This window comes from Mobula birostris, chromosome 13 (genome assembly GCF_030028105.1).
Source record: "Mobula birostris isolate sMobBir1 chromosome 13, sMobBir1.hap1, whole genome shotgun sequence".
NCBI classification, from domain to species: domain Eukaryota; kingdom Metazoa; phylum Chordata; class Chondrichthyes; order Myliobatiformes; family Myliobatidae; genus Mobula; species Mobula birostris.
In genome coordinates this window covers 6,738,603-6,810,531 of record NC_092382.1, presented here as the reverse complement: position 1 = coordinate 6,810,531, position 71,929 = coordinate 6,738,603, and the positions used below count along the sequence as shown (strand labels likewise).

Below are 71,929 nucleotides of genomic sequence, written 5' to 3'. Positions count from 1 at the left end.
TCCACCCCCTCTTGTTCTGGACTTTTCTACCCGTGAGGTCATGATTTTTTAATTTTTTTTTAAGTTTTCTACAAACTACAGTGTCGAAGAAAAAAATCAATAGTGTAAATAGAAGGATCATTGCAATACAGACAAAAATAGCAATAATACACATCTTAACAAATGAGCAAGTCACCCATATTAAAAATGAAAAGTTAGAAAGGAAAGCACCCAACCCTCCCACGATCCAACTCCAAGCCAACCATTACATTATAAGTATAAATATTTAAAAGGACATTTGAGATAAACTTTTATCACCCCAGATCTATATATTGTAGGAAAAAGAGAAATGAATAATAAAAAAAGCAGCCTGCTAACTAAACAAAGAATCAAAGAAAGCTGGAAATGCAGGATCTGACTATCAAGGGAAGAAAAAAATACACCTGTCAATCTAGGTGAGAATTATGAAAATATCCAAGAGAAGGTCCCCACACCTTATGGAACTTTATATCTGAATTAAAAAGTGAATAGTAACCGTATACGCTTATAACAATTACAGCACGGAATCAGGCCATCTCGGCCCTTCTAGTCCGTGCTGAACTCTTATTCTCACCTCGTCCCGCTGACCTGCACTCAGCCCTTAACCCTCCATTTTTTTCCTGTCCATATAGCTGTCCAATTTTACTTTAAATGACAACATCGAACCTGCCTCAACCACTTCTGCTGGAAGCTCGTTCCACACAGCTACCACTCTCTGAGTAAAGAAGTTCCCCCTCATGTTACCCCTAAACTTTTGCCCTTTAACTCTCAACTCATGTCCTCTTGTTTGAATCTCCTCCAATCTCAATGGAAAAAGCCTATCCACATCAACTCTATCTATTCCCCTCATAATTTTAAACACCTCTATCAAGTCCCCGCTCAACCTTCTACGTTCCAAAGAATAAAGACCTAACTTGTTCAACCTTTCTCTGTAACTTAGGAGATGAAACCCAGGCAACATTTTAGTAAATCTTCTCTTTACTCTCTCAATTTCATTGACACCTTTCCCATAATTCGGTGACCAGAACTGTACACAATACTCTAAATTTGGCCTTAGCAATGCCTTATACAATTTCAACATTACATCCCAACTCCTATACTCAATGCTCTGATTTATAAAGGCCAGCATACCAAAAGCTTTCTTCACCACCCTATCCACATGAGATTCCACCTTCAGGGAACTATGCACCATTATTCCCAGATCCCTCTGTTCTACTGCATTCTTCAATGCCCGACCATTTACCATGTATGTCCTATTTTGATTAGTCCTACCAAAATGTAACACCTTACATTTATCAGCATTAAATTCCATCTGCCATCTTTCAGCCCACTCTTCTAACTGGCCTAAATCTCTCTGCAAGCTTTGAAAACCTTCTTCATGATCCACAACTCCACCTATCTTAGTATCATCTGCATACTTACTAATCCAATTTACCACCCCATCATCCAGATCATTAATATATATGACAAACAACATTGGACCCAGTACAGATCCCTGAGGCACATCACTAGACACCATCCTCCTATCTGACACGCAGTTATCGTCTCTGGCGTCTCCCATCCAGCCACTGCTGAATCCATTTTACTACTTCGATATTAATGCCTAACGATTGAATCTTCTTAACTAACCTTCCATGTGCAACGTTGTCAAAGGCCTTACTGAAGTACATATAGACAACATCCACCGCTTTATCCTCATCAACTTTCCTAGTAACCTCATCAAAAAGTTCAATAAGATTTGTCGAACATGACCTTCCACGCACAAATCCATGTTACCTGTTCCTAATCAGACCCTGTCTATCCAGATAATTATATATACCATCTCTAAGAATACTTTCCATCAATTTCCCCACCACTAACGTCAAACTCACAGGCGGATAATTGCTAGGTTTACTCTTAGAACCCTTTTTAAACAATGGAACAACATGAGCAATAAGCCAATCCTCCAGCACCATTCTCATTTCCAATGACATTTGAAATATTTCTGTCAGAGCCCCTGTCATTTCCACACTAACTTCCCTCAAGGATTCTAGGGAATATCCTGTCTGGACCCAGAAACTTATCCAGTTCTATATTCCTTAAAAGCACCAGTACCTCCTCTTCTTTAATCATCATACTTTCCATAACTACCCTTCTTGTTTCCTTTACCTTACACAATTCAATATCCTTCTCCTTGGTGAATACCGAAGAAAAGAAATTGTTCAAAATCTCCCCCATCTCTTTTGGCTCCACACATACCCATCCACTCTGATTCTCTAAGGGATCAATTTTATCCCTCACTATCCTTTTGCTATTAATATCTTTTCAAGATCCAAACAAGACATAATATCCCTGAGCCATCGAACATGGGTAGGGGGAACTACATCTCTCCACTTAAGGAGTACTGCACGTCCAGCTGAAAGAGAGAGAAAAGACAATGTTCATCGTTTAGCCAGGATCAAATGCTTGTCAGAGTCTCGAGAAATACCGAAAAGAGCGATCAAAGGATCAGGTTCCAAATGACAGGGACGTGTTTTGACCCATTCTCTCTGGGTACATAATGATATCAAACACCTTTGCCCTGGGCAACAAGTAGCTTTCACATCACAAATGTGCCAGACTCCAATGAGACAGACTACTGCCCTTCCCTTCATGTTCATTGGCATTGCCATCACTGAGTTCACCACCGTCAGTCACCTGGGGGAGGGTTCAGGGGAAATATTTATGTACAATACAGAAACTGGTGTCACCTGTGTGTATTGTGGTGATGAAAAAGTTGCTGGAGAATTCGCAAGTGGGAAGAAGTGGAGTGATATTTGGAAATCTTGACTTTTTAAAGCATAATTTAGCAAGCAAGTGACATATGGATGATGTGCAAAAGCTCTGGTGAGAAAATCCTTCATTACCCGTTACAGGCCTGCTGCATAGGTTGTGTGAGAGTGCAGATGAACTCGATCAAACCCAGAGGACATCAAAGTTCTTATCGACAGTGATTTGCTAGCTGTTAAAATGACTGCCTCTCTATATAAAATTCACTGTGCACATGTTGTCACTGTGTAAAAAAAATGGACAGTACAAGATTTATGTGCACACTGGTCATTACAAATTAGAGGGGACATTGGTGGGAAGGTGGGAAGACATCCGGTGTCCCTGATGCCCTCACCTACAAGATGTGCATCCAGCTGCAGCTTGTAACCCTGCACTTTACAGAATTGGAACTTGAAATGGGAGAATTCTGGATCATCCAGGAGTTGGAGGACGTAATAGATATGACATGAAGAGAGGTGAGTTACACCCAAAGTGCAGGACACAGGAAACTGGGTGAGAGGCAGGAAGGGGAATGAGTTTAAATAGCAATCACAGAGTACTGTTATTGCTATCCAACACAACAACGGGTGGACCACTTTAGAAACTTGCGGGGGATTACCTGGCAGAGGAAAGTCAAGGGGGTGATAGGAGATTCGTTAGTTAGGGGAACAGAACAAGAGGGGACGAATATCCTAGTGGTAAGACTTGCTCATGCGAGTTGTAGGGGGAATGGGAGCCAGCATTAACAGAACAGATAGTGGAGAGGGTGAATTGAATTGACTTTATTACTTACGTCCTTCATATACATGAGGAGTAGAGATCGTTATGTTATGTCTCCGTCTAAGTGTGCAATTTGTAATTTATAGTAATTTATAATAAATAGTTTGTACATAGGACAGTCAATATAACATAGAAATGCAATTGTATCAGCATAAATTAATCAGTCTGATGGCCTGGTGGAAGATGATGTCCCGGAGCCTGTTGGTCCTTTTGCTGTGGTACCGTTTCCTGGATGGTAGCAGCAGGAACAGTTTGTGGTTGTGGTGAATTGGGTCCCCAATATCGTTTGGGCCCGTTTTACATCCCTGTCTCTGTAAATGTCCTGATTAGTGGGAAGTTCACATCTACAGATGCGCTGGGCTGTCCGCACCACACTCTGCAGGTTCCTGCGATTAAGGGAAGTACAGTTCCCATACCAGGCAGTGATGCAGCCAGTCAGGATGCTCTCAATTGTGTCCCTGCAGAAAGTTCTTAGGATTTGGGGCCCCATCCCCAACTTCTTCAACCGTTTTGAGGTGAAAGAAGTGCTGCTGTGCTCTTTTCATAACACAGCCGGTATGTACAGACCATGTGAGATCCTTGGTGATGTTTATGCTGAGGAATTTAAAGCTGTTCACCCTCTCAACCCCAGATCCATTGATGTCAATAGGGGTTAGCCTGTCTCCATTCCTCCCGTCGTCCACTATCAGCTCCTTTGTTTTTGTGACAATGAGGGAGCGTCTGTTTTCTTGTCACCAGTCAGATGTTGTTCAGACCTCAGAGTCAGCAATCAAATGGTTGAGCATGGTGCGATGAATGTGCTGAGCTGTGTATATCACAATGCAAGAGGCATCATAGGAAATCCAGATGAGCTCAGGACAGGGAATTATGATATTGTAGCCATTATTGGGACTTGGTTGCACCCAACAGTCTGAGGGATTTAGGGGAACAAATTTGTAGAGAGATTGCAGACCATGCCAAGAAACAAAGGTGTGATTTTAACTTTCCATATATTGACTGGGACTCCCATACTGTAAAAGATGTCAAGGGGGTAGAGGTTGCCAAATGTGCCCTTTATCAGTTCGTAGAATTCCCGACATAGAAGTGTGCGATGAGCTGTTAGGAAATGTTCCAGGGCTGGTGACAGAAATTAGTGATCATAATGCCATGGGAATCAAAGTAAATACGGAAAACGAGAGGTGTGCACCACAGGTTGAGATTCTAAATTGGAGAAAGGTCAATTTTGATGGTATCAGACAGGATCTGACAAGTGTGGTTTGGGACAGGCTGTTTTCTGGCAAAGGAGTACTTGGTAAGTGGGAGGCCTACAGAAGTGAAATTTTGAGGGTGTCTAGTTTGTATGTACCTGTCAAAATAAAAGTTGAAAGGTAACTGGTGCAGAGAACCTTGGATTTGAAGAGATATTGAGACCCCAGATATTTTGTTCCTCCAAATGCCTCAGACTGTTGGGCGCTACCAAGACTAATTAATGACTACAATATCAAAATTCCACACCTGAGCTCATCCAACTTTTTTTTAGTCGTCTTCTGTTGGTTTCTAAAAGCTTCCCAATAGTTTTTGCTCTTTTGTTTGCCCTCTCTTTGGCTTTTATGTTGGCTTTGGCTTCTCATTTCATCCACAGTTGTGTCCTCCTGCCTTTCCAATGCTTCCACTTCTTTGGGATGTATCGATCACTCAACCTCCTGCACCGGGACCATCGCCATCCATACCCTTCCCATCCAGGCTCCCATACAAATTTCTTTTAAATGGTGAAACTGAGCTCATATTCACCACTTGTGCTGACATCTCATTCCACACTCTCACGACCATTTCAGTAAAGAGCTTTTCCAAATGTTCCCGTTAAATTTTCACCTTTCCCACTTACCCATGACCTCTGGTTGTCATCTCACCCAACCTCAGTGGAAAAAAATGCTTGCATTTACCCTATCTGTACCCTCATAATTTTGTATACTTCCAACAAATCCTCAAAGCAATGTATAATTTCTTGTTTATGTTTAGAGCCTTTTTTGGTGTATAAGATGATGAGGGGCATTGATCATGTGGATAACCAGAGGCTTTTTTTCCCAGGGCTGAAATGGCTAACACGAGGGGGCATAGTTTTAAGGTGCTTGGAAACAGATACCGAGGGGATGTCAGGGGTAAGTTTTTTACCCAGAGAGTGGCAGGTGCGTGGAATGCACTGCCGGCTATTTGTGTGAGTATTTCAGTTCCTGTGGGGCCAGTCGCCCATGCAGCTAAGTGCGAACAGGGAATAATACCAATGGAGAGAGTCAAACTGAGCCAGGTCACAGATTGGAGATGGCAGAAATGCCCCATTCTTATAGAGACAGGAAGAGCATCAGAGAGTTTGATGGTCATTCCAGATACCAGCACTGTGCCCAGTTAGAAGATGATTTCTCTCTCCACCTTGTGTGGAACTTCACTGTAACAGAGTGATGCCAGATCACACCTTGACAACTCAAGTGATCTCATCTGAAATATTGTCCTACACCCATTGATGGATTTTGTAAATATTTTTACAGGTTAAAAATGACAAGGAATTTGTCTACGGGAATCTCGAACACAACACGACAGTTTTGCTGTCTCTGTCCAGATACTTAAGAAGTGGAGCAAGGGATTCACTCGATCATCCTTCCTGCTGAGACTGTGGGGAGGGACTCACTCGGTCATCTCAACTGAAGGTACATCAGCAAGTTCACACCGGGACAAGGTCATTCACCTGTTCTGTGTGTGAGAAGGGATTCAGTCAGTCTTCCAACCTGTGGACACACCAGTTAGTTCTCACTGGGCAGATTGCTAGTCATCTGCTGAATTTGTAAGGAAGGATTCACTCGGTCATCTAACCTAATGGCTCACCAGCGAGTTCACACTGGAGACCGGCTGTTCACCTGCTTGGACTGTGGGAAGGGATTCACTGAATCATATAAGCTACTGAGACACTGGTCAGTTCACACTGGGGAGCAGCCGTTCACGTGCTCAGACTGTGGGAAGGGATTCCCTTGTTTCTCTAAACTGAAGGTACATCAGCGAGTTCACACCGGGGAGCGGCCGTTCACCTGCTCGGACTGTGGGAAGGGATTCACTGAATCATTTAACCTGCAGATACACCGGTCAATTCACACCGGCGAGAGGGCATTCACGTGCTCAGACTGCGGGAAGGGATTCGCTTGCTCATCCCAACTGAAAGTGCATCAGCGAGTTCACACGAGTTCACACTGGGGAGAGGCCGTTCACCTGCTCAGACTGTGGGAAGGGATTCACTTCGTACTCTGTTTTACAGAGACACAGGCAAGTTCACACTGGGGAGAGGCCGTTCACCTGCTCAGTGTGTGGGAAGGGATTCACTCGATCATCCTACCTACAAGCACACAGGTCTGTTCACACTGGGGAGAGGCCGTTCACCTGCTCCGACTGTGGGAAAAGATTCACTCGATCAGCCCAACTGAAGGTACATCAGCGAGTTCACACTGGGGAGAGGCTGTTCACCTGCTCAGACTGTGGGAAGGGATTCACTCAGTCATCTGAACTGAAGAAACACCAGCGAGTTCACACTGGAGAGAGGCCGTTCACTTGCTCAGTGTGTGGGAAGGGATTCACTCGGTCATCCCACCTACTGACACATCAGTCAGTTCACACTGGAGAGAGGCCGTTCACCTGCTCAGACTGTGGGAAGGCATTCACTCGGTCATCTGTCCTAGAGAGACACTGGCGAATTCATGCTGGGGAGTGGCCATTCACCTGCTCAGTCTGTGGGAAGGGATTCACTTGCTCATCCCTACTGAAGATACATCAGCGAGTTCACACTGGAGAGAGGCCGTTCATCTGCTCAGACTGTGGGAAGGGATTCATTCAGTCATCTGAACTGAAGATACATCAGCGAGTTCACACTGGAGAGAGGCCTTTCACCTGCTCAGTCTGTGGGAAGGGATTCACCTCGTCATCTCAACTTAAGGTACATCAGAGAGTTCACACTGGAGAGAGGCCGTTCATCTGCTCAGACTGTGGGAAGGGATTCATTCAGTCATCTGAACTGAAGGTACATCAGCGAATTCACACTGGAGAGAGGCCGTTCACCTGCTCAGACTGTGGGAAGGGATTCACTTGCTCATCTCAACTGAAGGTACATCAGCGAGTTCACACTGGGGACAGGCCGTTCACTTGCTCAGACTGTGGGAAGGGATTCACTTGCTCATCTCAACTGAAGGTACATCAGCGAGTTCACACTGGAGAGAGGCCGTTCACCTGCACAGACTGTGGAAAGGGATTCACTTCGTCCTCTCAACTACTGAGTCACCAGCGAGTTCACACTGGAGAAAGGCCATTCACCTGCTCAGACTGTGGGAAGGGATTCACTCAGTTGTCTCATCTACAGAGACACCAGCGTGTTCACACTGGGGAGAGGTCGTTCACCTGCTCAGTGTGTGGGAAGAGATTCACTCGGTCATCCAACCTACAGAAACACCAGCGAGTTCATACTGGGTAGAGGCCGATCTGCTGCTCAGACTTTGGGAAGAGATTCTCTCAGCCATCGCCACCAAATGTCCATCATTGAGTTCACACTGGGGAGAGGCCGTTCACCTGCTATGAACTTGTGAAGCAATTCGCTCAGGCATCTAACCTTATGTAACTCTCGCTTCGGCTAGCAGCTTAATATAGGGGGTGATAGCCCCCCAGCCCGGCCAAACTTAAGAAATCTCGTTTGGGTGGATGCTGCGCTTGGGTTGATGTTACAAATCAGTACCCTGAAATAACAAACGGTACACAATATGTGATTAAACGATTGGGCTTTGTAGTTCTTACTTTGACTATAGGGTTAGTAACGAAAAAATAAAGGAAAATGGCCCACTCTCTCCATTCATGTCTTTTATCTCTCCCCAGCAAAAGACCACAAAAATCTCTCTTCCAGACTCACAAGAAAGAACAACATTTCTCTCATTGGATAGCCCCGCACTCCAAAACCCTGTTGTCTCTAGTCATAACATAAACATTGCTGCTACAGAGAAACCATTACCTCAGCAGTGAAACATTACAGAGAGGCCATTACATTAACAGTGAAACCTCACAGCATGTTGCAGTTCTGACACACTACCGGGTTCACAATAGACAATAGGTGCAGGAGTAGGCCACTTGGCCCTTCGAGCCAGCACCGCCATTCACTGTGATCATGGCTGATCATCCACAATCAGTACCTCGTTCCTGCTTTATCCCCATAACCTTTGATTCCACTATCTTTAAGAGCCCTATCCATCTCTTTCTTGAAAACATCCAGAGACTTGGCCTCCACAGCCTTATGGGGCAGAGCATTCGATATATCCACCACTATCTGGGTGAAAAAATTCCTTAATTCCAATTCCTTAATAATCTTATATGTTTCAATAAGATCCCCTCTCAGCCTTCTAAATTCCAGTGTATGCAAGCTCAGTCGCTCCAATCTTTCGACACATGACAGTCCCACCATCTTGGGAATTAAATTTGTGAACCTACGCTGCACTCCCTCAATAGCAAGAATGTCCTTCCTCAAATTTGGAGACCAAAACTGCACACAATACTCCAGGTGTGGTCTCACCAGGGCCCTGTACAACTGCAGAAGGACCTCTTTGCTCCTATACTCAATTCCCCTTGTTATGAAGGCCAGCATGCCATTAGCTTTCTTCACTGCCTGCTGTATCTGCATGCTTGCTTTCAGTGACTGATGTACGAGAACACCTGGATCTCGTTGTACTTCCCCTTTTCTTAAATTGATTCCATTTAGATAATAATCTGCCTTCCTGTTCTTACCACCAACATGGATAACCTCACATTTATCCACATTAAACTGCATCTGCCATGCATCCACCCACTCACCCAGCCTGTCAAAGTCACCCTGCATTCTCATAACACCCTCCTCACATTTCGCACTGCCACCCAGCTTTGTGTCATCGGCAAATTTGCTAATGTTACTTTTAATCCTTTCATCTGAATCATTAATATATATTGTAAACAGCTGCGGTCCCAGCTCTGAACCCTGTGGTACCTCACTGGTCACCGCCTGCCTTTCCGAAAGGGACCTGTTAATCGCTGCTCTTTGTTTTTTTGTCAGCCAGCCAATTTTCAATCCATGTCAGTACTCTGCCCCCAATACCATGTGCCCTAATTTTGTCCACTAATCTCCTATCTGGGACTTTATCAAAGGCTTTCTGAAAGTCCAGGTGCACTATATCCACTGGCACTCCCTCATCCATTTTCATACTTACATCCTCAAAAAATTTCAGAAGATTAGTCAAGCATGATTTCTGCACTGGGGAGAAAGTTTCAACGAGCTGCATGCTGGATATTTGTCCATCACCGTTGCTGAATGCAATTTCGAGAGTGACTGTCGGTGCTGAACTCTACAATTATTGCTGATGCTCACCACACCCAGTTCTGCACACTGGTCACTGAGCATGGGAGGAGGTTCTTCTGCTGCATATTCACCTTTATTGGGACTGGAGTTTAACGTGGACTGGAGTGGAGAGCGGCCAGTGAAGGAGTGGAGCTTTGAGGCTTTGGCTCGAGAGATTTCAGCGAGCAGAGGCAGAGGATGAGCTTGCTCCCAGTCAGGTAAGGCCGGAAAAGTTTATTTAATTAATTAACTTAGGAGTTAGTAATGGAGGCAGTAGATAGGGCAGTGCAGTGCTCCGATTGTAGGATGTGGGAAGTCAGGGACAGCACAATTGTCTCCGATGTCTACACCTGCAAGAGGTGCATCCAGCTGCAGCTCCTGTCAAATTGGATCATTCGGGGGGCAGAGGCAGTAATAGATCAGAGTTTCAGGGAGACAGTCACCCCTAAAAGTCAGGAGACAGGTAAATGGGTGACTGTCAGGAGAGGGAAGGGGAATAGACAGAAAGAGCAGAGCACCCCTGTGGCCGTTCCCATCAACAATATGTATACTGTTTTGGATACTGTTGGTGGGGACGACCTACCAGGGACAAGTTGCAGTGGTCGCGTCTCTGGCACCGAGACTGGACCCTCAGCTCAGAAAGGAAGGAGTGAAAAGAGGAGAGCAGTAGAGATAGGGGATTTGATAGTTAAGGGGACAGTTAAGAGGTTCTGTGGGAAAGATTGAGAATCCCAGTCTGTTCCCTCCCTGGTGCCAGGGTCCATGATACCTCGGATGGAGTTCTCGGTATTCTCAGGAGAGAGGGTGAGCAGGCAGATGTCGTGGTCCACGTGGGGACCAATGACATAGATAGGAGTAGGGATCAGGTCCTGAAGAAGGAATATAGGGAGTTAGGGGAAAAAAGTTAAAAAGCAGGACCTCAAAGGTGGTAAACTCAGGATTGCTTCCTGTGCCGTGAGACAGAGAGGGTAGGAACAGGAAGTCATGGCAGTTGAATGTGTGGCTGAAGAGTTGGTGCTGGGGGCAGGGGTTCAGATTTCTGGAGCATTGGGATCTCCTCTGGGGAAGGTCTGACCTGTACAACAAGGACGGGCTGCACCTGAACTGGAAAGGGACCAATATCCTGGTGGGCAGGTTTGTTAGAGCTGTTGGGGAGGGTTTAAACTAGTTTGTCAGGGTGGTGGGAATCAGAATGTGAGTGCAGAGATGAGGGTAGAAGGACAAGGGCATGATGCTGTGTGTTCTGAGTTGCTGAGGAAGGACAGGCAGGGGACAAAACATACATGTAGCCAGATCGAGGGGTTGAAATGTGTCTATTCCAACGCTAGGAGTATTAGGAATAAAGAGCATGAACTTAGAGAATCGATCAGTACATGGAACAATGACGTTGTGGCCGTTACTGAAACTTGGCTGGAGGAAGGGCAGGATTGGCTGATGCAGGTACCGGGGTTTAGGTGTTTAAAAGGAATAGGATGGGAGGTAGAATGGGGGGGGGGGGGGGGGGCGGAGTAGCATTACTAGTCAGGGATTGTATCAGGGCTGTAGAAAGGGAGGACGCTGCACAGGGAGTGTCCACTGTGGTTGGAAGTCAGAAAGAGGAAGGGATCAATCACTGTGCCGGGAGTAGTCTATCGGCCCCCAAATAGCCCTCGGGACACCGAGGAGCAGATAAGCAGGCAGATTTTAGAATGGTGCAGGAAATACAGGGTTATAGTTATGGGTGATTTCAACTTCCCTCATATTGACTGGCACCTCCTGACTGCAAGGGGGATAGACGGGGCTGAATTAGTCAAGTGTGTTCAAGAAGGATTCCTGACACAGCATGTGGACCGGCGGATGAGAGGAGAGGCCATACTGGATCTAGTTCTGGGTAAAGAACCTGGTCAGGTGGCAGACCTCTTGGTGGGGGAGCATTTTGGTGAGAGTTACCACAACTCCCTTAGCTTTAGCATAGCTATGGAAAAGGATAAAAACAGACAAAATGGGAAAGTGCTTAACTGGGGAAGGGCTAACTATGAAGGGATGAGGCAGGAACTAGTGAGTCTAAATTGGAAACAGGTGTTGAAAGCTGAAAGCACAGAAGTAATGTGGAGGAAGTTTAGGGACCACTTGTAATGGGTTCAGGATAGGTTTGTCCCACTGAGGCAAGGAAAAAAATGGTCGGAAAAGGGAACCGTGGCTGACGAAACACGTGAGGCAACTCGTCAAGCGGAAGAAGGAAGCATATGTTAGATATAAGAAGCAGTCAGAGCCCTGTTGGTTGCTTTTCGATTGCTCCTACCCTGTTTACTTAATTGTCTCTACCAGTCTTTTTTTTTGAAATCTTATTATAATACTTCAATACTGCTTTACTCTGGCTGAGAAAAGAACCAAAGCATTTGCAAAAGAAAGAGAAACAGAAGATGAATCCCCAGTCACTTTGGATTCAATCAGTGACTTCCTTAAACAGCAAAAGTAGGAATTCTCTGACGAGTTTCAACAACTTAACGGCAAATTGGATACAATTCAACAAACTTTATTTGAGCATGAGAACCAAATTCAGGAGAATACTGTGAAGCTAATGACACTTGAAAAGGACATTGAAGATACAATTAAACTCTGCAAAGAGTTCTCTTTATCCAATGATAAAATGCTGAATATGATCATCAGTCCCGAGAATAGAAACAGGAGAAATAACTTGTGAATCGTGGGTCTTGAAGAATCAATTGAAGGCGCTGACCCTACAAAGTCTTTGCAAACTTTCTGAAGCAGCTTTTTCCTGCTTTATTCACTTCCGATCCGAAGCTCGATCGAGCTTTTCGCTCTCTGACTTTGAAGCCATTGTCCTCGGCGGCGAAACCCAGATCGATCGAACTAACCTTTCAGGAGTTTCGTATTAAGGATCTTTTAATTCGCCACACCCAGAGACAAGGAATGATTGATTTCCAAAATTACATGGTTAGATTTGTGGAAGAATATTCACCTGATATTTTGACTGATTATATGAAATATAAAGAAGATATCTCGGAATTTTATAATGAAGGATATAAACCATCCCTTCGGTTCCCTGCCCGTCTAAGTATTGTTTTGAAGAACGGATTGCGAAAAAGAATAAATGCAGTTGAAGATGCAAAAGAGTTTCTGAAGGATGAAGTCTAAAACTGTTGTATTTCTTATTTGATCAAGTTTCTTCTTCTGTTAATATGAATTTAAAATAAGGTTTCATTAAGCTTACATTTTGTGTGTTCATATATTGTCTTTTGTTTTTTTTTGCTACTTTATTTTATCCCTTTTTGAGGCTTTATTTTAATACAGCTTTCTTTGAATTTGTTTAAAGTGATCTTTTCATATTTTTGAATACTGAGTTGTTTTGCTTTTTATGTTGTGTCTTGATAGGGACATAATGACCTTGCAGGACTGGAGTTTTTTTTCTGTCAACAGGACTTTTTTGGGGCTGGTACTTAGTTCTTAGCTCACTGACTGTCTATTGGTCAGCTTTCTCGCTTTGGATGGGGGAGGGTGTAGGGCCTATTTCTCTCTGGGAGCTGTGTTGGGTTGAATATATGATTGTTTGAGATTTCTACACCCTAAGGACAAAGAGTTTTCATTCTTCTCACATGTTTATCATTCTTATTCTTGAATTGATTACTTTTTTATTAACTCTTCTAACTCCATCTGTAATCAACTGCAATTATGACATTATCGCCATTTCGGATCATGCTCCAATGAAACTTTCTATCAAGTTAATGGATACCACTTGTACTAATAGGCAATGGCGATTTAATTCCAATTTGCTTCAAGACCTGTACTTAGTTAAATTTATGAAGGAACAGATTGATTTCTTTTTTTCCAACTAACATTACGGAAGAAATTTCCAAAGGCACAGTTTGGGATGCTTTTAAAGCTTATATCTGCGGACAGATTATTTCTTTTTCTGTTGGTTTAAACAAACGTATTAAGAATGAAACATTTTTGTTGGTTGATAAAATTAAAGGAATTGATAAGAAATATTCTATTGCTCCTAGTAAGGAGCTCTACAAACAGAGAGTCAAACTTCAAATGGAACATAACTTATTATTAACATCCTCAATTGAAAATCATTTAATGAAAACTAGAAGTGAGTTCTATATTCATAGTGATAAATCGGGTAAATTATTAGCTAATCAATTGAAAACTACTTCGGTTAAACGTCAAATTATCAAAATTCGTAAACATGATGACACTTTGACAGTTGATCATGACGAGATAAAACTTTTCAAGAATATTATGTTTCTTTATATCTTTCTGATTTTCCTCATGACCCTAACACTATGCATGATATTTTAAGGAAATTGAACTGTCTGAAATTATCACACAAAGAATGTTCAACATTAGAAACTCCTATTACAGATGAAGAAATAACAATGAACTCTGGCAAAATACCTGGTCCTGATGGTTTTACAGTGGAATTTTTAAAGTTTTTCCTCTATTCTCTCTCCTTGGTCGTCTAGAATATTTAAAGAAGCAATCAGATTAGGTAAATTACCACAATCATTTTATGAAGCTTCTATTTCTTTAATTCTTAAAAAGAATAAAGATCCTACTGATTGTGCATCATACAGACCGATATCGCTTTTGAATGTAGACGCCAATTTTTTTTCTAAAATATTAGTGACTAGGTTAGAAAAGGTACTACCTCAAATTATCTCTGTGGACCAAGCAGGATTTATTTAAAATCATTATTCATTTTCTTAATATTAGGAGGTTAATGAATATTGCTTATACTCCTTCATTTAACACCCAGGAATGTATTATTTCATTAGATGCTGAGAAAGCTTTCGACAGAGTTGAATGGCCATATTTAGTTACTGAGTTTGAGAAATGTAATTTTAGTCTGATATTTATATCTTGGATTAAATTGATATATCATTCCCCTGTAGCTTCCGATTGTAGTAACAATCAAAGATCTTCCTTTTTTCGTCTATCTCGGGGTACTAGGCAGGGATGTTCATTATTATTTGATATTGCCCTTGAACCTTTAGCAATTGCCATCCGAGACTCACCTAACATTTTTGATATTACCCGTGGAAATGAAATACAGGAGTTATCATTATATGCAGATGATTTGTTATTATATATCTCTCATCCTGGGAAATCTATTCCCGTTGTTTTATCCTTGTTGGCTCAGTTTAGTAATTTCTCTGATTACAAATTGAACCTTAATAAGAGTGAACTATTTCCCCTAAATATTCAGGTTTCTATTGATGGATGTTTACCATTTAAATTGGTTACTGACTCTTTTACATATTTAGGGGATAAAATTACGAAAAAGCATAAAGATTTATTGAAAGCTAATTTTTTACCTTTAATCCATTACATTAAATTTTTGTTTACTAAATGGTCACCAATATCTTTATCATTGATCGGTCAGATCAATACTATCAAGATGATTATTTTGCCTAAATTTTTATATGTATTTCAGGTGGTGCCAATTTTCATTCCAAAATTCTTTTTTGATAATGTTGATTCCAAAATCTCCTCATATATATGACAGAACAAAAAATCCTAGGTTAGGTAAAAGACATTTACAGAAACCTAAAAAGGAGGTGGGGTTTAGCTTTGCTGAATTTTAGATTTTACTATTGGGCAATTAACATTTGATGTTTAAAATTTTGGTTGTGAGACTTGGATACAACTTCAAGTCCACATTGGGTAAATCTTGAACGTAATTCTTTACAAGGGTTTTCAATGGGTTCTATTCTAGGGACTTTGCTTCCCTTTACTCTTTCTAAATTGTATAAACAACTGGATAACCGAATAGTTAAATATACTTAACATACATGGTTTCAATTTTGAAAATTGTTTGGGTTGAATAAATTTATTTTAGCACGTCCTACTATATCTAATTTCTTTTTTCAACCCTCTACTATGGATCAAGCATATTTGGCTTGAAAAATTAAAGGTATAGTATGATTTTGTGATTTATTTTCGGATAATTGTTTCATGTCTTTTGAACAACTATCTAATAAATATAATTTGCCTAGATTTCACTTTGTTAGATATTTACAGGTTAGATACTGTTTCTCTTACCTTCCTGAATTTACAAACGTTTGCATATTCAATGGATATTTAGGAAAAAATGTGAGATTTAAAGCCTCTTCAGAAAGGTGTAATACCAATTATTTATAATGTAATTATGAAAATATGTCCAGTTGTATCTAATAACATTAAGACTGATTGGGAAAGGGAACTTAAGATTATTGTACCAATTGAAAATGGGAAAAAAATTCTTCAGTTAGTTAATTCATCCTCTATATGTGCTAAACATGTGTTGATACAGTTTAAGGTAGTACATAGGGCTCATATGTCTAAAGATAAATTACCTCGTTATTATTCTCATATAAATCCTATGTGTGATAGATGTCATTCTGAGATAGCTTCTCTAACTCAAATGTTTTGGTCATGTCCTTTGTTGAAAAAGTATTGGAAAGATATTTTTGATATTATCTCAACTGTTTTGAATATTGATCTACAACCTCACTCTATTACTGCCATTTTTGGGTTACCAATGATAGAATCAAGTCATTGAACCCCTTCAGCTCGTCGGATGATTGCATTTCTTACATTAATGGTTAGAAGATCCATTTTCCTGAATTGGAAAGAGATTAACCCTCCCACCACATTCCATTGGTTTTCTCAAACTATGTTGTGTTTAAATTTGGAAAAAATTAGAAGTGTTGTTTCTGATCCCTCTATTAAATTCGAAAAGACTTGGAGGCCATTTATTAAACATTTTCACATGATGTAACTTGACCTTTTCCAAACTTATTTTATTTCTTTGTAATACATGGTGAGAGGAACGGAGTCAACGACACTAATGGTTCCCTTTTTTTTAACGACGTTACTAAACAGCCCGTGCCTTTTTTTTAAGTTTAGTTGATTAACATTGTTCAGGTCAGTTTTTTTGCGGGGGTATATTTTTGTTTTTTTTTTCTTTTTCATGGTTTTTAATAGATGTTTTTGTTTTATATTGTTCATCTGTATCATGTATGATAGGGAGATTTAATACTCATGTGTCAGCTGGGCTTATTTAACTATGAAAATTACAATGCTGTATTCCCAATAATTTTGTATCAATACTGTGGTATGTTTATTATTATTATAGCAATAAAGATTGAAAAAGAAAAAAAGAATATATGATTGTTTGTTTGAATATCTTACTTTACAGTTTGCTTTCTAGTTTTAATAACTTATGGCTAGATTTTTTAATTACATGTTGATTGGTATTTAAAATGGTTTGAAATATTAACCTATTTAGTTTGAATGTGAAAGGGCTGAATCACCCCATCAAAAGGAACAAAGTGTTTGCTTATATTAAAAAATTAAAAGCACCCTTTTTTTTTACAAGAAACACACATACGCAGCTGTGATAGCTTACATTTTTTTTACTCGGTGGAAGGATATGCAATTCCACTCTTCGTTTAATGCAAAATCACATGGAGTTTCAATTTTTGTAGGTAATACAGCTTCCTTTATTCAGCATAAACTTGTTTCGGACCCTAATAGTCGAGTTGTTATTGTATTAGGGAGTTTAGACAGTAACTTGATTGTTTTTGCTAATGTATATGGCCCCCAATGTAGATGATCCAGGATTTTTTTGAATGTCTATTTTCATTTTTACCAGATTTGTGTACTTACTCCCTTGTGACGGGAGGAGATTTTAACTGCTGGTTAGATCCAATATTAGATCGCTCATCTATTAAACCAGCCACACTTAATAAATCAGCTTTATTTATCCAATCTTTTCTAACTATATGTGGTAGAGTTGATGCTTGGCGTTTACTTTATCCGACGGACAGGGAGTATTTTTTCTCTCATGTCCATCATTCTTATACCGGGATTGACTTCTTTTATTGATAGTCAAACGATTCCATTAGTTTGAAAAAAATGAATATAAAGAGATTGCTATTTCTGACCACTCTCCTGTAATTCTATCTTTAAATCTTCCTGGTCCTATTCCCATGAGTAGATTTTGGCGATTTAACTCTGTTATCCAATGAGGATTTTTAAAAAAATTATGGAGAATCAAATTACTTTTTTTTTTGAAGAAAATACGTTGGAAGAGAAGTCTAGCCTTATTATATGGGATACTTTTAAAGCCTACATCCGGGGTCAAATTATTTCTTTTACTGCAAACATCATTAAAAAAGCTAACAAAGAAAGAAATGAATTAGCCAATCAGTTAAAGCAACTGGACCATAAATATGCTTCGGTACCTGATCCTGAAACATATAAGAGACGTATTGAAACTAAAACTAAATATGACCTTCTTTTAATGTATCCAATTGAAAGCCAACTTTTAAAAGATAGATTAGATTATGAGGACACTCAGTCCTCGTTTGTCATTTAGTAATGCATGCATTAAGAAATGATACAATGTTCCTCCAGTATGATATTACAGAAACACAAGACAGAACAAGACGAAAACTGACAAAAACCATATAATTATAACATAGTTACAACAGTGCAAAACAATACTGTAATTTGATAAAGAGCAGACCATGGGCACGGTAAAAAAAAGTCTCAAAGTCCCGATAGCCCCATCATTTCACGCAGACGGTAGAAGGAAGAAACTCTAACTGCCATGAACTTCCAGCACCGCAAACTTGCCAATGCAGCGCCCTGGAAGCACCCGACCACAGCCGACTGACTCCGTTCGAAAACGTCGAGCCTCCGACCAGCCCTCCGACATCGAGCACCATCTCTGCTGAGTGCTTCGACCCTGGCCCCGGCCGCCAAGCAACAGGCAAAGCCAAGGATTCGGGGCCTTGCCCTCCGGAGATTCTGGATCGCACAGTAGCAGTGGCAGCGAAACAGGCATTTCAGAAGTTACACCAGATGTTCCTCTGCGCTTCTCACATCTGTCTCCATCAAATCAGGATTGTGCACAGCATCCTACTTGACAAATAACAATATTCATCACTGGAGTGGCCGCTGCGTGCTTCGTCGTGCCACCATCTTCTCTCAGTCAACTTTATATTTATGGAGATAAAACTGGTAAGCTACTGGCTAATCAATTGAAGCCATTTTCAGCCAAGCGGCAAATTAAAGAAATACATAAAATTAATGGGGACATGACAACTGACCACCTTGAAATTAATGACACTTTTAGGGAATTTTATTCTAAATTGTATAGTTCTGACTCTGTTAATGATAATATTGCAATGAATAATTTTTAGATCAATTAAATATCCCTAATCTTTCGTTAGATGATCGTAGGCAATTGGATCAACCTATTTCCCAGGAGGAAATTGCTCAGGCTATTTGAGAATTGCATGCTGGGAAATCCCCTGGACCCGTGGATTCTCTGAAGAGTTTAATAAGACTTTTTCCTCCTTGCTTATACCACACTTATGTTCTACCCTTACAGATTCCTTTAAGGCAGGGAGACTACCGCAGTCTTTTTACGAAGCTTCCATTTCGCTCATTCTCAAAAAGAATAAGAATCCAACTGAATGTTCTTCATATAGACCTATCTCTTTACTCAATTTCCATACTAAAATTTTATCCAAAGTATTGGCTAGCAGACTCAAAAATATTATATTGTAGCTGTGTGCTACACACAACACTAAAAATAACCACACGTAGTCGGTGAGTTAGAGTTGTGATAAAAGAGATTTATTCAAACTTCGTAGCCTGCTTTAAAGCCTTCCCGTTCCCGCCCTTCTTGGGCGGGACTGCTGTGGGGAATGCATAACGGCAGACCCTTTCCGCGCATGGGATTTCCCCCCTGCTGCTGAAGATGGCCTGGCGCCCTTTTTGGGGCCGGCCTCTCTGCCGGCGCGTGCTGGTTCATGTGTGCTAGAAAGTGGGTCGCCACATAACCACGCCCCCCAGAACCGGTGATACATCCCCCAATGTCCAGAGTCTGGATCGGCCTCTGTTTGGGAGGTCTGCCCCTGCGCCGCGGTGCCTGAGCCTGGACCGGCTGCGCCAAGTCCACATGGGCCGGTTTGAGTCGGTCCACCGTGAAAACCTCCTCTCCCCCCCCCCCCCCGATGTCCAGCACGAACGTGGACCCGTTGTTCCTGATCACCTTAAAAGGCCCCTCGTAGGGCCGCTGTAGCGGTGCCCGGTGTCCGCCCCGTCATACAAAAAGAAACTTACAGTTCTGCAGGTCTTTGGGTACGCAGGTCGGGCTCTGTCCGTGCTGTGAAGTGGGGATGGGGGCCAGGTTACTGAGACGCTCCCGTAGTCTGTCCAGGACTGCTGCGGGTTCTTCCTCTTGCCCCCTTGGGGCTGGTATGAACTCTCCTGGGACTACCAGGGGTGCGCCGTACACCAACTCAGCCAACGAGGTGTGCAGATCCTCCTCGGGCGCTGAGCGAATTCTGAGCAGGACCCAGGGAAGTTCGTCCACCCAGTTAGGCCCCTCCAGGCCGGCCATGAGAGCCGACTTCAGGTGACAGTGGTAGGTATTTGTGTGGTGTAGCTGTGATCCTAAAAGGTTGGCCATAGTTGACCACAGGCAGGAGGTGAACTGGGCTCCCCTGTCGGAGGTAATGTGGGCTGGTACCCCAAAGCGTGCTACCCAGGTTGCGATCAGTGCTCGGGCGCAGGATTCGGAGGTGGTGTTGCTGAGCGAGACTGCCTCTGGCCATCTGGTGCACCAGTCTATCATAGTTAGGAGGTACCATGCTCCTCGTGACACTGGCAGGGGCCCCACGATATCCACATGGATGTGGTCGAACCTCTGGTGGGTGGGCTCGAACCGCTGCGGCGGAGCCTTGGTGTGCCACTGCACCTTGGCCGTTTGGCACTGCATGCACGTTTTGGCCCATTCACTGACCTGTTTACGCAGTCCATGCCACACGAACCTGTTGGCGACCAGCCGGACGGTTGTCCTGATGGAGGGATGCGCTAAGTTGTGAATGGATTCGGAAACCTGCCGGCGCCAGGCTGCTGGGACGATGGGGCGGGGTTGGCCGGTAGCTACGTAACACAGTAGGGTCCTCTCACCTGGGCCTACGGGGAGGTCTTGGAGCTGTAAACCGGAGACTGCAGTCCTGTAACTGGGGATCTCAGCGTCTGCCTGCTGTGCCTCTGCCAGCGCTGCATAGTCCACCCCCTGGGACAGGGCCTGTATGGTAGGTCTGGATAGTGCGTCCGCCACGATGTTGTCCTTTCCCGGACATGCCGGATGTCCGTCGTATATTCGGAGATGTAGGACAGATGTTGCTGCTGGTGGGAAGACCAGGGGTCGGACACCTTAGTGAACGCAAAGGTAAGCGGTTTGTGGCCTGTGAACGCAGTGAAGGGCCTACCTTCTAAGAAATATCTGAAATGCCGGATTGCCAGGTATAGTGTCAATAGCTCCCGGTTGAAAGCACTGTATTTGAGTTCGGGTGGTCGTAGGTGTTTGCTGAAGAATGCCAGGGGTTGCCAGCGACTCTCGATGAGTTGTTCCAGCACTCCACCAACTGCTGTGTTGGATGCGTCCACCGTGAGGGCAGTAGGAACGCCCATTCTGGGGTGCACTAGCATCGCGGCGTTTACTAAGGCTTCTTTGGTTTTAACAAAAGCGGCTGCGGCCTCTTTATCCCAGGTAATGTCCTTGCCCTTACCCGACATCAGGGTGAACAGGGGGCGCATGATTCGGGCTGCTGAGGGGAGGAAACAGTGGTAGAAATTCACCATACCCATGAAACGTCGACTGTACTTCTTCCTAGAGATGCTGCCTGGCCTGCTGCGTTCACCAGCAACTTTGATGTGTGTTGCTTGAATTTCCAGCATCTGCAGAATTCCTCATGTTTAGGAATGATGGTGCTTAGTTCTCTGAAGGTGGAATCTCATGTGGATAGGGTGGTGAAGAAAGCTTTTGGTTTGCTGACCTTTATAAATCAGAGCATTGAGTATAGGAGTTGGGATGTAATGTTAAAATTGTACAAGGCATTGGTAAGGCCAAATTTGGAGTATTGTGTACAGCTCTGGTCACTGAGTTACAGGAAAGATGTCAACAAAATAGAGAGAATACAGAGGAGATTTACTAGAATGTTACCTGGGTTTCAGCACCTGAGTTACAGAGAAAGGTTGAACAAGTTAGATCTTTATTCTTTGGAGCGTAGAAGGTTGAGGGGGGACTTGATAGAGGTATTTAAAATTATGAAGGGGATAGATAGACTTGACGTGGATAGGCTTTTTCCTTTGGGAGTAGGGGAGATTCAAACAACTGGACATTAGTTGAGAGTTAAGGGGCAAAAGTTCAGGGGTAACACGAGGGGGAACTTCTTTACTCGGAGAGTGGTAGCTGTGTGGAACGAGCTTCCAGTAGAAGTGGTAGAGGCGGGTTCGATTTTGTCATTTAAAAAAAATTCGATCGGTATATGGACAGGAAAGGAACGGAGGGTAGAGGCAGGTAGATGTGACTAAGTGAGAGTAAGCGTTCAGCATGGACTAGAAGGGCCAAGATGGCCTATTTCCGTGCTGTAATTGTTATATGGTTATATGAACTTGCGGGTGTCTCTGCAGGTTGGACAACTGAGTGACTTCCTTCTCAGACTGAGCAGGTGAACGGCCTCTCCCCAGTGTGAACTGACTGGTGTGCTTGTAGGCTAGCTAACCGTGTGAATCCCTTCCCACAGACTGAGCAGGTGAATGGCCTCTCCCCAGTGTGAACTCACTGATGTATCTGCAGATCAGGTGATCGAGTGAATCCCTTCCCACAGACTGAGCAGGCGAATGGCCGCTATGCAGTGTGAACTGACTGGTGTCTCCGTAGGTGAGATGCCTGAGTGAATCCCTTCCCACAGTCTGAGCAGGTGAACGGCCTCTCCCCAGTGTGAACTCTCCGATGCACCTTCAATTGGGATGACTGAGTGAATCCCTTCCCACAGTCTGAGCAGGTGAACGGCCTCTCCCCAGTGTGAACTTGCTGGTGTCTCTGTAGATCAGATGATCGAGTGAATCCCTTCCCACAGACTGAGCAGGTGAACGGCCTCTCCCCAGTGTGAAATCGCTGGTGTTTCAGTAGGTCAGATGACTGAGTGAATCCCTTCCCACAGTCTGTGCAGGTGAACGGCCTCTCTCCAGTGTGAACTCGCTGATGTACCTTCAGATGAGATGATAAATTGAATCCCTTCCCACAGACTGAGCAGGTGAATGGCCTCTCCCCAGTGTGAACTCGCTGATGTACCTTCAGTTTAGATGAGGAAGTGAATCCCTTCCCACAGACTGAGCAGGTGAATGGCCACTCCCCAGTGTGAACTGACTGGTGTTCTTGTAGGTGAGCTGACTGTGTGAATCCCTTCCCACAGTCTGAGCAGGTGAACGGCCTCTGCCCTGTGTGAACTCGCTGATGTATCTGCAGATGAGATGACTGAGTAAATCCCTTCCTACAGACTGAGCAGGTGAATGGCCTCTCCCCAGTGTGAACTCGCTGATGTATCTGCAGATCAGGTGATCGAGTGAATCCCTTCCCACAGTCTGAGCAGGTGAACGGTCTCTCCCCCGTGTGAAGTCTCTGATGCACCGTCAGTTGAGATGACGAAGTGAATCCCTTCCCACAGTCTGAGCAGGTGAACGGCCTCTCCCCAGTGTGAACTCGCTGATGTGCTTGTAGGTTAGCTAACTGTGTGAATCCCTTCCCACAGTCTGAGCAGGTGAATGGCCTCTCCCCAGTGTGAACTCTCTGATGTACCTTCAGGTTAGATGACTGAGTGAATCCCTTCCCGCAGTCTGAGCAGGTGAACGGCCGCTCCCTGGTGTGAACTCGCTGGTGAGCCATTAGGTCAGATAACCGCGTGAATCCTTCCCCACAAATTCAGCAGATGACCAGCCTCTGCTCAGTGTGAACAGACTGGTGTATCCACAGGTGGGATGACCGACTGAATCCCGTCTCACACATAGAACAGGTGAATGGGCTTGTCTCAGTGTAAACTTGCTGATGTACCTTCAGTTGAGATGATGGAGTGAATCCATTCCCACTGTCTGAGCAGGTGAATGGCCTCTCCCCTGTGTAAGATGACAGGCACGTCAGTCGGTCAGATGATCAAATGAATCTCTCCCCACAGTCTGAGCAGGAAGGATGATCGAGTGAATCATTGCTCCACTTCTTAAATATCTGGACAAAGACAGCAAAACTGGCGTGTTGTGTTCGAGATTCCCGTAGACAAATTCCTTGTCATTTTTAATCTGTAAAAAGATTTACAAAATCAATCAATGAGTGAAGGACAACATTTCAGATGAGATCACTTGAGTTGCCAAGGTGTGATCTGGCATCACACCGTTACAGTGAGGTTCAACCCAAGTTGGAGAGAGAAATCACCTTCTAACTGGGCACAGTGCTGGTATCTGGAATGACCATCAAATTCTCTGATGCTCTTCCTTTTTTTATAAGAATGGGGCATTTCTGCCATCTCCAATCTGTGACCTGGCTCAGTTTGACTCTCTCCATTGGTATTATTCCCTGTTCCCACTGAGCTGCATAGGTTCCTGGCCCCACAGTAACTGAAACACTCACACACAAATAGCCGGCAGTGCATTCCATGCACCCACCACTCTGTGTGAAAAACTTACCCCTGACATCCCCTCAGTATCTATTTCCAAGCTCCTTAAAACTATGCCCCCTCGTGTTAGCCATTTCAGCCCTGGGAAAAAAACCTCTGGCTCTCCACACGATTAATGCCCCTCATCATCTTATACATCTAAAAAAGGCTCTAAACATAAACAAGGAAATTATACATTGCTTTGAGGATTTGTTAGAAATATACAAAATTATGAGGGTATAGATAGGGTAAATGCGAGCAGCTTTTTCCACTGAGGTTGCGTGGGATGGCCAGAGGTCATGGTTAAGTGGGGAAGGTGAAAATTTAATGGGAATATTTGGAAAAGCTCTTTCCTGCAGTGGTCGTGAGAGTGTGGATTGAGATGTCAGCACAAGTGGTGAATATGAACTCGGTTTCACCATTTCAAAGAAGTTTGGATGGGAGCCTGGATGATAGGGGTATGGAGGGCGATGGTCTCGGTGCAGGTAGTTGCATTAGACCAGCGGTCCCCAACCACCGGGTCGCAAAGCATGTGCTCCCGGGCCACAAGGAAACAATATGATTTGGCGATATGAGTCAGCTGCACCTTTTCTCATTCCCCGTCACGGCCACTGATCAGCCATTACACATGTGAGGTCATGACCCGCGCGTCATCTGTGTCAGCGCGGGAAGGAGATCAACTCCTCGAGCTTGCAAATGACGGCGGGCTGAGAAGTATGTTTGAAATAACATCTCTGTCGGCATTCTGGATCAAAGTCAAGGCTAAATATCCTGAGATAGCCACGAAAGCACTGAAAACGTTGCTTCCATTTCCAACATATCTCTGCGAAGCGGAGTTTTCTCCAATGAATGCAACGAAAACTAAATTGCGGAATAGACTGGACAGGAACTCACTTCGAGTATCGCTGTCTCCCATCATCCCTCGATAGGACCGTGGTGTTGGAGGGAAACAAGCCCAGGGCTCCCACTGATTCAGCGATATTGGTGTGTTCCAATGATCTTATATATTCATACGGGGAAAATATGTGCTGTGTGTTTAAAATCCAAATGTTACTTAAAATGTCATGATGCTATTGACTTACTTATATAACCATATAACAATTACAGCACGGAAACAGGCCATCTCTGCCCTACTAGTCCGTGCCGAATGCTACTCTCACCTAGTCCCGCCGACGTGTACTCAGCTCATAACCCTCCATTCCTTTCCTGTCCATATAGCTATCCAATTTTTCTTTAAATGATAATATCGAACCTGCTTCTGCCACTTCTACTGGAAGTTCATTCATCACTTACTTCAAGCTCCTCTGATAATTGACTTATCACTATATTCATGCGAGGAAAATATGTGCTGTGTGTTTAATATTAAATTTGTTAGATAAACCCTTTTAGAAATGAAATTGGGTGTATTAGCCATTTATTACGTATATTCCAGTCATGATTAACACCGCCCCCCCCCCCCACTCCTGACACTCCGACAGAATCACGAAAAAGGATTTGCAGGAAAAATCGGCAGGTCACGACGCGCATGCGCACTGGTGCCCGCGCAAGGCTTCATGGTCATTGTTGTCTTTCTCTGGGTAAACGCAACGTATTTGACTGCTACTCTTGTCCGTTGGCAACCCTACCCACCACCGCCACCCCACCGGGTCGGCCGCTCCACAAGAATATTGTCAATATTAAACCGGTCCGCAGTGCAAAAAAGGTTGGGGACCCTTGCATTAGACAGCTTAGATGTTTTTTCAGCATTGACCAGATGGGCTAAATAGCCTGTTTCTATACTGAACTTCTCCATGTTTCTATGACACAGAAGCTGGCCAAACTTGTTTGGAAGGGAAAAGTTGGGAGTGACAACGGAGCAGCGATGGCTGGAGTTTCTGGGAGCAATTTGGGAGCTCGGTGATCGATACATCCGAAAGATGTGGAAACATTGGAAACGCAGGAGGACACAACCGTGGTTGAAATGAGAAGCCAAAGCCAACATAAAAGCCAAAGAGAGGGTAAACAAAAGAGTGAAAACGATTGGGAAGCTTTTAGAAACCAACAGAAGACGACTAAAAAAAAAGTCAGAGCTCAGGGCATGGAATTATGATATTGTAGTCATTAGTGAGTCTTTGTAGCGCCCAACAGTCTGAGGCATTTAGAGGAACAAAATATCCGGGGCCTCAATATCTCTTGAAAACCAAGGTTCCCTGCACCAGTTAACTTTCAACTTTTATTATGCAGGCACATACAAACTCTACACCTTCAAAATTTCACTTCTGAAGGCCCCCCACTTACCAAGTACTCCTTTGCCAGAAAACAGCCTGTCCCAAACCACACTTGTCAGATCCTTTCTGATACCATCAAAATTGACCTTTCTCCAATTTAGAATCTCAACCCATGGTCCAGACCTCTCTTTTTTCCATATTTACTTTGAATCTCATGGCATTATGGTCACTAATTTCAGTCACCAGCCCTGGATCATCAACCTATTGCACACTTTTACATCAGGAATTCTATGTACTGATTAAGGGCACATTTGACAAACTATACCCCATCTAGTCCTCTTACAGTATGGGAGTCCCAGTCAATACATGGAAAGTTAAAATCACTTACTGAATCAACTTTTGTTTCTTGGCATGGTCTGCGATCTCTCTACAAATTTGTTCCTCTAAATCCCTCGGATTGTTGGGTGCAACCAAGTCCCCAATAATGGCTACAATATCAGAATTCCCTGTCCTGAGCTCATCTGGTTTTCCTACAGTGCTTCTTGCATTGTGATATACACAGCTCAGCACATTCATCGCTCCATGCTCAACCATTTGATTGCTGACTGTACCTGAGGTCTGAACAACATCCGACTGGTGTAAAGAAAACAACCTCTCCCTCATTGTCACAAAACATGCATCATTGCTGTCGCAGTTTATGTTCCACTGGATGCTAATGCTAAAGTAGCCATGAAAGACCTCAGTGCTGCTATTAGCAAGCTGCAGACATTGCATCCAGACGGAGCTTTGACTGTTGCTGGAGACTTTAATCATTGTAACCTACGTACCGTGCTTCCAAGATTTTACCAAAATGTATTATGCACCACCAGGTGTAATAAAACCTCAGATCATGTGTACACAAATGTGGCTGACACTCACAAACTCACTACCCTCCCCCATCTGGGACAGTCTGACCATCTTTCATTGTTTCTGCTTCCCAAGTATAGCCCGGTCACTAAACGTGTGAAACCCACAATGAAGACTATTAAGATCTGGCTGGAGGGGGCTGACTCTGCTCTTCAGCACCAATTCCAGCACACAGACTGGAGCACGTTTGCTGCCCATACCACCACAGACTCTCAGATTAACATTGATTTATACACCAACTCTGTCCTTGAGCACATCAACAAGTGTGTAGATAGAGAGACATTACTAAAACAAATAGGAGTTTTCGCCAATCAGAAACCATGGATGAACAGAGAGGTTCACCTCCTGCTCAAAGCAAGAGATTCAGCCTTCAGGTCTGGAGACTGGGAGGTTCACAGCTCAGCCAGGGCCAACCTGAGGAGGGGAATCTCTCAGGCTAAACACATATACAAACAGAGAATCGAGGAGCATTTCAACTCCTCTGACCCCCGGCCCATGTGGCATAGCATACAGGTCATTACAGACTTCAAACCTCCTAGTACTGTGCCCCCTTCCAGCTCTGCTACCCTCCCTGATGAGCTCAATTACTTCTACGCTCGCATTCATCGAGGGAACAAGGAGGTCACCCTCAAAGCGGATCTCCCACCTGGTGAACTGTCTCTCTCACTTTCCACCTCCGATGTTTGTGCCACCCTGAGCAGGGTGAATGTACGGAAGGCAGCTGGTCTGGATGGAATACCTGGCCGTGTGGTGAGACTCTGTGCAGGGCAGTTGACCGGGGTCTTCATGGACATTTTTAATTTGTCCCTGGCCCGGGGTGTTGTCCCCACAAGCTTCAAGATCGCCACCATCGTGCCAGTACTGAAGCATTCCACTGCCACGAACCTGAATGATTTCCGCCCAGTTGCACTCACCCCCATCATTGCAAAGTGCTTTGAGAGACTGGTTTTATCACATCTGAAATCCTGTCTGCCCACTACCCTGGACCCCCATCGCACCAACAGGTCAACAGAGGACGCCATCTCCACGGCACTTCACCCTGCCCTGACCCACCTGGACAGCCCCAACTCTTACGTCAGAATGAGGTTCATTGACTTTAGTTCGGCATTCAATTCTGTAAGCCCCTTCAAGCTGATCACCAAACTTCGCCAACTTGGTATCAGCTCATCCCTCTGCAATTGGACCTTGGACTTTCTGACTAACAGACCCCAATCAGTTAAGTTAGACAACCTCTCCTCCTCCACTCTCACCCTGAACACCGGCGTGCCTCAAGGCTGTGTGCTTAGCCCTCTTCTGTACTCCCTGTTCACCTATGACTGCGTTCCTGTACATGGTTCTAACTCCATAATCAAGTTCGCAGATGACACCATGGTGGTTGGTCTGATCAGAGGGGATGATGAGACGGCCTACAGGGACGAGGTCCAGCACCTGGCCGCGTGGTGTGCCGACAACAATCTGACCCTTAACACCCAGAAGACCAAGGAGATCACTGTGGACTTCAGGCATGCCAGGAGCCACACTCACGTCCCCACCTACATCAACGGAACTGTAGTGGAGCGTGTATCAAGCTTCAAGTTCCTTGGTGTCCACTTTTCCGAGGATCTCATCTGGTCCCTGAACTCCTCCATCCTGATCAAGAAGGCACAACAGCACCTTTACTTCCTGCGGAGCAACAAGAAAGCTCACCTCTGTCCCAGGATATGACAGACTTTTACTGCTGTACCATTGAGAGCATACTCACCAACTGCATCTCAGTGTGGTATGGCAATTGTCCTGTATCAGAGCGCAAAGCACTCCAGTGTGTGGTGAAAACTACCCAGCGGATTATCGACAGCCAATTGTCCACCATTGAGAACATCTACCATAAACGCTGCCTGGGTAGGGCGAAAAGAATTATCAAGGATACATCTCACCCTAACCATGGACTTTTTAACTCCCCTCCCATCAAGGAGGTGCTAAAGGAGCCTCCGCTCCCACACCAACAGGCACAGGAAGAGCTTCTTCCCTGAGGCTGTGACACTGCTGAACCTCTAGTCACAGCGCTAAGCAGTATTGCATCCGTATTGTACTGTCTCAGTACTTTTATATTTGGGTGTTGTAGCACTTTTTTATTCAGTTATTTTGTAAATAACACGATTCTTTGCATTTCTGGTCAGATGCTAACCACATTTCATTGGCTTTGTATCTGTACTTGGCACAGTGACAATAAAGTTGAATCCAATCTAATCTAAAAAAAACAAAGGGGCTGATTGTGGATGACAGGAGGAATGGAGACAGGCTAATCCCAATTGACATCGATGGATCTGGGGTTGAGACAGTGAACTGCTTTAAGATCCTTGGCATAAACATCAGCGAGGACCTCACATGGTCTGTACATACTGGCTGTGTTGTGAAAAAAGCACAACAGTACCTTGCTCACCTCAGACGGCTGAAGAAGCTTGGGATTGAGTCCCAAATCCTAAGAACTTTCTACTGGAACACAACTGAGAGCATCCTGACTGGCTGCATCACTGCCTGGATGATCTGGAATTGATCCATTTCAAGTTCCAACTCCATAAAGTGCAGGGTTATGAGCTGCAGCTGGATGCACATCTTGTAGGTGAGGACATAAGGGACACTGGAGGTTCCGCCACCAATGTCCCCTCTAATTTGTAATGACCGGTCTGCACATAGAGCTTTAAGTTCCTCGGGGTAAATATCACAAATGACCTGACATGGTCCAACCAGGCAGAGTTCACTGCCAAGAAGGCCCACCAGCACCTTTACTTCCTGAGAAAACTAAAGAAATTTGGCCTGTCCTCTAAAACCCTCACTAATTTTTATAGCTGCACTGTAGAAAGCATTCTTCTCGGGTGCATCACAACCTGGTATGGAAGTTGTCCTGTCCAAGACCGAAAGAAGCTGCAGAAGATCGTGAACACGGCACAGCACATCACACAAACCAATCTTCTGTCCGTGGACTCAGTTTACACCATACGCTGTCAGAGCAGTGCTGCCAGGATAATCAAGGACGCAACCCACCCAGCCAACAGACTTTTCATCCCTCTTCCCTCCAGGAGAAGGCTCAGGAGCTTGAAGACCCGTACGGCCAGATTAGGGAACAGCTTCTTTCCAACTGTGATAAGACTGCTGAATGGATCCTGACCCGGATCTGGGCCGTACTCTCCAAATATCCGGACCTGCCTCTCGGTTTTTTTGCACTACCTTACTTCCCATTCTTCTATCTTCTATTTATGATTTATAATTTAAATTTTTAATATTTACTAATTTTAACTAATTTTAATATTTATAATATTTAATATTTGTAATCCAGGGAGTATGAAGCGGAGAATCAAATTTTGCTGTGATGATTATACATTCTACTACCAATTGTTTGGCGACAATAAAGTACAAAGTAAAGTAAATCTTGTACTGTTCATTCTTTTAACCAGTGACAACATGTGCACAGTGAATTTTATATAGAGAGGTATTCATTTTAACTGCTAGCAAATCACTGTCAGTAAGAACTTTGATCTCCTCTGGGTTTGATGGAGTTCATCTGCGCTCTCACACAACCCATGTAGCAGGCCTGTAACGGGTAATGAAGGATTTTCTCGCCAGAGCTTTTGCACATTGTCCATATCTGATTTGCTTGCTAAATGACGCTTTAAAAAGTCAGATTTCAAACTATCACTCCACTTCTTCCCACTTTCAAATTCTCCAGCAACTTTTGCATCACCACAATACACACAGGTAACACCAGTTTCTGTATTGTACATAAATATTTCCCCTGAACCCTCCCCCAGGTGACTGACGGTGGTGAACTCAGTGATGGCAATGCCAATGAATATGAAGGGAAGGGCAGTAGTCTGTCTCATTGGAGTCTGGCACATTTGTGATGTGAAAGCTACTTGTTGTCCAGGGCAAAGGTGTTTGATATCATTCTGTACCCAGAGAGAGTGGGACAAAACATGTTCTCACGGGTAGAAAGTCCAGAACAAGAGGGGGTAGAACAAGCAACAGACACAAAATGCTGGGGGAACTCAGCAGGCCAGGCAGCATCTATGGAAAAGAGTACTAATGCTGAGTTCCTCCAGCAATTTGTGTGTGTTGCTCGGATTTCCAGCATCTGCAGATTTTCTCTTGTTTGTGACTGGAGGCAGAACAAAGGTGATTTTCACAACAGCTGATGTAAAAGATTTTGTTCCCTTTCTCCGAGTTCCCGATCCTTGCATTTAGACAGCTGGAGCTCAGCTCTGTCTGAGAGACCCATCGGTTCCCATTCCCTCATCAGCCGGAAGCTCCCCGGGGCCCGTGTACGGATGGTGGGGCTGAGAGAGAGGGAAGAGAGCAGGACTGTCCCGGGATTGCGGGTCACGGAGTCCGGAGTCACAGCAACTACCCGAAGTCGGTGTTGAAAACGCCGCCCGGTGAGACCCCCAACCCGGAGACCCCTTCTTACCTCAACCGATCATCCGGGGCCTTTTGTGCCCCGCGCGCTGGTGAGCTCGAGCTTGGTCGGTTTAACGGCTGGGATACGAATCACGTGAGCAGCCCCTCCCCCACCGCTGTCAACAGAGGAGTCAGGCGCTGCTGTATTCCCATTGGTACGAAGCAATGTCAATCACTGCTTCCAACCAATAGAGGAGGCAGGCCAGCCGAGGGGGCGCTACCCCGCTGACACCGTCTCCCGAACTTTCCGTCACGGCGGGACAACCGTCAAAGTAAATGTCCGCTTTCTGATTTATTTCCATTTCCCTCCGAGGGAAGTTGGGGCGTTTGTGAAGCGTCTCCTGCGGCCGGAGTCTGATGTGTCGCTGAGAGGTAGGAGGAGACCGCTCGGCCCGTCGGTTTGATGCCGGTTCCCCGGGGAGGGAGAGGATGAAGACGGTGAGAGAGGGGGCGGACAGGATGTTTGTCCCGGTGGGGACAGGAGGGGCTCATCTGTGGAAATGTCTGAGCCCACGGTGGTGGCGATTCACCACATTGGGGGGCAAACACCGGCAGACTGTTGCCCTGCGAGCGGGGCCAATGGTCCGGGCAAAGTGACAATTATTTGTGTTTTGTTGAGACTGTACCGGGAATATGGTGTAAAATCCCGCTCCCCACACTAACACGGGTCACACAGACCAAAGAACAAACTGCCGGAGGAACTCAGTGGGTCGGGCAGCATCTGTGGAGGGAAATGGACCGTCAACATTTCGGGCCGACACCCTCCCTCTGGACTGAGAGTGGACGGGAAATAGTCCGAGAAAAGAGGTGAGGGGTGGGGATGGGGCAAGAGCTGGGGAGTGAGAGGTGGATCCAGGTGAGGGGGAGGTGGGAAGGTGGAAATAGTGACGGGGTGGGAGGTGAGTGGTTGGGGCAACACGGGGCTGCAGAAGATGGAAATTAATTCCATGGAGGATTAACAAAGAGGTTAGAGAGTATTTGTTATAGAGAGTGCAATGAAGATTCACCAGACTGATCCCCGGTGGTGGGGTCATCATATGAAGAAAGATCAAATGCAATAACCCTTTCATTTGGAGAATCGAGGACTGAGGGGTGAACACATTGAAATGCACAACATCATTACCGGCTGAACCAGGGATCCCAGTCTCTGAAAAAGGGGGTGGACTGACCGGGACTGAGATGAGGGGAAATGTCTCCACTCCGAGGGGGGTGAATGTCTGTAAATCCCCACCACAGAGGGTGGTGAAGACTCAGTGATCATCCTCACATAAAACAGAGGCCGGCAGATGTGTGGAGACCGAAGGAATCGAGGAAATGAGGATCGGACAGAAACATGTGGCTGAGATGGGAGAGCAGCCGTCATCTTGTTGATGGTTAGAGGGGCTGAATGGCCACCTCCTGCTGTTTCTCACCTGATGTTTCAGTGTTCCTGTCCAGTGAGGCTGGAGAAATGTGAATAGAAATTAGTGTTTATACACATGGACGGATTTAAATGAAACCTGCACATTACCGTTTTGGGTCTGAATTGTGTGTTGGACCGGGATGGGAATGGAGCCTGTGACTCTGTGACCTGGGGCTGGAGGGAAAGGGACAGGGAAGATCTAGAGGAAGAAGTAAAAATGTATCTTGTGTAAATATGGAATAATGTGGGAAATGCAGCGGATGGGTCGGGCAGCGTGTGAGGGGCGAGGAGCAGAGTCACCGGTTCAGGTGGGAGACCCTCTACCCGTCACGTGATCCCATTTCCTGTTCACGTTTTTCCACAAATCTGCAGCATCTGCCGGTCACTGCTCTAAGTGTCTGTGTAGCTTCATCTTTCGCCCATTCAGACAAGGCAGTGAGATCCGGATCTGTCACGTCCTCTCGTTGTGGGTGGACAATGTTTTTTCTGCAATATTTTCAGCATGTTTCTATATAACCACATAACAATTACAGCATGGAAACAGGCCATCTTGGCCCTTCTAGTCCGTGCCGAATGCTTACTCTCACCTCGTCCCAGACCTCAGACCATAACCACTGGGCCGAGGCCTGGGACTAGGCCTCATTCCACTGTTTTTACCTGCTGAAGGGCAGCCAATGTTTCTGGGTGTCTGACCCATTTATGTGAGAATTTAGCCTTTTGTATTTATCTGAGCTTCTCATAAATGTGTACAGTTTAGTTCAGCTTCACTCCAGAATTTCCAAAGCAACAACCCAGTCAGTCAAATAGTTCCACACAATTAAAGTAGTTTACAGTATTACATTCTTAAAATGTTTATGTTGTACTACTTATATAATTTAACTATTTAATATGTATATTCTTATTTTAAATCACAATGGTTAAAATCTATTGTTATGAATTAGGTTCTATTGCTGCCGCAGAGACAACAAATTACATGATATCTGCCGGTGCTATTAAACCTGATTCTGATAATTGGTCTGGGAGACCCACCACCGGTCACCTGATCCCAGTTACCGCAGATCGTAATGTGAGATTGAAGCCTTTTCTATTTATTTGCATTCCTCAGAAATGACAACAGTTAAGTTTCCTTCTCTGGTTCCAGAGCAGAAGCTCAGTCTGTCTAATATTTCCACACAATTAAAATGGGGAATTTGTTTATTCTTATCACGTACTGAGCTACAGTGAAAATCTTGCCTGACCTACCATCCACACAGATCGATACATTACTACGGTACATTGAGCTGATATACGACAAAACAATAACTGTAACAAAGCATTATGGCTGCAGAGAAAGTGCAGTGCAGATAGACATACGGGGCAGGGTCACGTCGAGTTACATTGTGAGTTTGAGTCCATTTTATTGGACTGGAGACCATTAATTTGGCTGACAACCGCGGACAGGAAGCTGTCCATGAGCCTGGTGGTACGCACTTTAAGGATTTTGTATCTCTTCCCCGATGGGAGATTGGGTTTGCAGCAATAATGTCCAAAGTTGTGGGCATCTTTGAGTACACGGCCTGCTTTCCTGAGGCAGGGGAAGTGTAGGAAGAGTCCATAGAGGGGAGGCTTGTTTCTATGATGTTTCCAAATGAGACCAAAGTTCTCTGCAGTTCCTTGCAGTCATGGGCAGAGCTTTAGCCATACGAAGGCGTGAAGTATCGACAAGAAGCTCAGAGACCTCGGCCTTCACCCTGCCTTGTGCAGCTGGATCCTGGACTTCCTGTCAGATCACCGGCAGGTGGTAAGAGTGGGCTCCCTCACCTCTGTCTCTCTGACCCTCAGCACACATGCCCCACAGGGTTGTCTCCTTGGTCCCCTCCTTTACTCTCTGTGCACCCATGACTGTGTCACCACCCAGAGCTCCAATCTGTTAATTAAATTTGCTGACAACACTACATTGATTGGCCTAATCCCAAATAACAACTTTCAATCAATCAAATGCTTCCTGACAAGGCTCGGTCCAAACAAACTTTTCACCCTTCTTCAGGAGATTAGTCAGAGGAAGAGCGATATCAGCAAAGTTCTTACAGAACTTACAATAATATCCAACCATTCCCAGAAACCTTCCAAGAGCCTTCTTACCAGTCTGTCACAAAAACTGTGGGTCAACTGTCTAAGAAAAATAACAAGATGGCTTGAGTGGCAAAAATAGATTGTGGTGCTTTTATTTACAAAGATAGTGGAGAAACAAAAACTTGGATGTCCACATCAAAACAAGAAATTAAAAAAAAAACTATATATATATACAGCTTGCAATTGTCACCTGTCTGGTTAACAGCCACCCTCAGACTAAACAGAAAAAAAAATGACCCAAAGCCTTGGTAACCTGAGGCTTATAACTGCTAAGCCAATCCCCCGAGACTAACCAAAAGCTAATTAACTCAATTATCTTCCATTTCACACAATCTGAAACTCTACCACCAGTTCTCACAATAAACACATATACTTCATCATAGGATTCACCATTTCCCGGTTAAATAACTTAAATAAACCCCAAAACTTTACCACAAGATGAGTAATTAGGTAACATAACCCTTGTCCCAGGTAAAGATGGTATCCTCCACCATCGGCACACCTGTGCAGGTTGCTGCTGCCTCTATATAAGACAGCTCTATGCAGCAGCTCTGTTTCAGACCCAGTGACTGTGGAGGAGAGAAACGTCAGATTATCATGACACTTCGGCAAAACACTTATTGGAAAGATGAATATGAATAAATTGACCTGAGATAATAAAACTGTGACATAGTGTGTTTCTTTTTTTCATACCTATTACTGCTGGGGATGAGTGTAAAATTGTGACTGTTGATTTATTGTGATACGTGCACTCACCACAATAACAGAGGGGAATAATATGTGTGGATTACTCTTTGAGTGTTTACCGAGTGTGCCATGAGACATCTGTAATCAGTGACGGGCCTTCGTCACACAGTCGGAATAGGAACTTCAGAAATGGCCTGGATTTTGCCTGCACAGGAGCCAACTTGCCTTGACCTACAACACAGCCAAGACAGATCACAGTGGCATGGCCAAATTCACTCTTAGCTAAGTCAACTGTAAGGTTGGCCCTGGAAAGCCTGTCAAACAGCTTTTCTACTACAAAGTTATGCTCTTCCCAAGTGTCACTCCCTGTGACTAAGTCATCAATATAGGCATCTGTGTGTCCTAACCCTTGAATTACAGAATCAATCATTCTCTGGAATGTTCCTGGAGCATATTTCATTGCAAACGGCAAAACATTGTATTCATACAACACAGGTGTCACAAATGCAGAAATTTCTCTACCTCAGTCCGTCAATGGAACACACCAATACCCTTTCAACAGATCAATCTTTGTAAGAAATTACCTTTTCCAACCTTATCGATGCAATCATCCACCCTAGGGATAGGATAGGCATCTGATTTTGTTACTGCATTTACCTTCCTATAGTCAGTGCAAAATCTAACAATACCATCAAGTTTGGGCACAATAACGCAGGATGAGGTCCAATTTGATGTTGAAGGGCTAATAATACCATTTTCAGCATATATTCAATTTCTTGCTCAGCCAATTTACACTTTTCTAAGTTCATGCGATATGGGTGTTGTTTAATCAGTTTGGCTTGACCAATATCTACGTCATGTACTGCGACCGTGGTTTGCTTGGGAACATTGGGAAATAAATCCTTAAATTTCAAAATTAATTCCTTCAGCTGTTGTTGTTGCTTTGGCTGCAGATGAGCCAACTTGTTGTCAATATTTTCGAGAACAACCAAGTTCATTAGCCTAACCAGGACCATATTTGGCTTGTGTAAAGTTTCAGACGAGTCAATTGTTTTATTCTCAGGGTTGTCAGATTTATATGTTTGACAACATTCACTGATGGTGCCTGCTCGTCAGAATAAGGCTTTATCATATTGATGTGTACCACCCGTGTTAGCTTACGTCAGTCGTGTGTTTTAATAACATTATTCACATCATTAATTTGAGAGACTATTTCATACAGTCCATTGAATTTCGCCTGAAGACGATTTGTCAACATTATCCCCCACCATGTATTTTCTTTTGTTTTGGTCCGCTTATCAAACCAACACTTCATTTTGTTTTGAGAAATCTTTAAGTTTTGTCTCGCTAGACGACAGGCTTGGTGTAGTTTATTTTTGAACTTGAAAACATAGTCTAACAAATTAACATATACCTCCCCATCAATCCACTGTTTCTTTAACAAGGTCAAAGGTCCCTTCACTCTATGACCAAATACGTTCAAATGGACTAAAGCCCAGTGATTCCTGTACCGACTCTCTTCAGCCTGATTTATACTTGTGCATCAAATGTACACCGTAGGCACCATGTACCCTACGCCGTAGGGTGATGTGTACCTCCTCAAAAAAGTAACTCGCGTCGCGGTGACGCAGACTGCAACAACTGTGATTGGTCCGCTTGGTAGCATCGCATTTCTGGTTGCTTTTCTCCACCTTGTCAGTACACTGATGCGAAATAAATGGTTGGAGACAATGAACCAAATCGTCAAATCTACCTGCCGACATGGGAAAATATTTGAAATGCATTTCCTCGTCCATGTCTCTCATGAAGAAGCTCAACAGTGTTAGAGAAACACCACCGCCAACTTGCGTTTTGGTGGTGAAGTGCAGAGCGATGCAGTCACAACTACGCATGCTCCCTACGGCGGAGGGCTACGCAAAAATTAAATTGGGCCCATGGTGTAGGATACGGCATATCCTGAACGCACAAGTATAAATCAGCCTTTACTGTGAACAAAAGCAAATGTATTCCTTCATCCCAGTCTTTTCCATTTTCAACACAGTACGTCTTAATCATTGTTTTGAGGGTAGAATGAAATCTTTCTAAAGGCCCTTTTGATTCCGGATGGTACGCAGACGATGTAATTTGTTTAGCTCCCAGTTCATAAACTACCTGCTGGAATAATCCAGATGTAAAATTACTTCCTTGATCACATTGGATTTCTTCAGGCAAACCAAATAAAGTAAAAAACTTGTTAAGAGCCTTCGTCACAGTTTTAGCTTTAATATTTCTGAGAGGTATTGCCTCTGAGAATCTGGATGCAGTACACATAATAGTTAGCAAATACTGATGGACAGCTTTAGTCTTTGGCAACGGGCCAACACAATCCACTATAAATTTGGAAAAGGGTTCACCGAATGCAGGTATAGGCCGGAGAGGGGCCACTGGGGTCACCTGATTAGGTTTACCCACAACTTGACAAGTGTGACAGGTTCTGCAAAAGGTCACAATATCTTTCCTCAAATTCGGCCAGTAAACTTCTTTCATAATCCTGTTTACAGTTTTATTCACTCCAAAATGGCCACCGAAGGGCATACTGTGGGCCAAAGTTAAAATTTCAGTCCTATGAACTTTAGGAACTACAACTTGGTGAACAATTGCCCATTCCTCACTCGCAGGTATAGCAGGTGGCCTCCACTTCCTCATTAACACTCCATCCTTGAGATAATACCCTACTGACATTTTCTTAATCCAATCATCTGAGAGAGATGTTTCTTATAAAGCTTCAATCTCAGGGTCTCAGTTCTGTTCTGCTATAAACTCCTTCCTAGACAGGGATAAATCTTTCTCATCAGACTTACTACCTGAATCCCGTTGAAACAATGAAGGCTGAAAGGTCCCTGACAAGTCATCATAACCTGAATCCTGGTCAACCTGATTTTGGCTATCATGGGTATCAGAATCATGCTGCACAGAACCGTCTGCATTGGCAGACATTTTAGCCATACTTCGAATTACTGCGATAAATGTTAAAATCCATCTGTGGGTTGTCAGTGGTTGGCTTAGCTGTCAACTGCACTGTAGGAACAACTATACCATCTGCCAGGTCATTCCCTGACAGCAAAGTAACATCTTCCACTGGTAAACTGGAGCATAATCCAATCTTAACAGGTCCCGAAACAAACCCTGACTGTAAAGTTACCTTGTGCAATGGCACAGAAACAATGCTGCCCCCAATGCCTTTAATAAGATTTACCTCATCATTGTACATCTCATCACCAAACTTTAGAACGCCGTCTCATGGAAGTGACTGAAAAGCCACAATATCTCGAAGAATTTTCACTGGTACCGGGGTTGACCCTTCCATTACTAATACAAACCCATCTGACATAAAATGATGGAATCCCTTCTTAACTCAGTCAGACCTCTCAGTCCTTAACTGAGCCTCAACAGAATGTTCAGAACCCTGTGGGTTTATAGGTGCTTCAACATACTGATCACAGGCATGTGGGACTGCCTCCTTTTCCTTTTTCTTCTTCAGGACAGAACAATTAGCCATCATATGACCAGCTTTCTTACAATAGTAACAAGTAAGACCAGAATATTTCTCCTTCAACTGCTTCCCTTCATCCTCACTCTTGTTACGAGTCCCAGCTTTAATTTCTGGTTTACCCTGGTTATCCTTGCTATTCTTTTGGAAGCTCTTATTCTGGGTAAACTTAACGTGATGAGTTAAAACAAACTCATCTGCTAATCTAGCAGACTCCTGCAAAGTGGCAGCGTCCTTTTCATCTAAATCTAAATCAAGGATGCACCTTTTGAATTCTTCAATTGAAACCAACTCTTTCAAGCTGTTAAAATCACCACTTACATTTTTATATGTGCACCAGCGGTCAAAGCACACAAACTTCTCATTAGCAAATTCCATATAAATCTGGTTCACAGATTTCCTCAAATTTCTAAACTTTTGCCTGTATGCTTCTGGGACCAACTCATAAGCTTTGAGCACAGCCTGTTTCACTATGTCATAATCAGCTGCTTCAACAACTGTCAAAGCAGAATAGGCTTGCTGAGCCTTCCCCTTAATTACACTTTGTAAGAGAATGGGCCAACCCTCTTTTGGCCACTTTAAACTCAGAGCAACCTTCTCAAAATACTGAAAGTATTTATCAACCTCTGCCTTGTCAAATGGGGGTACCAATTTAACTTCCTGACTGCCCTCAAACTTATCACCAGAGTTTAACGCTAGACCTCTTTGCTGCAATTGCTCTATCTTTTTCAGTTTGAACATCCTCTACCTTTCTGCTTCCTCTCTGTTTTTCTGCCTCTCTAGCCTCAATCAGCATCTGCCTGTCCACAGCCTCCGCCTGTCCACGGCCTCCATCTTTATTTTTTCTAACTTGTATGGGAGCTCAAGCTCACTAGGTTTACTTTCAGGAAACACCTCCAACTCCTCCACTTTAAACACACCCTCAGATACATAATACTCAGCTATTATCCTCTGCATCTGTGACCTCCTCATTGTCAATTTCATCTTAGCAAGTTTTAACCTTCCAGCAATACTCAATAACTCAATCCTTCTGGCATCCTCTAATGCCTCAGAGGTTGGCGCTTCCAGACATCTATCAACATGCATTGCTTCTGATTTCCTACACACAAATAAATCAAAAGGGATTTCACCAATGAAGTCGAGAAGTAATCTATATGCCCCCAAATCTGTTCATATCCAGGACGCAGGCCCCAATTTTTTTACAAACCGTAATGCTTTAGAAATGAACCAGCAGCAATATACTACACCTGGAGTCTGGTTTTGATGTTAAAACCACTATCTTTATTAGTATCTGCTTATAATATAGTAACTTAAGCAAGATAAACAATAGTTAACAGAGGTATGTGTACATATGTGTGTAAATATAACTCCCAGCCTACTGAGCTTGGGGGAAACAAGGCTTGGAGTCTTGAGAACCACAGAATAGGTGATGAGAGAGAGATATTTGTAATCCAGGGTAAATGTTGAGAGAAGGCAATTATGTCGAATTCCACAGTATCCATGGTGGTAAAACGAGAGAACAGTTGCTGTAGATTTTATCCATCATTGTTCCAAATCCACATACGAATTATCACCAAAAGTAACTTGTCACAAGGGGTATCGTTTTCAAGTGAATTACCACACCACACCCAGGCAAGGGTTAACACATAAGTGGTCTTCACAGGATACCCCAAATCAGATCCACTCCAATGGATCAAACGAGGTGACAACCACACATTCAATGTATGCTGAATCGATAATTAACCCACCCTTGTGGGCATAGGAAAGTTCTAAACAGTGACCCATGGCCACTCGTTCCCTTGTTTTGAACCTTCCATTTTTCCTCCTTTATCTCCACCTGACTCTGAGTGTCAGTGTCCTCGGTTAAAACTAAACAAGCTGCGAGTGATGTGAACAAGATGTAAGTCAGACTGATCCGCCTTAATCTCTCTCCCTCTTAAAATGACAGCCCACAGCAAATGAAACCTAGGGATTCATAACAACGGTCACTCCCCATTGTGAACTGACTGGTGTGCCAGTAGTTGGGATGACTGAGTGAATCCCTTCCCACATTCTTTGCAGGTGAACGGCTTCTCCCCCGTGTGAACTCGCTGATGACTCTGTAGGGTGAATGATCGAGTGAATCTCTTCCCACATTCTGAGCAGGTAAACGGCTTCTCCCCGGTGTGAACTCGCTGATGTACCAGTAGGGCGGAAGAGTGAGTGAATCTCTTCTCACAGACTGAGCAGGTGAATGGCTTCTCTCCAGTGTGAACTCGCTGATGACTCTGTAGGTTGGATGACTGAGTGAATCCCTTCCCACAGACTGAGCAGGTGAACGGCTTCTCCCCAGTGTGAACCCGCTGATGACTCTGTAGATCGGATGACCGAGTGAATCTCTTCCCACAGACTGAGCAGGTGAATGGCTTCTCCCCAGTCTGATCTCGTTGATGACTCTGTAGGTCGGATAACCGAGTGAATCCCTTCCCACAGACTGAGCAGGTGAATGGCTTCTCCCCAGTGTGAACTCGCTGATGACTCTGTAGGTTGGATAACTGAGTAAATCTCTTCCCACATTCTGAGCAGGTGAATGGCTTCTCCCCAGTGTGAACTCGCTGATGACTCTGTAGGTGGGATGACTCAGAGAATCTCTTCCCACATTCTGAGCAGGTGAACGGCTTCTCCCCAGTGTGAACTCGCTGATGACTTTGTAGGTGGGTTGACCGACTGAATCTCTTCGGACAAACTGAGCAGGTGAACAGCTTCTCCCCAGTGTGAACTCGCTGATGTACCAGTAGGCTGGAAGAGTGGGTGAATCTCTTCCCGCAGACTGAGCAGGTGAACGGCTTATCCCCAGTGTGAACTCGCTGATGACTCTGTAGGTTGGATAACTGAACGAATCCCTTCCCACATTCTGAGCAGGTGAACAGCTTCTCCCCGGTGTGAAGTCGCTGATGATTCTGTAGGTGGGATGACTGACTGAATCCCTTCCCACATTCTGAGCAGGTGAACGGCTTCTCTCCAGTGTGAACTCGCTGATGACTCTGTAAGTGGGATGACCGAGTGAATCTCTTCCCACAGACTGAGCAGGTGAACGGCTTATCCCCAGTGTGAACTCGCTGATGACTCTGTAGGTTGGATGAATGAGTGAATGTCTTCCCACATTCTGAGCAGGTGAATGGCTTCTCCCCAGTGTGAACTCGCTGATGACTCTGTAGGTGGGACGACTGAGTGAATTCCTTCCCACATTCTGAGCAGGTGAATGGCTTCTCCCCAGTGTGAACTCGCTGATGATTCTGTAGGTGGGATAACCGAGTGAATCTCTTCCCACATTCTGAGCAGGTGAACAGCTTCTCCCCAGTGTGAAGTCGCTGATGACTCTGTAGGTGGGACGACTGAGTGAATCTCTTCCCACATTCTGAGCAGCTGAACGGCTTCTCCCCAGTGTGAACTCGCTGGTGTACCAGTAGGGAGGAAGAGTGAGTGAATCTTTTCCCACATTCTGAGCAGCTGAATGGCTTCTCCCCAGTGTGAACTCGCTGGTGAGCCATTAGGTTAGATGACTCAGTGAATCCTTTCCCAGAAATTCAGCAGATGACCAGCCTCTACCCAGTGTGAACTGACTGGTGTGTCCGCAGGTGGGAAGACCGACTGTATCCTTTCTCACACAAAGAACAGATGAATGGCCTTGCCCAGTGTGAACTTGCTGATGTACCTTCAATTGAGATAACCGAGTGAATCCATTCCCATTGTCTGAGTAGGAGAACGGCCTTTCTCCTGTGTAAGATGACGGGTGTGTCAGTTGGTCAGATGACTGAGAGAATCCCTCCCCACAGTCTGAACAGGAAGGATGGCCGATCCCTTGCTCCACTTCTTAGGTATCTAGACAGAGTCAGCAAAACTGGTGTGCCGTGTTTGAGATTGCTGGAAGCAAATTCCTCCTCGTTTTTAACCTGTAAAAAGATTTACAAAATCCATCAATGGGTGTAGGACAACATTTCAGATGAGATTGCTTGAGTTGCCAAGGTTTGATCTGGTATCACACTGTTACAGTGAGGTTCAACCCAAGTTGGAGAGATAAATCATCTTCTGACTGGTCACAGTGCTGGTATCTGGAATGACCATCAAACTCTCTGATGCTCTTCCTGTCTCTATCAGAATGGGGCATTTCTGCCATCTCCAATTTGTGACTTGGCTCAGTCTGACTCTCTCCATTGGTATTATTTCCTGTTCCTGCTGAGCAGCATGGGTGCCTGGCCCCATCATATCTGAAACACTTTCACACAAATAGTCTTTCTTGACGTGCAGCGAGGATTTTCTTTTATGTATTATTAACTTAAAGTGCCACAGTTTTAAGTTTTAATGCCATATAAAAAATTCCTGCTGAGATGAATGGTTGGTCCACACAGCTGTGAAAAGGACTTAGAGTGAATTTTTGTATTATTTCAGGTTCTTTTCACTGTCACAGAAAAGGACAACACAGAAACAGGCCCTTTTGTTTGTGCTGAACTATCATACTGTTACAGTGAGGTTCAACCCAAGTTGGACAGAGAAATCATCTTCTAACTGGGCACAGTGCTGGTATCTGGAATGGCCATCAATTCCCTGATGCTCTTCCTGTCTCTATCAGAATGGGACATTTCTGCCGTCTCCAATCTGTGACTTGGCTCAGTTTGACTCTCTCCATTGGTATTATTCCCTGTTCCTGCTGAGCAGCATGGGTGCCTGGCCCCACAGTAACTGAAACACTCTCGCGCAAATAGTTTTTCTTGACATGCATTTGGGATTTTCTTTTATGTATTATTAACTTAAAGTGCCACAGTTTTAATGTCATATAAAAAATTGCTGCTGAGATGAATGGTTGGTCTGCACAGCTGTTAAAAGGACTTGGAATGAATTTTTGTATTATTTCAGGTTCTTGTCACAGTCATAGAAAATTACAACACAGAAACAGGCCCTTTGGACCATCTAGTTTGTGCTGAACTATTTAAACTGCCCAGTCCCATACCCCTACCATCCAGGCACCTGCACAGACCTCTTAAATGTTGAAATTGAGCTCACATTCAGCACTTGTGCTGGCTGCTCATTCCACACCCGGATGACTGTCTATGTGAAGAAGTTTCCCCTCATGTTCCCCTTAACGTTTCACCTTTCACCCTTAACCCATGGCCTCCAGTTGTAGTCCCACACCATCTCAGTGGTAAAAGCCAGCTTGCATTTACCCTATCTATAACCCTCATAATTGTCATATACTCCATCAAATCTCCACTCAATCTTCTACGTTCCAAGGAATAAAGTCCTGACCGTTTAATCTTTCCCTATAACCCAAGTCCTTCAGACCTGGCAACACCTTTGTGAATTTTCTCTGAACTCTTTCAACCTCTTTTACATCTTCCTGTAGGTTGCTGACCAAAACTGCACACAATTCTCCAAATTAGACCTCACCATCGTCTTGTACAATGTCAACAAAACATCCATCTCCTGTACTCAGTACTTTGGTTCATGAAGGCCAATTTGCCAAAATCTTTCTTTCTGTCCCTATCTAACTGTGACACCACTTTCAGTGAATTATAGACCTGTATTCCCAGATCCCTTCCTTCTACAGCACTCCTCAGTGCCTGACCATTCCCTGTGTAAGACCTTGGTCCCACCAAAATGCAACACCTCACACTTGTCTCCATTAAATTCTATTTTGCATTTCTTCACCCATTTTTCCATCTGGTCCAGATCGCACTGCAAGCCATGATAGTCTTCCTCGCTGTCCACTACACCCCATTCTTGGTGCCATCGACAAATTTGCTGATCCAGCTAACCATGTTAACATTCAGATTACTGATATAGGTTACAAACAACAGATCCAGCTCTAATCCCTGTGGCACACCACTAGTTACAGGCCTCCGGTCAGAGAGGCAACCATCTGCTGCCACACACTGGCTTCTCCCAAAGACAGTGACTCATCCAAATTACTATCTCATCTTGAATGCTGAGTGACTAAACCTTCGTGACCAACCTCCCATATGAGAACTTGTGGAGTGCTTTTGCTAAAGTCCATGTAGACAACACCCACTGCCTTGCCTTCATCCACTTTCCTGATAACTTCCTCGAGAGACTCTATAAGATTGGTTAGACATGACCTACCATGCACAAAGCCATACTGTCTATCCTTAATCAGTCCACATCAATCCAAATACTTGTACATCCGTCTCCAATAACTTTCTCACTACTGACGTCGGGCTCACCAACGTATAATTTCTAGTTTATTTTTAGAGCCTTTCTTGAACAGCAGAACAACATTGGCTGTCCTCCAATCCTCCAGTGCCTCACCAGTCTCTAAGGATCATTTAAATATCTGTGCTTGAGCCCCGACAATTTCTGCACTTGTCTTCTGCAGAGTCCCAGGGAACAACTTGTCAGGCCCTGGGGATTGATCCACGCTAATTTGCCCTAAGACAGCAAACACCTCCACCTCTGTAATCTGTGCAGGGTCCAGGAAGTTGATGCTGCTTTGCCTCATTTCTATAGACCCTGTGACCATCTCCTGAGTAAATACGGATGCAGAAAAGATCTCCCCCATCTGTTTTGTCTCCTCATATGGATTACCATTCTGATCTTCCACAGGATTAATTTTTTCCCTTGCAATCTTTTACCTCTGAACATATCTGCAGAATCCATGAGAATTTTCCTTCACCTTGTCTGCAGGGGCAATCTCATGCCTTCTTTTATTTCTTTCATAAGTGTTCACTTGAATTTCCTGTACTTCATAAGTACCCCAACTGTTCCTGTCTTCCTGTACCTGGTGTGCACCTCCTTGTTTTTATTGATTTGGGCGAGGAAAGCCAAAGGAGTGATAGAGCTGTATGGTGGGAGGTGGGGTAAGAGGTGGGAGGTGGGGTAAGACTAAAGTTGAAGGGGGAATGGGAACCTGTGGAAAGCGGCCAGTGAGTGAGCGTGCCAGTGAAGGAGTGGAGCTTTGAGGCTTTGACTCGAGAGATTCTGGCAGTTTTGGGCAGTTGGGCTGTGCAGTCAAGTCAATCAAGATTTAAATTGATCAGCAGAAAGCCGTTGATTAGACAGTCAAGATTTGAATAGCTCAGACTCAGCAGAAAGCAGCTGATTGGGCAGTTGAGGACAGGTGACCAAGTATTTTGAAAAGCTTAACCAGATAAATAGACGGGTAGCTCAAGCAAAGCGGACAGTGAGTGAGTGGGCCAGTGAAGGAGTGGAGCTTTGAGGCTTTGACTCGAGTGGCTTCGACGAGAAGAGGCGGAGGACCAGCTTGCTCGCAGTTAGTCTTTTCAATGTCTCCTGAGATGGTAATGTGCCTCCCATGTGAGATGTGGCAGCCTTGGGGGAACGCCCCTCTCCCGGAGAGTCACATCTGCCAGAAGTGCATATGGCTGAGTGATCTGGAAGACCGTGTAAGGAATCTGGAGCAACAGCTGGATGACGTTCTACACATAGGAGAGAATGAGGCAGTCATAGATGAGAGCTACATGGAGGTAGTCACACCTAGGCTGTCAGAAGCAGGTCGTTGGGTGACAGTCAGAGGGGGGAAAGCGAAGGTGAGCAGACAGGTAGTGCAGAGCACCCCTGTAGCCATTCCCCTGAATAATAAGTTTACTGTCCTGGATACTGTTGTCGGGGACAACCGACCAGGTGTGAGCCACGGTGGCAGGGCCTCTGGCACTGAGTCTGACCCGGTGGTGCAAAGCGTGGGATGGAGAAGAGGAGAGCTGTCGTCATTGGAGACTCTATAGTCAGGGGAGCAGACAGGAGATATTGTGGACATGAAAAGGAGACCCGCATGGTTTGTTGCCTCCCGGGTGCCAGGGTCCGGGATGTCTCTGACCAGGTGCACGACATCCTGGTACGAGAGGGAAAGCAACCAGAAGTCGTGATACATGTTGGGACCAACGACATAGGCAGGAAGAGGGATGAGGTCCTGAAATGTGAGTTTCGGGAACCAGGCAGAAGGCTGAAGAACAGGACCTCAAGGATGACATTCTCAGGATTGCTGCCACTGCTACGTGACAGAGATGGTAAGAATTGGAGGAGATGGCAGTTGAATGTGTGGCAGAGGAGTTGGTGCAGGGAGCAGGGTTTTAGATTTTTGGATCATTGGGATCTCTTCTGGGGAAGGTGGGACCTGTACAGATTGGATGGGTTGCACCTGAACTCGTGGGGGAGCAATATCCTTGCAGGTAGGTTTGCTAGCATGGTTCGGGAGAGTTTAAACTAATTTGCGAGGGGGATGGGACCCGGAGTGATAGAGCAGTGAAAGAAGTGCATGGAGTAAAGCCAGATCTAACATATAGAGAGGCTTTGAGGAAAGAGAAGCAGAATAAACGGTGTAAAGACAGTAAGGTAGAAGGGCTGAAATGTGTGTACCTCAATGCAGGAAGCATCAGGAACAAAGGCGATGAACTGAGAGCTTGGATACATACATGGAATTATGATGTAGTGGCCATTACAGAGACTTGGCTGGCACCAGGGCAGGAATGGATTCTCAATATTCCTGGATTTCAGTGCTTTAAAAGGGATAGAGAGGGTGGAAAAAGGGGAGGAGGGGTGGTATTACTGGTCAGGCATAGTATTACTGCTACAGAAAGGGTGGGTAATGTAGCAGGATCCTCTTTTGAGTCAGTATGGGTGGAAGTCAGGAACAGGAAGGGATCAGTTACTCTACTGGGGGTATTCTATAGGCCCCCTGATAGCAGCAGAGATACAGAGGAGCAGACTGGGAGGCAGATTTTGGAAAGGTGCAAAAATAACAGGGTTGAGATCATGGGTGACTTTAACTTCCCTAATATTGATTGGCACCTGAGTAGTTCCAAGGGTTTAGATGGGGCAGAGTTTGTTAAGTGTGTCCAGGACGGATTCCTGTCACAGTTTGTGGATAGGCCGACTAAGGGGAATGCCATACTAGATCTAGTACTAGTTAATGAACCGGGTCAGGTCACAGATCTCTCAATGGGTGAGCATCTGGGGGACAGTGACCACTGCTCCCTGGCCTTTAGTATTATCATGGAAAAGGATAGAATCTGAGAGGGCAGGAAAATTTTTAATTGGGGAAGAGCAAATTATGAGGCTATAAGGCTAGAACTTGCAGGCGTGAATTGGGTTGATGTTTTTACAGGGAAATTTACTATGGACATGTGGTCGATGTTTAGAGATCTCTTGCGGGATGTTAGGGATAAATTTGTCCCGGTGAGGAAGATAAAGAATGGTAGGGTGAAGGAACCATGGGTGACAAGTGAGGTGGAACATCTAGTCAGGTGGAAGAAGGCAGCATACATGAGGTTTAGATGGGTCTATTGAGGAATATAGGGAAGCAAGAAGGGAGCTTAAGAAGGGGCTGAGAAGAGCAAGAAGGGGGCAGGAGAAGGCCTTGGGTTGTAGGGCAAAGGAAACCCCCAAGGCATTCTTCAACTATATGAAGGAAAAAAGGATGACAGGAGTGAAGGTAGGACCGATTAGAGATAAAGTTGGGAAGATGTGCCTGGAGGCTGTGGAAGTGAGCGAGGTCCTCAATGAATACTTCTCTTCGGTATTCACCAATGAGAGGGAACTTGATGATGCTGAGGACAATATGAGTGAGGTTAATGTTCTGGAGCATGTTGATATTAAGGGAGAGAAGGTGTTGGAGTTGTTAAAATACATTAGGATGTATAAGTCCCCGGGGCCTGATGGAATATTCCCCAGGCTGCTTCACGAGGTGAGGGAAGAGATTGCTAAGCCTCTGGCTAGGATCTTTATGTCTTCGTTGTCCACGGGAATGGTACCGGAGGATTGGAGGGAGGCGAATGTTATCTCCTTGTTCAAAAAAGGTAGTAGGGATAGTCCGGGTAATTATAGACCAGTGAGCCTTACGTCTGTGGTGGGAAAGCTGCTGGAAAAGATTCTTAGAGATAGGATCTCTGGGCATTTAGAGAATCATGGTCTGATCAGGGACAGTCAGAATGGCTTTGTGAAGGGCAGATCGTGTCTAACAAGCCTGATAGAGTTCTTTGAGGAGGTGACCAGGCATATAGATGAGTGTATTGCAGTGGATGTGATCTATATGTATTTTAGTAAGGCATTTGATAAGGTTCCACACTGTAGGCTTATTCAGAAAGTCTGAAGGCATGGGATCCAGGGAAGTTTGGCCTGGTGGATTCAGAATTGGCTTGGTTGCAGAAGGCAGAGGGTCGTGGTGGAGGGAGTACATTCAGATTGGAGGATTGTGACTAGTGCTGTCCCACAAGGATCTGTTCTGGGACCTCTACTTTTCGTGATTTTTATTAATGACCTGGATGTCGGGGTAGAAGGGTGGGTTGGCAAGTTTGCAGATGACACAAAGTTCGTGGTATTGTAGATAGTGTAGACGATTGTCAAAGATTGCAGAGAGACATTGATAAGATGCAGAAATGGGCTGTGAAGTTGCAGGTGAAGTTCAACCTGGAGGAGTGTGAGGTGGTAGACTTTGGAAGGACAAGCTCCAAGGCAGGGTACAAAGTAAATGGCAGGATACTTGGTAGTGTGGAGGAGCAAAGGGATCTGGGGGTACATGTCCACAGATCCCTGAAAGTTGCCTCACAGGTGGATGGGGTAGTTAAGAAAGCTTAAGGGGTGTTAGCTTTCATAAATCGAGGGATAGAGTTTAAGAGTCGCGTTGTAATGATACAGCTCTATAAAACTCTGGTTAGGCCACACTTGGAGTACTGTGTCCAGTTCTGGTCGCCTCACTACAGGAAGTATGTGGAAGCATTGGAAAGGGTACAGCGGAGATTTACCAGGATGCTGCCTGGTTTAGAGAGTATGAATTATGATCAGAGATTAAGGGAGCTAGGGCTTTACTCTTTGGAGAGAGGGAGGATGAGGGGAGACATGATAGAGGTGTACAAGATAATAAGAGGAATAGATAGAGTGGATAGCCAGCGCCTCTTCCCCAGGGCACCACTGCTCAATACAAGAGGACATGGCTTTAAGGTAAGGGCTGGGAAGTTCAAGGGTGATATTAGAGGAAGGTTTTTTACTCAGAGAGTGGTTGGTGCGTGGAATGCACTGCCTGAGTCAGTGGTGGAGGCAGATACACTAGTGAAGTTTAAGAGGCTACTAGACAGGTATATGGAGGAATTTAAGGTGGGGGTTTGTATGGGAGGCAGAGTTTGAGGGTCGGCACAACATCGTGGGCCGAAGGGCCTGTACTGTGCTGTACTATTCTATGTTTTATGTTCTAATAACAGAACAGAGAGTGGAGGTGTTGTGGAGATAGTGCTGTTCAGTCCTCAGACAAAGTCAGGAATGTAAAAGTTGAGCATGGTGCAGTGAATATGCTGAGGCCTGTATATTTCAATACAAGGAGCAGTGTAGGAAAGGCGGATGGGTTCAGGGCATAGATCAACACCTGGAATTATGGCACTAGAATCTGGCAACGGTGGCCTGGGACAGGCTACTTTATGGCAAAGGTGTGCTTGGTAAATGGGAGGCTTTCAAAGCAAAACTTTGAAAGTACAAAGCGGGTATGTGCTTGTTAGAATAAAAGGTAAAGATAGAAACTGTGGGGATCCTTGGTTTTCAAGAGATATTGAGACCCTGGTGAAGCGCAAAATGGAGTTGCATAACAGGGATAGGCAGGTAGGTTCTTATGGAGTATAAGAAATGCAAGAGAACACATAAGAAATAAATCAGGATGGCTGGCCTTGCAGAAAAGATGAAGGACAATTCTAAGGGATTCTAGAGATAGATTAAGAGCAAAAGGATTACAAGGGACAAAGTTGGCGATGCATGTTTGGAACCAAAGCAGATGGGAAATATTTTTTTTCACCTCTATTTACTCAGGAGAGACACGGTTGGTGGCGTAGTGGCATCAGTGACGGACTTTGGGATGAAAGGTCCCGAGTTCGAATCCAGCCGGCTCCCCTGCACGCTTTCCATCCGTGCTGGGTTACGAGCTGGTGATCTCTTTGGAAACTCACCCAGCAGAAGGCAATGGCAAACCACCGCTGTAAATTGCCTCGTACGCGGTTCCCCACTACGTCAGAGAGGCGTAGAGGGAATCGCCCGCTAACCGGAGAAACTCCGGATGCAATGTACCTTTCCTTTTCCTTTACCCAGGAGATGGACACAGAGCCTGTGGAAGTGTGGAAAAGCGGCATTAACATCATGGACCCTGTACAGATTAAAAAAGAGGAGATGTTTGCTATCCTGAGGCAGATCAGCATGGATAAATCGCCAGGGCATGGCAAGGTGCTCCCTCGGACCCTACGGTAGGCAACTGCAGAAATTGTCAGGGCCCTAGCGGAGATAATTAAATCATCCTTAGTGACAGGGGTGTTATCAGAGGATTGTAGGATAGCCAAGGTTATTTCGCTGTTCAACACAGAACACAGAAATCTACAGCATATTCCAGGCCATTCAGCCCACAATGTTGTGCCAACCATGAAACTTACTCTAGAAACTGCCTGGAATTTCCCTAGCACATGGACCCCTATTTTACTGAGCTCCGTGTACCTATCTAAGAGGCTATTAAAAGACCCTATTGTATCTGCCTCGACCACCACTGCTGGCAGTGCATTCCACACACCCACCACTCTCTGTGTAAAAAAACTTACCCCTGACATCCCCTCGGTATCTATTTCCAAGCAGCTTAAAACTATGCCCCTCGTGTTAGCCATTTCAGCCCTAGGAAAAGCCTCTGGCTATCCACACGATCAATACCCCTCATCATCTTATACACCTAAAAAAGGCTCTAAACATAAACAAGGAAATTATACATTGCTTTGAGGATTTGTTAGAAGTATACAATATTATGAGGGTATAGATAGTGTAAATGCAAGCAGCTTCTTCCACTGAGGTTGGGTGGGATGACAACCAGAGGACATGGGTAAGAGGGGAAGGTGAAAATTTCACAGGAACATTTGGAAAAGCTGTTCGCTGAAATGGTCCTGAGAGTGTGGAATGAGATGTCAGCACAAGTGGTGCACGTGAGGTCGATTTCACCATTAAGAGAAGTTTGATAGGTACCTGGATGGTAGGGTGTGGAAGGCGATGGTGCTGGTGCAGGTAGTTGCTTTAGACGGCTTAAATATTTTCAGCATTGTCTAGATGGGACAAATGGCCTGTTTCTGCACTGAACTTCTCCAAACTTCTTTGACAGAGAAGCTGTCCAAACTTGACTGGAAGGGGAAACTGGTAGGAGTGACAATGGAGCAGCAGCGGCTGGAGTTTCTGGTAGCAATTCGGGAGCTGAGTGCACGGTAGATACATCCCAGTGAAGCACTCTAAAGGCAGGAGGACACAACCGTGGCTGAAGTGAGAAGTCAAAACCAACATAAAAGCCAAAGAGAGGGCAGAAAGAACAAAAAATATTGGGAAACTTTTAAAAACCAACAGAAGACAGCTAAAAAAAATCTCATGGCATTATGATCACTGGATACAAAGTGTTCCCATACAGTAATTTCTGTCACTCTCTCTGGATCATTTCCTAATAGCTTATTCCACATTTCTATGCTGGAAATTCTACGTACTGATTAAGGGCACATTTGACAAGCTCTACTCCATCTTGTCCTTTTACGGTGTGGGGTCCTAGTCAATATATGGAAATTTAAAATCGCTTACAATCTCAACCCTTGTTTCTTGGCACAGTCTGCGATCTCTCTACAAATTTGTTCCTTTAAATCCCTCACTGTTGGGTGCAACCAACTCCCAATAATGGCTACAATATCATAATTCCGTCCTGGGCTCATCTAGCTTTCCTATGATGCTCCTTGCATTGTGATATAGACAGCTTAGGAGAGTCACTGCGCCATGCTCAACCTTTTGATTACTGACTTTCTCTGAGGTCTGAACAACATCTGTCTGGTGTCAAGAAAACAACCTCTCCCTCAATCTTGCAAAAAACAAAGGAGCTGGTTGTGGACTACAGAGAAATGGAGACATCAATGGATCTGCTGTTGAAAGGGTGAACAACTTCAAATTCCTTAACATAAACATCACCAAGGATCTCACCTGGTCTGTTCATACTGGCTGTGTGGTGAGAAAGGCACAACAGTGCCTCCTTCACCTCAGACTGTTGAAGAAGTTTGGTATGGCTCCTCAAATCCCAAGAACTTTCTACAGGGGCACAATTGAGCGCATCCTGAGAGTCTGCATCACTGTCTGAGATGGGAACAATACTTCCCTCAGTCGCAGGACTCTGCAGAGAGTGGTGCAGACAGCCCAGCCCAACTGTATATGTGAACTTTCCCCTATCCAGGATATTAACATTATTGTGTAAAAAGGTCCCGTTGGATCATTGGGGAGCTGAGTCACCCCAACCACAGAATGTTGCAGCTGCTACCATCCGGGAAACACTACCACAGCATAAAAGCCAGGACCAGCAGGCTCCAGGACAGCTTCTTTCGCCAGGCCATCAGACTGATTCATTCATGCTGGTACAATTGTATTTCTATGTTACACTGAATGCCCTGTTGTACATATTAATTATTATAAGTTACTATAAATTGCACATTTAGATGAAGACGTTATGCAAAGATTTCTACTCCTCATGTATATGAAGGATGAAAATAATAAGGTCAATTCAATTCAATTCACCCTCTTCACTATCTGTTCTATCATTCTGGCTCCAATACTCCCTGTAACTTCAGTTTAACCACCCACCCCACAGGTATGCACTAGCAAGCCTTACCATTAGGATATTCATTCCCTTTTAGTTCTGTTCCCCAACTAACAAATCCCCTATCATCCCTTTGACTTTGGTCAGTCAGGTAATCCCCACCAAGAGTTTCTAAAGTGGTCTACCTGTTGTTGTGGGGGATGGCAACAAGAGTCTCCTGCAATGGCTGTTTACCCTCATTCCCCTTCCTGACTCTCACCCAGTTTCCTGTGTCCTGCACGTTGGGTGTAACTCACCTCTCTTCATGTCATATCAATCACCCCCTCCGACTCCTAGATGATCCAGAATTCATCCATTTCAAGTTCCAACTATTTAAAGTGCAGGGTTACAAGCTGCAGCTGGGTGCACATCTTGTAGGTGAGGGCATCGGGGACACTGGAGGTCTCCCCTCTAATTTGTAATGACTAGTGTGCGGAAAAATCTTGTGCTGTGCAATTTTTTGCCTGGTGACAATGTGTGGGCACTAAATTTTATATTTTGAGCTATTCATTTTAACAGCTAGCAATCACTGTCAATAAAAACTTTGATGTCCTCTAGGTTTGATCAAGTTCATCTGCACTCTCACATAACCTATGTAGCAGGCCTGTAGTGGGTAATGAAGGATTTTCTCACCACAGCTTTTGCACACTGTCCATATGTGATTTGCTTGCTAAATGATGCTATAAAAAGGCAGATTTCAAATATCACTCCATTTCTTCCCACTTGCAAATTCTCCAGCAACTTTTGCATCCCCACAATACACACAGGTAACACCAGTTTCTGTATTGTACATAAATATTTCCCCTGAACCCTCCCCCAGGTGACTGACGGTGGTGAACTCAGTGATGGCAATGCCAATGAATATGAAGGGAAGGGCAGTAGTCTGTCTCATTGGAGTCTGGCACATTTGTGATGTGAAAGCTACTTGTTGCCCAGGGCAAAGGTGTTTGATATCATTATGTACCCAGAGAGAGTGGGACAAAACATGTTCTCACGGGTAGAAAAGTCCAGAACAAGAGGAGGTGGAACAAGCAACAGACACAAAATGCTGGAGGAACTCAGCAGGCCAGGCAGCATCTATGGAAAAGAGTACTAATGCTGAGTTCCTCCAGCAATTTGTGTGTGTTGCTCGGATTTCCAGCATCTGCAGATTTTCTCTTGTTTGTGACTGGAGGCAGAACAAAGGTGATTTTCTCAACAGCTGATGTAAAAGATTTTGTTCCCTTTCTCCGAGTTCCCGATCCTTGCATTTAGACAGCTGGAGCTCAGCTCTGTCTGAGAGACCCATCGGTTCCCATTCCCTCATCAGCCGGAAGCTCCCCGGGGCCCGTGTACGGATGGTGGGGCTGAGAGAGAGGGAAGAGAGCAGGACTGTCCCGGGATTGCGGGTCACGGAGTCCGGAGTCACAGCAACTACCCGAAGTCGGTGTTGAAAACGCCGCCCGGTGAGACCCCCAACCCGGAGACCCCTTCTCACCTCAACCGATCATCCGGGGCCTTTTGTGCCCCGCGCGCTGGTGAGCTCGAGCTTGGTCGGTTTAACGGCTGGGAAACTAATCACGTGAGCAGCTCCTCCCCCACCGCTGGGAACAGAGGAGTCACGCGCTGCGCTATTCCCATTGGTGCGAAGCAGTGTCAATCACTGCTTCCAGCCAGTAGCGGAGGCGGACCAGCCGAGAGGGCGTTACCCCCGCTGACTCCGTCTCCCGAACTTTCCGTCACGGCGGGACAACCGTCAAAGTAAATGTCCGCTTTCTGATTTATTTCCATTTCCCTCCGAGGGAAGTTGGGGCGTTTGTGAAGCGTCTCCTGCGGCCGGAGTCTGATGTGTCGCTGAGAGGTAGGAGGAGACCGCTCGGCCCGTCGGTTTGATGCCGGTTCCCCGGGGAGGGAGAGGATGAAGACGGTGAGAGAGGGGGCGGACAGGATGTTTGTCCCGGTGGGGACAGGAGGGGCTCATCTGTGGAAATGTCTGAGCCCACGGTGGTGGCGATTCACCACATTGGGGGGCAAACACCGGCAGACTGTTGCCCTGCAAGCGGGGCCGATGGTCCGGGCAAAGTGACAATTATTTGTGTTTTGTTGAGACTGTACCGGGAATATGGTGTAAAATCCCGCTCCCCACACTAACACGGGTCACACAGACCAAAGAACAAACTGCCGGAGGAACTCAGTGGGTCGGGCAGCATCTGTGGAGGGAAATGGACCGTCAACATTTCGGGCCGACACCCTCCCTCTGGACTGAGAGTGGACGGGAAATAGTCCGAGAAAAGAGGTGAGGGGTGGGGATGGGGCAAGAGCTGGGGAGTGAGAGGTGGATCCAGGTGAGGGGGAGGTGGGAAGGTGGAAATAGTGACGGGGTGGGAGGTGAGTGGTTGGGGCAACACGGGGCTGCAGAAGATGGAAATTAATTCCATAGAGGATTAACAAAGAGGTTAGAGAGTATTTGTTATGGAGAGTGCAATGAAGATTCACCAGACTGATCCCTGGAGTGGTGGGGTCATCATATGAAGAAAGATCAAATGCGATAACCCTTTCATTTAGAGAATCGAGGACTGAGAGGTGAACACATTGAAATTCACAACATCATTACCGGCTGAACCAGGGATCCCAGTCTCTGAAAAAGGGGGTGGACTGTCCGGGACTGAGATGAGGGGAAATGTCTCCACTCCGAGGGTGGTGAATGTCTGTAAATCCCCACCACAGAGGCCGGTGAAGACTCAGTGATCATCCTCACATAAAACAGAGGCCGGCAGATGTGTGGAGACCGAAGGGATCGAGGAAATGAGGATCGGGCAGAAACATGTGGCTGAGATGGGAGAGCAGCCGTCAGCTTGTTGGTGGTTAGAGGGGCTGAATGGCCACCTCCTGCTGTTTCTCACTTGATGTTTCCTGTCCAGTGAGGCTGGAGGAATGTGAATAGTAATTAGTGTTTATACACATGGAGGGGTTTAAATGAAACCTGCACATTTCCTGTTTGGGTCTGAATTGAGTGATTAGATCAGACCGGACGCAGCTTTGTCATTGTGCCGACTCCAGATACAAAGCCAATGAAACGCAGTTGGCATCTGGACGGGGGGGGGGGAGAGGGGGGGGGTCGGGACCGTCACGTGACGGCTCTGCCCATTTACCTGGCCGGAAACACGTCACCTGCCAATCAAGGTTTGACCCCGCCTCGCCTATCAATGCACACCTCACCATTGGCCTCGTTAATTAGCCTTGTACTTGGCCTCGGGTAATTGGCCTTTGTAATCAGTTTAACCCTGCTGGCACCGAGCCATTGGCTTCCCTGTGAATCACCTGGGCTGGACCTTCCAGACCTATAAAGCAGCCCACGTGTGCGTGACCCTTTCTCTTTTGTGCTACCTCCGAGGGACCACCGTGCTGTCCGTGAGTTGTGCTTTGAATAGGGTTGGGAGTGTGGATATTGTCCCTAAGCAGAAGAGCCGCGCCTGCACAAAGTCAAGGGTGGTTGTATACTTTGTCCCCACGCGATTTAATGTGATTTATTGCTGATCCGACTACTGTAAGTTGTGCGCGTGTTGCTTCCGTTGCCATTTTCCCCCGTTTGCCTTCTGTAAATAAAATCCTTCACTACCCAGACTGAGCCCAGAGCCCTTGACTTTGAGACCTGCAGAATCTGTTTCCTCACTGGCGCTGCGTGGGGAAAGTGTTCTGGAACAGGGGCAAAATGGCCAGTACAGGCACCGAGCGTAGGATTCCCGGCTGGACCGACGAGAGAGGGATTTGAGGCCTGGCGGACCACGGTAAACCGGTGGACTGGCCCGAGCAGTTGGACCCACGTTGCGAGCACCTGGCCGCGGGGCTGCTCCGGCTGTGGGATGAGGGGGGCCCCAACATGAGCCTCTCTGATCAAGAGGCGAGCGCCCCGGGGAGCCTGTCTGATCAACAACGCCCCACGGGCGCCGCAGCCGAAGATCCGGGTAGGCTCTACCCTGTGGGATCGGGTGGTGACCGCTGTGAGGGTCCGATACCCCACCCTCCTGGAGTGGGATCTACACCGGCGCCCGCAATGGGGTACGGTCAGTCAGGGCACCCGGGTTGTTAGAGAGTGGGCGCTGGTCAACGGCATCTACCAGGGAGCCTGCGACCGTAATTTTTTATAAAACACCCGGGTGACCGGTACCCTCACAGGATACCTGGTCACCACCGCGCACCCCGATATAGTCAGTGATCCTGCCCCTCATGACACCAGCTAACGGGAGGACCGTGCGGGATGGTATCACCCTCCTTGAATAGATGCAGTGGGGGCAGAGGCAAGGGCTGGAGACAAGCCCTCCCCGTTTTACGCGCAGGCAGCTGTACATGGACATGGATCCCCAACCCTGACCTCTGCACCCTGTGGAAGGAGCTTTGTGGCGGTGGGGTGGTGGGCAACTGGGCGATTGCACTCATTCTCGTTATTTATCATCGCTGTGTGTATATTATGTTGTCTGCCAAATTTTTAAGAGCACGTCTGTCTTTCTTTAGTTCTGTATAGTCAGATATAGCGTTCACCTTATAAATAGAGTAAGATGTATTCCTTTCCTTTTCACTGCGGTAACGCCTGGCGAGTGGCGAGGCTGCCGAGGGGTGGACTGTGCTGACTGTCACGTGACAGCACTGCCCACGCCTGGTCAGAAGACACGCCCCCCTGCCAATCAAGGATTGACCCCTCCTCGCCCATCACTGCACACCTAACCACCGGCCTTGTAATCAGCTTAACCCTGCCGGCACCGAGCCGTTAGCGTTCCTGTGAATTACCTGGGCCGGGCACTTCAGCCTTCCTGCATGAAAAGGGCTGGACGCTCTCTTTGCCATTTCCGAGGGACCACTCTGCTTCATTCCAGGCTGAGAACCGTGGAACAGCGCTGGAGGAAATTGTTGGTAAGCTGTGCATTGAATAGGGTTGGTGATTGTCCCTGATAGCATTGAGCCGTGCCTGTACAGTGAAGGGGCTCGGGCATCGTATTGACTTTTCCCTTGGATGTGTGTGTGTGTACTTTATTCCCACGTTCGTTATTAATCGTCTGCGTGTGTTTTACTGCCGACCTGACTTTATCCACGACTGCTGTAAATTGTGTGCGTGCTGTTTCTGTTGCCATTTTCCCATGGTTGCCTTTGAGCTGCTGTGTCCCCTCATTAAAAACAAATGTAGCCTGCGAAAAGTACGGGGCAGAAACAGGAAGCATGGAGACAACCGGATTCTATTTTTCATTTGTTGTTAGTTTCCCCGAGGGGAGGTGCACCGTTCCCGGAGGCACTGCAATACCGGGTCGATGCGCGGAGTGGACGGAGCAAGCCCCTATTCCATCTCCCTGTTCCAAAAATCAATTTAATATATGGTCCCCAGATAAGGGACGTATCAGATATTAAACTGATAAGAACAGATTTTTTTTTTTATTTCAAAATATACTTTATTCAAAAATAAATATATACAATAAACCATTCAATAACTTTTCATCCTTTACATACGTTTCCATTATACTCAGTAAAATACCCGTGTTTATAGCCACCCACGTGGCACTCCAGTAGTTCAGCTTAGCATCTCATTGTTGAGGGGTATACTCCTCGCCCACCGACCCCTCCCACTCCCACGGGTGGAGAAACCTATACTGTGGTCCTTCCCCACCGGGCCCTTGCGGTGGCTGCACCGAGTTTCAGTGCGTCCCTCAGCACGTACTCCTGCAGCCGAGAGTGTGCCAGTCGGCAGCATTCTCCCACGGACATCTCCATGTGCTGGTAGATCATCAAGTTTCGGGCTGACCAAATAGCGTCTTTCACCGAGTTGATGATCTGCCAGCAGCACCGGATGTTGGTCTCCGTGTGCGTCCCCGGGAACAGCCCGTAGATCAGAGAGTCCTCTGTCACGCAGCTGCTGGGGATGAAACGTGACACTAGCCCGTCCATCCTCCTCCACACCCTCTTTGCGAACTGGCAGTGTGCAAAGAGGTGGGTCACAGACTCCTCCTCACTGCAGTCCTCCCGTGGGCAGTGGGGTGCGGAGACGACGTTCCGGGCGTACAGGAGGGCTCTGACTGGGAGGGCCCCTCTCACCACCAGCCAGGCGAGGTCTTGGTGCCTGTTGGTGAGATCTGGCGATGAGGCATTTTGCCAGATGAACTGGACAGTCTGCTCAGGGAACCACCCCACTGTGTCCATCACGTCCTTCTCCTGCAGTGCCTGCAGGACACTTCGTGCCGACCACTGCCTGATGGCCTTGTGGTCAAAGGCGTTCTCCTGGAAGAACTTTGCTACGTGGGATAGGTATGCCGGCAACGACCAGCTGACTGGGGCGTTGTGCGGGAGTGGGGCCAGACCCATCCTTCGCAGCCAGGGCGACAAGTAGAACCTGGGCACATAGTGGTACTTGGTGCCCACATACCTGGGCTCTACACACAACCTGATGCAGCCACATACGAAGCTGGCCATCAGGGTGAGGGCGACATTGGGGACGTTCTTGCCCCCGTTGTCCAGGGACTTGTGCATGGCGGTCCGTCTCACCCGCTCCATCTGGGATCCCCAGACGAATCTGAAGACAGCCCGGGTGATTTCCGAGCTGTAGGAGCGGGGGACGGGCCAGACCTGCGCCAAATACAGCAGCCCTGAGAGCACCTCACACCTGATGACCAGGTTCTTGCCCGTTATCGACAGGGAGCGCCCTCCCCACAGTCCCAGTTTCTGTTTCACCTTGGCAGTCCGCTCCTGCCAGTTCTTGTTGCACGCCTCAGCCCCTCCGAACCAGATCCCCAACACCTTCACGTGGTCAGACCTGATGGTGAAGGGGACGCTGGATCGGTCGGGCCAGTTGCCAAAGAGCATGGCTTCGCTCTTCGTGCGGTTGACCCTGGCCCCCGACGCTAGCTCGAACTGTTCGCAGGTGCCAATCAACCTGCGAACTGACCTCGGATCAGAGCAGAAGAGGGTGACGTCGTCCATGTACAGGGAGGTTTTCACTTGGGTCCCTCCACTGCCTGGCAGCGTCACCCCTCTTATGCCCTCATCCCTCCTGATGGCTTCCACAAAGGGTTCTATGCAGCAGACAAACAAGACAGGGGAGAGGGGGCAGCCCTGCCTGACTCCAGACCTGATGGGGAAGCTGTCTGTTTCCCACCCGTTGACCTGGACTGCACTACGGTTGTCTGTGTAGAGCAGTCTGATCCAATTCCGGATTCCCTCCCCAAATCCCATTTTGGAGAGCACGTCCGCCATGTACGTGTGCGATATCCTGTCGAAGGCTTTCTCCTGGTCCAAGCTGACCAGGCAGGCGTCCACCCCCCTGTCCTGCACGTAGCCGATGGTGTCCCTCAGCAGCGCGAGGCTGTCTGAGATCTTCCTGCCCGGTACAGCACAGGTTTGGTCCGGGTGGATCACCTGTCCCAGAGCAGACTTGACCCTGTTGGCGATAGCCTTGGACAGGATCTTGTAGTCCACATTCAGGAGAGAGATGGGTCTCCAATTCCTAATGTCCTCCCTTTCCTCCTTCTGCTTGTAGATGAGGGTGATGATGCCCTTCCTCATGGACTCAGACATACTGCCGGCCAGAAGCATAGCGTTGTACACTTCCAGCAGGTCTGGGCCCATCCAGTTCCACAGAGCCGAGTACAACTCGGCCGGTAAGCCGTCGCTTCCGGGAGTCTTACCCGACCCGAAGGAACGGATGGAGCCTGTCAGCTCGTCCAGGGTCAGTGGCCGATCCAGACTCTCCCGCTTGCCGTCGTCTAAGACCTGCGTGATAGACGACAGGAAGTTGCGGGAGGCTGTGGATTCTGTGGCCTTTTCCTCGTACAGACCGGCATAGAAGGACTTGCAGATCCTCAGTATGTCGGTCTGCGAGGACGCGACTGAGCCGTCCTCTTCCTTAAGGTTGTGGATCACAGAGCTCCCCCTGTGCACCTTTTGGAAGAAGAAGCGTGAGCACGTCTCGTCCTGCTCCACGGTTTGGACCCTTGATCGGAAGATGATCTTGGAGGATTCAGCGGCGAGGTGCTGGGCTTGCCGGCCTTTCACCTCTCGCAGTTCCTCCCTGACATCCACCCCCTTCGACTGCAGAAGGAGAAGTTGCTGCAACTCTGTCTGGAGTTTACGCAGTTCCCTCTGCTCCTGCCTTGCCTTCTGAATACCCTTGCGGATGAAGAACCTCTTAATGTTCTCCTTGGTGGCTTCCCACCAGTGAACCGGGGAATCAAAGAAGGCTTTCAAGGTTCTCCAACCTGTGTACTCCCTCTCTAGTTCCTCGATGTTCTCTGGGGTCAGCAGCTTTACGTTCAGCTTCCACGTCCCCCTGCCTGCCTTCTGGTCCTCCCGTAAGTGACAGGTGGCTCTCAGAAGGCAGTGGTCAGAGAAGAACACCGGCGTGACGTCGGTGGACCTGACCGTGAGGGACTCAGACAGGAAGAGGAAGTCGATCCGGGAGCGGGCTGAGCCGTCCGATCGTGTCCAGGTGGCTTGCGGCTGTGCTCCACCTGTGGGGGTGCCAAAGGCGTCGCGCAGCTTGGCTGTCTTCACCATTTCCCTCAGGAGTCTAGAGGTACTGTCTAGCCTGCCGTCGGCACTGCCGGGTCCTCCAGCCGCATCAATGGTGCAATTGAAGTCTCCGGCCAGAACGACCGGCTGGGTCGTCACCAGCAGCTGTGGGAGCTGCTCGAAGACGGCCAGCCGCTCGCTCCGCACGGGGGAGGCGTACACGTTGATCAGCCGGAGCGGAGTGCCCCGGTATTTGACGTCTGCTACCAGGAGGCGCCCCGCAACCACCTCTTTAGCTTGGGTGATTGAGAAGTTGCCTCCCCGCAGCAGAATCCCCAGGCCGGAAGCGCGACAATCGTTGCCCCCCGACCACACCGACAAACCTTTTTTCCACCACCGTGACCACCTCCGGTAGTTACGGAGATGTGGTAGTCCACACTCCTGGAGGAAGGTCACATCGGCCTTTACAGTGTCCAGGTACTGGAGCGTGCTGACGCATCGCCCAGTACTCTTCAAACTTCGCACATTCAAGCACGCCAATTTAAGGTCTGCCATCGTTAAGTCTTTTATTTTGGCTGCTCTCCGTCCTCACTCTTGCCATCCTGAGCCTTCATCCCCACCGCCTTTGTGAAGTTTTCCACCTCCTGTGGGCTCAGGTACTGCTGGTAGTACTCCTCCGTGTGTGGCCGTTCTGGTTCTGGGTCTGGGCCCGGGGGGTTGCTGACTTCCTGGGCTGCTTCCCCTTCCGGCTGCTGGGTGCCAGCCGTGGCTCTGCTCCCGGATTCCCGGAGCTCTGTGCGTCTGCTGCTCTCCGCCTCCTGTACTTGGGGGGTGGCCAGCAGACTTTCTCCCCTCTCTCTCCTCCTCTCCACCTGTTCTGCCAGCCGCTTCTTCCGCCGGGGCTGCTGGCCTCCCCCAACTCCTTCCTCCTCTGAAGAGGACAGGGTACCAGGGGCTGCGTGGTTCCCTGCCCTTTTCTGGCGTTGCTCCGCCTTCTGTCGCTTGGCCGCCGCCTTTTGGGTCTTTTTTCGTTTCACGACCTTCCATTCGGTTTCCGCCTCAGCTCTCCCCTCCTCCGTGGACTCCTGCTCGTCGTTTGCCTGGTCCTGGAGGGTCTGCAGTGGGGTGGCAGGTCTTGGGGTGCTTGCACCTTCCTCCCTGGTCTCGTCATCCGTCCTGTCGGGTGCCTCATCTGCAGCACTGGCGGGTACGTCCGCATCAGCCTGGGCCCTTTCAGGGCCAGCACCTCCCCTGGTCGCCTGTGCGTAGGTGCCCCCACGCTTCGGGCAGGCTCTGTACAGGTGGCCGGCCTGTCCGCAGAGGTTGCAGGCCTTGGCCTGCGTGCAGTCTTTGGTCAGGTGGCCTTCCATTTTACAGTTCTTGCACATCACCACCCTGCACTGGGCTGCGATGTGCCCTTCCTTGCCGCAGTTTCGGCACACCCTGGGTTGTCCCGCGTACACCATGTACCCTCGGTTCCCTCCGATGGCGAAGACAGAGGGGGGCTGGATGATGCCGCCGTTGGAATCCAACCTCAGCTTCACCTTCACCTGCCGTTTGCTGGTCCAGATTCCCAGCCCGTCCTTCACGTCTGCTGGTGTTCCTACGCTCTCCACATACCGAGCGAGGAACGTAAGGACATCTACCACTGGCACGTGCGGGTTGAACATGTGCACCGTGATTGTCCTTTCCTGTTGCGTAGCCGTTGCAAAGAGGGGCTGTGCTTTCAGCAGTGACAGCGGCGCCTCTGTCCCCTTCAGCTGAAGCTGCTGGTACAGCTTCTGCCACCCTGCAGCCTGCCGGAAAGTGACATCGAAGAAACCTGCGAAGTCCTGGACGCAGTAGATGTCATCGGGCGCAAATCCGCAGCAATCCAGCAAGACCTTCCGGATGAAGGTCTCTCGGGTGAAGCCGGTGCCCCCGTTCCGGTCTCGCACTGTCAGCCTGACAGTGTTCTTGATACCCTGGCCTCGAGCTGATGTACTGCTCGCTGCTGCCATCTTCTGACTCACTGCTGTCGTCGCTGGTATGGGGTGTTAGATTGGAGGCCAATCAGCATTAGGATCCACCCCTGCGTCAGCGCGAACTCTCCTCCTCCGCCTTCTGGTCTGATAAGAACAGATACTACACTTGATCTTAGCCAAAAGGCCGAGAAGCGATACCACAAATGTCCGGACCCTTTCGGATCTTGCTAGTCTTCCCTCTATTAAGTTGGACCGACTGTCTACAGGACACCGATTTATCCTACCTCTCTTCAACTTTTGAAGTAGGTTTGGTGTAATTTCGCTCAGTCTTTGACATAAGTTGTATTTTTCTCCCTTGTCGCGAAATCTCTTTCGGAATACAGCTGATCATGTAAAATAGCGGATATTCCGCCAACCAAATGAGAGAGGCGGCCCTGGTTTGTATGCAAACTCCTCCTCCTCAGCTGTTCTGCCCGCCCTCTAGCGTCTGATGTCATTGCAAGCGTGATGACGTTTACGGAAGGCGTTGCAGCGAGAGAAGCGAAGTTGCGGCCGGGTCGTTTGGCGAGCCTGGCGGGGCAGGTGATTGGGGAGGGGTCCTCCGGAAACGGGAGGAGGGTGGCTAGGAACATCGGGTGGAAGCGATGGCTGGGGATTGCGAAGAAGGAGAGGGTTGTAAATGGGGTAAGTGAGGTCGTTTGATGGGGGACGATGGGTAGTTGAGTTGGTCGGGGAGAGGGACGGGATAGAGTCGGATGAAAGGGAGGGGGTAGGGTTGCAACTCGGACAATATTTAAGTGTGAGCTGGCATGTGGCAAATAACGGCATTGCAGTCAATGGATTATTTCCACAGAAAATAATCTAACCGTCCGGCTGGACTTCATTGGTAAAGAAAGCTTGTTGACCAGAACTGGTTCCATTAAGAAATCGGCGATAATCGGGAGAATGTGGGTATACTACTTTCCTGACATCCGAAGGCCTTTCTGCCGTATCCCACCAGCCAAATACCGGAAGTAATTATGAACATTCCGTATTTGCCTAAGTTTGTCTAGCTCCATGCAGCATTTAACAACATTCTCCAACCTATGGCTTGTATCACTTACTACGTCTCCAAGGAGGAAAAAAAAAGGTGGAAATCTGGGGAAAAGAGGCATAAAATGCCGAAAAGGATTTGGTGGTAATGCAGCATTCTGTAGAGAAAGAAGCAGTTAATGATTCAGATGTGATTCTTAATCATGGCAGTGATCTTTCATCAGTTCTAAGAGCCATTAACCTGACACATTTGCTCTATTTCTCTGCAAAATGCTGACTGAAGTGGCAAGTATTCCCAGCACTTATTTTATTTCAAAAGATTGCCATTCTGTCGTGAGATTATTATCCCAGTTCCTTTCGTCCATCCCTGGGGAGCAATTTTTTTTTTGCAGGACCAGCCACAGATTAGCGTTTCAATAACCCTATGCAGTGAACTCTATTCGTTCAACACTATTGGTGTGATAGAAGAATACTAAGTTGTAGATTACAGAATGTTAAATAACCAGCACTGTAACATTCTGACTTCTTTGCCTTTCTCCCGCTGTGGTTTGGGAACTTTAAAGCTTGGCTGTTTGCAAGGCTGAAGTTTCTCAAATTTATTTTAATCATTTTCTTTTAAATGGTAGTGTAGCTGTGATTGAACAGGGAGATTGCTCTTCAGTGCCAGGGCACATCTCCTGGGCAGAATGTACTAGCCACAGGTCTTTATGATGCATGTTCTACGGGTCTATGGTGGCCAGTGCTATCATGTTTGCTGTTGTGTTCTGAGGCAGCAGGCTGAGGGTAGCAGACACCGACAGAATCAACAACCCCAGCATCTGCAGATTATTTTGTGTGAACAGAATCAACAAACTCATTCGTAAGGCCAGTGATGTTGTGGGGATGGAACTGGACTCTCTGACGGTGGTGTCTGAAGAGAGGATGCTGTCCAAGTTGCATGCTATCTTGGACAATGTCTCCCATCCACTACATGATGTACTGGTTGGGCACAGGAGTACATTCAGCCAGAGACTCATTCCACCGAGATGCAGTACAGATCGTCATTCCTGCCTGTGGCCATCAAACTTTACAACTCCTCCCCTGGAGGGTCAGACACCCTGAACCAATAGGCTGGTCCTGGACTTATTTCCTTGCATAATTTACATATTACTATTTAACTATTTATGGTTTTATTATTATTTATGGTGCAACTGTAATGAAAACCAATTTCCCCCAGGATCAATAAAGTATGACTATGATTTTGGGTTACAGAGTTACCCTGGGACCAGCCTGCTGTGAGTTGCCAAGAGTACTGCGATTGGGATGCAAAGAAACTACCTGACACCATGGAAGAAGATTGAACCTTTCTCATTGAGTAAGGAAATGATTTGTAATCTGCCCTTTGGCTAGTGCCGCATTGAGTATAGTGAAGTAATTTGGTGTTGTTTTAAAATTTTGGGCTGTTTTTGGAGCGTTCAAAGGTAGACAGGTAAAACTTTCTCCACCACATTGATGACGTCATTGATGCTGTTTCCAGCTCCCGTGTGGAGCTCGTCAGACTTAGTCTGGAGTGAGCCCTGACGAAGGGTCTCGGTCTGAAACGTCGACTGTACCTCTTCCTAGAGATGCTGCCTGGCCTGCTGCGTTCACCAGCAACTTTTATGTGTGTTGCTTAAAATTCCAGCATCTGCAGATTTCCTCATGTTGTCGTCAGATTTGTCAACTTTCCCACCAACATACACCCCCTCTCTCAAATTTGCTTGGTCCATTTTCATGATCTCACTCCCCTTTCCTGATCTGTCTCTCTCTGTCTCCAGAAACGGATTACCTTCTGGCCTCTTTAACAAACCTACTGACTCCCACAGTTACCTTGTCCACAACAGTTACTTTCTGACATTAAATGGACCTATGGAAACTCTGCTCACACTGTCACTTTCAAGGATACTATTCCCTTCTCTCAGTTTCTTTGTCTCTGCTGCATCTGATTTTATGAGGAGGTTTTTCATGCTAGGACATCCAAGAAATCTTTTTTCAATCAATAAAGGGGTTTCCTGCCCACTGCAATCAATACAGAACTCACCCGTAACTCCTCCATTTCCTGCACGTCTGCCCTCTCCCCATGTCCCCTCCACGACATAATAACGATAGGATTACCTTTTCTGCATCTGCCATTCACTGAAGCTCTGCATTCAACATATTCTCTGCAATTTCCACTATCTCCACCAGGATCTCACCACCAGGCACATCTTCCTCTCCACGTCCGTCTCCATTTATCACAGGGATCACTCTCGCTGTGACTCTCGTCTGCCAAACACCCTGCAACCACAATAAGTGTTACATCTATCCCTACACCTCTTTCATAATCACTCTTCCTCCCAGTGTAGCCTCCTCTACATCAGTGAGACCCAACTCAGTTTGGAGATCACTAACTGATGCACAAACACGAGGAATTCTGCAGATGCTGGAAATTCAAGCAACACACATCAAAGTTGCTGGTGAACGCAGCAGGCCAGGCAGCATCTCCAGGAAGAGGTACAGTCGACGTTTCAGGCCGAGACCCCTCGTCAGGACTAACTGAAGGAAGGGTCTCGGCCTGAAACGTCGACTGTACCTCTCCCTAGAGATGCTGCCTGGCCGACTAATTGATACATCTTCACTCTTTCTGCTACAAGTAGGACTAGAGGAGGAGTACACAGGTTGGAAAACCTTGAAAACCTTTGATTCCCCAGTTCTCTGGTGGGAAGCCACCAAGGAGAACATCAAGAAGTTCTTCATACGCAAGGGTATCCAGAAAGCAAGCCAGGAGCGGGAACTGGTCGAGGCAGGTTTGAGGTTGTCATTTAAAGTTAAATTGGACAGGAAAGGAATGGAAGGTTATGGGCTGAGTGCAGGTCGGTGGGACTAGGTGAGAGTAAGAGTTCAGCGTGGACTAGAAGGGCCAAGATGGCCTCTTTCCGTGCTGTAATTGTTATATGGTTATATGGAACTGCGTAAACTCCAGACAGAGTTGCAGTAACTCCTCCTTCTGCAGTCGAAGGGGGTGGATGTCGGGGAGGAACTGCGAGAGGTGAAGAGCCCGAAAGCCCAGCACCTTGCCGCTGAATCCTCCAAGATCATTTACCGATCAAGGGTCCAAACCGTGGAGCAGGACGAGACGTGCTCAGGCTTCTTCTTCCAGAAGGTGCACAAGGGGAGCTCTGTGATCCTCAACCTTAAGGAAGAGGACGGCTCAGTCGTGTCCTCGTAGAATGACATACTGAGGATCTGCAGGTCCTTCTATGCCGGTCTGTACGATGAAAAGGCCACAGAATCCACAGCCTCCCGCAACTTCCTGTCATCTATCACGCAGGTCTTAGGCGACGGCAAGCGGGAGAGTCTGGATCAGCCACTGACTCTGGTCGAGTTGACAGGCTCCATCCATTCCTTTGGGTCGGGTAAGACTCCCGGAGGCGACGGCTTACCGGCTAAGTTGTACTCGGCTCTGTGGAACTGGATGGGCCCAGACCTGCTGGAAGTGTACAACGCTATGCTTCTGGCCGGCAGTATGTCAGAGTCCATGAGGAAGGGCACGATCACCCTCATCTACAAGCAGAAGGGGGAAAGGGAGGACATCAGGAATTGGAGATCCATCTCTCCTGAATGTGGACTACAAGATCCTGTTGAAGGCCATTGCCAACAGGGTCGAGTCTGCTCTGGGACAGGTGATCCACCCGGACCAAACCTGCGCTGTACCGGGCAGGAAGATCTCAGACAGCCTCACGCTGCTGAGGGACACCATCGCCGATGTGCAGGACGGGGGTGAACGCCTGCCTGGTCAGCTTGGACCAGGAGAAAGTCTTCGACAGGATATTGCACACGTACATGGCGGATGTGCTCTCCAAAATTGGTTTTGGGGAGGGAATCCGGAATCAGATCAGACTGCTCGACACAGACATCTGTAGTGCAGTCCAGGTCAATGGGTGGGAAACCTCTCTCCCCTGTCTTGTTTGTCTGCTGCATTGAACCCTTTGCCGAAGCCATCAGGAGGGATGAGGGCATAAGAGGGGTGATGCTGCCAGGCAGTGGAGGGACCCAAGTGAAAACCTCCCTGTACATGGACGACGTCACCCTCTTCTGCTCTGATCCGAGGTCAGTTTGCAGGTTGATTGGCATCTGCGAACAGTTTGAGCTAGTGTCGGAGGCCAGGGTCAACCGCACGAAGAGCGAAGCTATGCTATTCGGCAACTGGCCCGACCGATCCAGCATCCCCTTCGCCATCAGGTCTGACCACGTGAAGGTGTTGGGGATCTGGTTTGGAGGGGATGAGGCGTGCAACAAGAACTGGCAGGAGCGGACTGCCAAGGTGAAACAGAGACTGGGACTGTGGGGAGGGCGCTCCCTGTCGATAACGGGCAAGAACCTGGTCATCAGGTGTGAGGTGCTCTCAGGGCTGCTGCACTTGGCGCAGGTGTGGCCCGTCCCCCGCTCCTACAGCTCAGAAATCACCCGAGCTGTCTTCAGATTTCTCTGGGGATCCAAGGTGGAGCGGGTGAGACGGACCGTCATGCACAAGTCCCTGGATAATGGGGGCAAGAATGTCCCCAATGTCGCCCTCATTCTGATGGCCAGCTTCGTGTGTGGCTGCATCAGGTTGTGTGTAGAGCCCAGGTATGTGGGCACCAAGTACCACTATGTGCCCAGGTTCTACCTGTCACCCGGGCTAGGAAGGATGGGGCTGGCCCCACTCCCGCGCAACGCCCCCGTCAGCTGGTCGTTGCTGCCATACCTGTCCTTCATAGAAAAGTTCTTCCAGGAGAACGCCTTTGACCACAGGGTCATCAGGCAGTGGTCGGCACGTAATGTCCTGCAGGCACTGCAGGAGAAGGACGAGATGGACACAGTGGGGTGGTTCCTTGAGCAGACCGTCCAGTTCATCTGGCAAAATGCCTCATCGCCAGACCTCACCAACAGTCACCAGGACCTTGCCTGGCTGGCGATGAGAGGGGCCCTCCCAGTCAGATCCCTCCTGTACGCCTGGAACATCGTCTCCGCTCCCCACTGCTCACGGGAGGACTGCAGTGAGGAGGAGTCTGTGACCCACCTCTTCGCACACTGTCAGTTCGCAGAGAGGGTGTGGAGGATGACAGAAGGGACGGTGTCACGTTTCAACCCCAGCAGCTGCGTAACCGAGGACTCTCTGATCTACGGGCTGTTCCCGGGGACGCACACGGAGACCAACATCCGGTGCTGCTGTCAGATCATCAACTCGGTGAAGGACGCTCTTCGGTCGGCCCGAAAATTGATGATTTACTGGCACATTCTCAGCTGCAGGAGTACTTTATTGTTGCCAAACAATTGATACTAGAGCGTACAATCATCACAGCGATATTTGATTCTGCTCTTCGTGCTCCCTGGAGTACAAATCGATAGTAAATATTAAAAATTTAAATTATAAATCACGTGCTGGGGGATGCACTCAAACTTGGTGCAGCCACCGCAAAAGCCGGGTGGAGAAGGACCACAGTTTAAGGTTTGTCACCCGCGCGCGGGAGTGCGAGGAGTCGGGTGGCGAAGAGTATTCCTCTCCTCAGTGGTGTGGATAGATGAATCAACATCGTGCTACAGGAGTGGCTGGAAATGTGGAAAGGTATAGACTGTAATGGAACATCAGTAAAGGAATGAGAGTCAATGAATGATTTATTGTAAACATCTTTATTTTGAATAAGGACAGAGTAAACACATGATTTATTGTAAATAACTTTATTCTATAAGGACTTAGGGTCAACAAATGTTTTTTTGCAAATAATTTTATTTTGTAATATTTCTGAATAAAGTATATTTTTCAAAAAAATCAGTTCTTATCAGTTTAAAATCTGATGCGTCCCTTATCTGGGACTATATATTACATTGATTTTTGGAACAGGAAGATGGAATAGGGGCTTCCTTCGTCCACTCCGTGCATCGACCCAGTATTGCAGTACCCCTCGGAATGCTGCACCTCCCCTCGGGGAGATTAAACAACAAATAAAGAGTAGAATGCAGTTATCCGTACGCATTAACCTTCTTAGGCTTTTTCCCTATTCCTTCATTGTACTTTTACAGGTAGTGTTAATGGTAAGACTCCTGGCAGTGTGGAGCATCAGAGGGTTCTTGAGGTCCGAGTCCATAGGATGC

General features: G+C 46.6%; 1 protein-coding gene, 2 non-coding genes and 2 pseudogenes across 5 annotated transcripts; 2 read left to right on the top strand and 3 right to left on the bottom strand.

Annotated features, from left to right (window-relative positions):
• The window catches only part of LOC140207464 (uncharacterized), a 9,612-nt pseudogene extending 426 nt beyond the window's left edge, over positions 1 to 9,186 (top strand).
• A 13,449-nt stretch (positions 9,187 to 22,635) lies between these two features.
• LOC140208276 (uncharacterized) lies at positions 22,636 to 55,888 on the bottom strand. Of its 3 annotated transcripts, none has more exons than XM_072276848.1 (3): positions 55,813 to 55,865; positions 41,792 to 43,653; positions 22,636 to 23,571 (listed from the first exon to the last, which is right to left on the bottom strand). In XM_072276848.1, exons 2-3 carry the CDS (start codon positions 43,249 to 43,251, stop codon positions 22,650 to 22,652), a joined length of 2,382 nt encoding a protein of 793 aa, XP_072132949.1. In that variant the 5' UTR covers positions 43,252 to 43,653; positions 55,813 to 55,865; the 3' UTR covers positions 22,636 to 22,649. The 3 variants fall into 3 exon arrangements, with proteins under 3 accessions (XP_072132949.1, XP_072132947.1, XP_072132948.1); XM_072276846.1 differs by lacking the exon at positions 22,636 to 23,571 and adding an exon at positions 51,658 to 51,812 and having other exon boundaries at positions 41,027 to 43,653; positions 55,813 to 55,888; XM_072276847.1 differs by lacking the exon at positions 22,636 to 23,571 and adding an exon at positions 51,776 to 51,812 and having other exon boundaries at positions 41,027 to 43,653; positions 55,813 to 55,888.
• Positions 55,889 to 59,573: 3,685 nt separating this feature from the next.
• On the bottom strand, positions 59,574 to 59,768 carry LOC140208844 (U2 spliceosomal RNA). Its single transcript, XR_011888948.1, has one exon. It is a non-coding gene; the product is annotated as a U2 spliceosomal RNA (small nuclear RNA).
• Positions 59,769 to 64,829: 5,061 nt separating this feature from the next.
• Positions 64,830 to 64,961, bottom strand: LOC140208788 (U2 spliceosomal RNA; annotated as a pseudogene).
• Positions 64,962 to 71,575: 6,614 nt separating this feature from the next.
• Positions 71,576 to 71,758, top strand: LOC140208743 (U2 spliceosomal RNA). Its single transcript, XR_011888899.1, has one exon. It is a non-coding gene; the product is annotated as a U2 spliceosomal RNA (small nuclear RNA).
• The last annotated feature ends 171 nt before the right edge of the window (positions 71,759 to 71,929 follow it).

Bases quoted from the DNA above. Each gene is read 5' to 3' on its own strand.
- LOC140208276 (XM_072276848.1), bottom strand. From the start codon at position 43,251: ATGGCTCACCAGCGAGTTCACACTGGGGAGAAGCCATTCAGCTGCTCA. The intron at 23,572-41,791 runs GCCGTTCACCTG...CACTGGGGAGAG, and splicing joins CGAGTTCACACGGGGGAGAA to GCCATTCACCTGCTCAGACT.